At 41.5% G+C, this 72089-nt stretch overlaps 1 protein-coding gene across 2 annotated transcripts; it reads left to right on the top strand.

Annotated features, from left to right (window-relative positions):
* The first annotated feature begins 20011 nt into the window (after positions 1-20011).
* Mgst1 (microsomal glutathione S-transferase 1) lies at positions 20012-34823 on the top strand. Of its 2 annotated transcripts, none has more exons than XM_031383710.1 (4): positions 20012-20162; positions 25906-26062; positions 28876-28970; positions 34512-34823. In XM_031383710.1, the coding sequence occupies exons 2-4, from the start codon at positions 25937-25939 to the stop codon at positions 34756-34758; spliced, it is 468 nt and encodes a 155-aa protein (XP_031239570.1). In that variant the 5' UTR covers positions 20012-20162; positions 25906-25936; the 3' UTR covers positions 34759-34823. The 2 variants fall into 2 exon arrangements, with proteins under 2 accessions (XP_031239570.1, XP_031239571.1); XM_031383711.1 differs by lacking the exon at positions 20012-20162 and adding an exon at positions 22920-23135.
* Positions 34824-72089: the final 37266 nt, after the last annotated feature.

The following is a 72089-nucleotide window of genomic DNA, read 5'->3' on the forward strand; positions in this document are numbered from 1 at the left end:
TGTGTATGCATGTGTGTGTGTGTGATGGAATTAACTGTAGTCCAGGATGACCTTAAACTCTTGAGCCTTCTGCCCTCACGTATAGGATCTTTCAACATGGCCAGCTTCCTTATTATCAGTTTAAAACAAACAAATACTTGCCCCCAAGCCCCCAACACACAACTCCAAGTCCCTATTGGCTTAGTCTCTTTCTTTCTAAAGCCTGAATCCTCTGTCATGCTACAGTTTCCAATCAAAATATTGGTAATTATTTGGAGTCTATGTAAAGAGTTCAGTGGCAGAGTGCATGACTGACATGTTTAGATCGTGAGTTCTATCCCTAGCACCACTAAACCAAAGAATTAATGACATACTTTCATACTTGCTTGGTGCATTCATGAGAAGCCAGAGTTAATATCAACACAGCTTGATACAGAAAAAAAAATCCTCCCGTAACAGCGAAAATGACTTGCCTAATTAAAATCTGTTTATTGTTTCTGAAAGTAAATAAAAGCAAACTCGTTCCTCATACAGCTCATCTACTAATAACCTAACAACTGTTTATCTAGCGACTCCTTGCTTTGGACTCATCTTTGTATATATTTGATCTTCTCCACGTATGAGCTCTCATTTAACCATCACATAACTTATATTTACAAAGTGATATTTGGATTTTTTGGTGCATTGCTGCCATGAGTGCCAATAAAGGAGCCATACTGTGCCCTAATACTCATGATTTTCTTTGTATCACCATGTACAGACTTTGTATCATCAGATGGAACAATGGACTGAACCATTAAATTAGCACAATTTTGCAGCATTGCCTGGCAGAAGCTCACACTTAATCCAAGAGGTTATTCAACCCTATCCAATATGATTACTCTATAAATATTTGCCCAAGCTCAGCACTCGCCATTAGATCACTAATCACACACAGGTTTGCTATCGGGAAGACCCTGAGTGTCAGCAATTTGAGAAACAAAGCTAATTAGTTTTGATTTAGGGATGGGAAGAGTTAGAAAGTGGAGGGCAAATCCATTCCCATAGCACAGTGACTATTTAGAGCACACGTGATGGGGAAATTTACTGTTGTTTGTACAGGAGTTTGAGGAGGAATGGAGAGACTCTTGGGTAAGAGATGCAGACGCATACTGTGACGGTCAGTGACTGTATCTAACAAAGACTGGTGAGACGGGGAGCAGGGTGGGTGGTAGGTAGAAATACTACCTTAATGGTGCCACTTGAAATAAATCCATGCCCTCTGCCTTATTTTCTTCTCTTTGTGTGTGTGTGTGTGTGTGTGTTTGTTTTTGTGTTTATTTGAAAGAAGTTCTCAGGTAGCCTGGGTTGTCCTTGAACTCACTTTGTAGCCAAGGTTGAGTTTGAACTTTTGTTCTTTTCAGCCTTACCTTCCATGTGTTGGGATGATATGCACATCCACCATACCAAGCTCCTGTTTTCTCATCTTAACCAGGTCATTGTCCCTAAATTCCCCCCATAAGGAATTCTGGGGACAGCATTAGCATTGACCCAGTAGTATTGCTTTGGGAGGAAGGTACCGAAAGAGACCATTGCCATTACCTGGAAACTGTCACCAGTCTCCTGGGACACTCGAGCTTGTCTGTTTTAGTCAAACATCTGCATCCTTTACAAACTCTCTGTCTTAGTCAGGGTTTGTATTCCTGCACAAAACATCATAACCAAGAAGCAAAGAAAGGGTTTGTTCAGCTTACAGCAAAGGAAGTCAGGACAGGAACTCACACAGGGGAGGAACTTGGAGGCAGGAGTGGATGCAGAAGCCCGAGGAGGAGTGTTCCTTATTGGATTACTCCCCTGGCTTGCTCAGCTTGCTTTCTTATAGAACCCAGGACTACCAGCCCAAGAATGGCACCACCCACCATGGGCTAGGCCCTCCCTCCTTGATGACTAATTGAGAATATGCCTTACAGCTGAAGCTCATGGAATCATTTCCTCAGGGGAGGCTCCTTTCTCTGTGATAACTCCAGCTTGGGTCAAGTTGACACACAGAACCAGCCAATACACTGTCTTATTTCACAATCCTGCTCTACTCCCCACCTCCTGGGGAAAAACCAACAACAAAGCGCCCTCACTTAGTGGCTGTGATTGTTAGTGTTTACTGTCAAGTTGACAGGGTCTACAACCAAAACAGGACAAGGCTCTGGGCCTTCTGGGAGGAAGTGTCTGGATTATGTAGGTCAGGCCGACAGTGGAGGATGCCTCCACTCCATGGGCATGGAAAGGAGAAACTTCTGGAGCATCAGTGTTCCTCTGTCTCCACGCTGGAGATGTAGCCTGGACACTGTCCTCTGAGGCTCCTGGACATGCAGCCTGGCCACTGACTCTGAGGCTCCTGGACATGCAGTCTGCCCACTGACCTCTGAGGCTCCTGGACATGCAGCCTGCCCACTGACCTCTCAGGCTCCTGATGCCAGGTTACTTCTTGCCCTGGTACTTTGTACCTCCTTACTGTGATGTACTTCAAACTCTGAGCCAAACTTAATGTTTCTTTGCACTGTTTTTGCAAGGCATGTGATCACTGCAATAAGTATGTTAATAGAATAACATACAACTTTTTAAATGGCACAAATTAGCCTTGTTCTAGCTTTTGAGAGGCAATGCCTTTCTATGGAATGCTGGCAAGTCTGATTCTGTAAGGGGTAAAAATTAACATTGATTGCGCCCCAAATTGTGCCAAACATTGTATTATTGCCCCTTATAATTGTACTTTCATTTAATTTAATACTGTTAGCAACACCATTGATAAGGCTTTTTTTAGGTCTATCTCTAATGCAAGATGCAACAGGCTTGGTATTTAAGTGGATTCGTTGTTAAGTGCACTTGTTGTTCTGACAGAGGACTTGTGCTTCATTCTCAGCATAGGCACAGTGGCTCACAGTTGTCTGCAGTTCCCATCCCAGACTATCCGATGCCTCTTATGACCTCTGTAGGCACTGCACATACATGGTACACATACATAGATGGAGCCAAAACTTTCACATACATAAAATAAAATAAGTCTAAAAAAGTAAAGTGACCTCAGCGAGATCAGTTTACCCATTGTCCTTAGGAGCCAGGTTTCTGCAGTTGCATTTGAAGCCTTTAATCACTGTTTCCATTCTCTGGATCACTCTTCTCTTCTGGGAAGTAAGAGGAGATGACAGGAAAGATCTTCTGAATATTCTGGTTATATAATTGTATGTATGTACATACATACGTATGTATATAGATAGATAAGTAGGTAGGCAGGTATATATAGGTATGTGGTGTTATGTATAATCCCCCCTGTTAGAAATTAAATCTATGGCCTCACACATATTAGATGGATCAGGATTCTCAATGGACGATGCTTTAGAAACTACTAGATTAGACAATCTGAATAGCTCATATAAGTTTTAAAAAGCTATGATTCTTAGCTGTCTTATACACACACACACACACACACACACACACATATTTACTGACACAAATAAATTTAATAGAGAGGATGGAAGATCTGAGGTGGTATATCAGTGGTAAAGTGCCTTGAGTGGCTGGCATATGTTAGGCCCTAGATTCTATGCCCTGCAAAACATACACACACACACACACACACACACACAGACACAGACAGAGAGAGAGAGAGAGAGAGAGAGAGAGAGAGAGAGAGAGACAGAGTGAGAGAGAGAGACAGATAGACAGACAGAGAGAGACAGAGAGAGACATAGACAGACAGAGAGACAGAGACAGACAGAAATTGGGCAAGCAAGAAGAGGAAGGAAAGGAGTGGGAAGGGGGAAACTTAGGAGAGGAAAGGGAGAGGGGAGGGGAAAGGAGGAGGAGAGAGAAGAGGAGAGGGCAAGGGAAATAGAAGGGAGCCAGAAAAGCCTGGAAAACTTAGACCAAGACAGTTTAGATAGGAGAAAATAAGACGTCAACAAATGAGGAAGAGGAGTTATGATAAAAAATACTATTGCATAATAATTATTATCATGTACAAAATAGAGGGATTTATATGTGCTATCCTTATTTTAAATTTAAGCAGTTAGCTAGTCATTACAATAACCCCACTAGATAAGTACCATTTTTCTTGCTGTTTTATATACTGGGAAAATGCAGGACAGAGAGGTCAAACCTAACCCATTCCCAGAAGTGAGGGGCAGAAGTGAGAGTCAATCCCGGTCACCTGGTTCTAAAATCAGACGGTGAGAGGAAGGAGAATCACAGAGCACTGTGAGGAGATATTTTTAAAAAATATTTTTGTTGACCAGCTTGCTATGGACCAAGACTTCCCCATCCTTAAACTTGCTCCCACTTCCCCCCTTTGACGTTCATATGAGAGCTGGGCTACCACCCCAGTTCTAGGGGTGATCCCATCTAGATGAAGAGATTCATATGGATTCCATTTAACTATTTTCAGAGATATCTATCTGATCAAGTTGAAATAAATTCACATCCAGAAGGTTAGTATTATGCTTCTAGGGACAAATGCTTCTCACAAACCCGAGGGGAGACATGGCCTGGGATGTAGCCAACAGCAAGGGAACAGAGAAGAGAAATGGGAAAAAGACCCAACATGAATTTATAGACTTGACTCAAACCCTGAGAGACACAGTTACCAGAATGGATATAGCACTCTGAGTTTGGGTTTGACATTTTCATACCTTCCACATGCAAAGTTCAAACCCACAGAGATATGTGAGGCAGGAGGGAGCCACATTCTAAGAGGAATCTCAGGGTGCAGGTAGCTAGCCTGATCTTTTATCAAAGGACCAACCTGAGAGCACCAAAGATGTTTTCCTGTGTTCCCAGGTGCAAAGAAAAGCTTTCCTGCTCTTTCCTGCCAGATGAATGGCTACTTACTTGATGGCTTTATGAACGTTTCATCTACTGACTAATAAAGGCGAAGAAAGCTCTCATCCACAATATTAAAGCTGGAAATGAAGCTGATGACCCCATCGACACCTACTCTCTACACCTTGACCAACCATGAGTCTCTACACTCACCACCCACAGCACCAAGAAACTTCTCTGATGAGCTCTGAGGGCTTCACTAATCTATGAATACAAAGATAGAATTTAGTGGGCAGTTGAATACTATCTTAGATTAGTGAGATAATAGTAGTAGATTCACTTCTGTGACCTGGGAAGTCACCAGTCATGGGTTCTTGGTTAGAATCACAATATCGGGAATGGTATGCCTTCCCATCTGCAGAACAGGCCTTAAATCTAGTCAGAAAGTAATTGGTTATGCCTCTATATTTGTGGGACTATTGCAATATGGATAGTCTGTATTGTTAGGGGCTCTCTAGGACACCTCTGACCAACTCAAGGGAAAAGATCTTATTGTGTTTTATATTTGGCAGCTTATGGTTTCTGAGATGAGCGTACCCTCCTGTGTAAGGTAATTTCAATTAGCCTCTTTCATAGAAATATAAATAAGCATATTTAAGAATTTTATAAAATGGTGTGTTCCCATATAGTTTCTCCACACACTATTAGTGATACAACTATCCACAATGTCGTCTTCTGCCCGACCCTCCCACTTCCTCCTCTACCTAAACTTCCTTTCTCATTATTCTCCCTTTCTCCAAAACTTTATATTGTTTCAGACTTCTTAATTGTTTAAGTTATTGATTTCTTCTTGGTTTACCTCTGGTGGTTTAGCTGTATCTAGAAATTAATTTCTTTTAAGTTTTCGAGCTTATTGGGGTATAGAGTTTTTAAAGCATTCTTCTATAATTTTCTGAATTTCTTTAGTGTATGTGGCAATGTTTTTCCATTCTCTAATTTCATATAGCTCGGGTCTCCTCTTTCTTTGGATTATTTGGAAATTCAGCTAAGTGTTTGCTAATCTTTCTCATCATTTAAAGAACCAACTCATTGATTCTTTATACTAACCAATTTTAACAACCAATTCACTGATTGTTTTTACTTCTTTGCTTTTTATTTATTTTATTAATTCTATACAGGATTATATATACTTATGACTTATAATTGAAAATATAATATTACATGTATGTTTATATAATACATACATATATTACATACATAGATATATATAACATTTTCAATATGTTATATATACATACACACAATTATATAGATATAATTATACATATGTATAATTTCTTCTGATTTACTGTTTTAGGGATTGGTGTGTTGTTTTTCAAAACACCTGAAATGCATTATTTTTTGCACTTTTTGGATTTTTAAATGTAGGTATTGGCTGTTATAAATTTCCCCCTAAGATTGCTTTCAGTGAAACCCTGAGCTTTATTTTCATTTATTTCCAGAAAATTTTTAATTTTCTTCTTTGTTTCTTCCCTGACCCATCCTATCATCCACTAGTGTACATAAGTTTACTTAACTGCTCTCGATTCTCGTGCTCTTGATTTCTAGCTTTATCCCGTTGTGGTAGGATAGGATAAATGAATTATTTCAGTTTCTCTGTGTTTGTTGAGATTTAGTTTATATCCCAATATATGACCCATTTTAGAGACACTTCAAGGGATGCTTAACAGAGTGTGCATCCTGTGCTGTGTGGGTGGAACATTCTACAGATGTCTAGCAGGCTCACTTGGTGCCATTTTTATTTCCCCGTTTCTCTGTTTATCTTTTGGGAGCCTATCTACTGGAGAAAGTGAGGTTCTGAGATCACCCAATAGTACTCAGTTGGGATTAATTTGTGGCTTGAAATCTAGTAGTATGTTTTCTTATTAATGAAATTGGGTGTGCCAAAGTGTGCTTACTTCTCTCCATAGCTCATGTTTTGCTTCCACTGTTCCATGGAGGGCTGGTTTGGTAGTGTAACCAAGTGTGTAACTCAGTCTTTCAGATAGTTGCTACTGGACATTGGCTGTAGAGGCTGGGGTGATCCCAGCCTAGTGGTAACTTGTCTATTGCAGGGGTCCTAGGTAGTAGTGAATTTTCTTGAGTAAGGTCCAACAAAGGTTCTGGGTGCAGTTCCCATATGTTTAGGACTCTAATATCTTCCTGTTAATTGTTTTATTGTTCAGAATGAAGTGTCCTCCTTAAATTTTTTTTTCTGTATAATTTTGGCTTAAAGTCTATTTTGTCAGTTATTAGGATAGTGACACATATTTGTTTCCTGGTCCCAGTTGCCTGGAATTTCTTTTCCTTTAAGGCGGTGCTTGTCCTTGAATATAAGGTGCATTGTTTGTCAGTAAGAAAGAGATGGATCTGGTTTCTTAACCTAGTCAAGTAAAGTGTAGCTTTTGATTGGCGAGTCTAAGGTCATTATTTAAAATATCTGACTGCTGTTATTTGATGCTCTTTTGCTGGTTTTTGTTCTTAGTCCCGTCTTGTATTTCAGTACTCGTACCTTCAATGCTTTCTTTCCTGCAGGATTGTACTCGTACCTTCAACGCTTTCCTTCCTGTAGGATTGTACTCGTACCTTCAACGCTTTCCTTCCTGTAGGATTGTACTCGTACCTTCAGCGCTTTCCTTCCTGTAGGATTCCCGTCTTGTATTTCAGTACTCGTACCTTCAACGCTTTCCTTTCTGTAGGATCGTGGCTGTGCTTCTCCACAGCTCACATTTTGCTTCCACTGTTCCCTGGAGGGCTGGTTTGGTAGACACCAGGTCTTTAGACTATCTGTGTCATGGGATGCTTTTCTTTCTCCTTCAACTATGGCAGATAGTTTTGTTGGGTCAAGCAGTTTGGGTTGGCATCTGTAGCCTGTTAGAACCTGAAGGTCAAAGCTCTTCTGGCTTCCCAGGTTTCCATTGTGAAGTCGGCTGCTATTCTGATGGAGTTGCCTTTACCTTGCGAGTTATGGTTTTTTCTTGCATTTTGCATACCCTTTCTTTGTTCTGTGTATTTACCATTCTAGCTATAAAATGTGAGGTACTTCTTTTCCAGCCCTGTCGATTTAGTGCCCTCTGTGCGTGACATCCGTGTGAGGTTGTAATCTATGAGCCTGTTGAAGATCTAGTCTGTGCCGTTGATCTGAGATTATTATTTTCATGCTTGTCTATAATTTATCATGTATTTTACTGCTTTAATTTTCTTTGACTGAGCAGTCCAGTTCTCTACGTTGTCTTGAAGCGCTGATAGTCTGTCTTCTGCATGACCCAGAGGAAGACTTTTGAACGAGTTTCCAATTTAGTTGTTGATTTTTTTCCAATCCCATCTTCATTTCAGCTTCAGTTTTCTTCAATATTTGTATATATTTATTGACTTCACTTTTCCAATCCTGAGGTCCTTCCTTATTTCATTGAGTGGCTTGCTTGCTTGTGTTTTCTTGGACTTTAATCCGGGGTTTATTTCTGTTCTCTTTAAGTTCATGCAGGGTTATGTGACCTCTTTATTTTATTTATTTATTTATTTATTTATTTATTTATTTATTTCGAGACAGGGTTTCTCTGTATAGCTCCAGCTGTCCTGGAACTCACTCTATAGACCAGGCTGGCCTTGAACTCAGAAATCCGCTTGCCTCTGCCTCCCAAGTGCTGGGATCAAAGGCGTGCGCCACCACTGCCTGGCAATGTGACCTCTTTAAACTCCCCCAATTTTAGATCATTTTAAAACTTGTTATTTGAAATTCTGAATTCTAAGGTACACCTAGGTAATTCTCATCACAGAACATATCTACAGCTCTTGGTCTTTGGGCAGTTGCAGATTGCCTCAGTCTTTTATATTGTTTGATGAGCTCTGGGCAACTGGATTTATTTCATTGGCAGTCTAACATGAGAGCTTCTTGCCCACATATGCTGACTGTGAGTCTCATTCTGCTTTTTCTGTCCAAATATGGTTGATTTGAGGTCTGTAAGGAGAAGTGTGTAACTCACAGTCTTTCAGATAGTTGCTACTGGACATTGGCTGTAGAGGCTGGGGTGATCCCAGCCTAGTGGTAACTTGTCTATTGCAGGGGTCCTAGGTAGTAGTGAATTTTTTTGAGTAAGGTCCAACAAAGGTTCTGGGTGCAGTTCCCAGCTCAGTCTCAGGGTGAAAGGGTGGTGGCAGCAAAGGCAAGGGACCAGGCAGAGTCACCAAGAAAGCACACAAATGTCTATTGTTTCTGTTTTTAATGGCTGCATAGTTATTTAATCTCTGTTCTTCAGTTTCTTAGTCTATGAGTAGAAGATTGTGTTTGTCTCTAAAAGTTATTTTAAGGCTCAAAATATCATAAGATGAAACCTGGGAGGATAAAATGGATGTGCTTTAAAATTTTAAAGGCACTTGGGGAATAAAAATTATTTAAACCTATGTTCCTAAGTGAGCAATCTTTGTCAGTGCTTAAAAAGAAAAATGACATTTAATTTACATAAAATATATATCCCTTCCTATGAATGTTTATAATTTGGTGTTGTAATCCTGGGTTTATAACACACTGGAAAATATGAGTATTTGATGCATGAGAAAAAATTTTAATTGAGTATAAATGTATAGTTCCATAAAAAACAAAAAAACAAAAAAACCAAAAACCTTTCTTGGCTGATTGCAAAGGTTCTGAATGGCAGGAGTCAAACTAGGAGTTCTCAATTTGGGGTGAATTATTCTCCGTTCACCACGAAAACCCTTAATATTATTTAATAATCTCAGCTCCTGTCATCCTTCTTTAGCACAGAGGCCGTTCCTTGGTTATTCTTGAAAATCTGTACTGTTGCTACGATGTTTCTTTTTCTAGAAAGAAACAGGCTTTCATTTCCAGAGCTGTCAAATGAGGGGCTTCCTGAGCACACACAGATTCTCTCCATTATTACACATCAAGAGCTCATGCCTGTAGCTTGAAAATAGAAATCTTTGGTGCAAGCGTTTGCCTGTTTGACAGCTCTGTTCTAAAATTTGAAACTCGTGGTACTGTAAAGTGCCTGTCTGACAATGGTGTACCAGAACTTAGTCGCGCAAAATAATTACTGTTCACGGTTCCTTAGCTGAAGTCAATAACTCCCTGCAAAACACAACATAATGCACAGATCTAAAGTTACTAAAGCAAAGCTGAGCAAAAGGAAAAATTTTAAACAAGTTTGGCAGAGGAAAAACCGGTCTGTATGAGATTTACCAAGTGATTTCTTTTTACCTATGGATAGTTCTAATGTAAGAGGAACTTTCTGGTAGAAAAGATGGTCATTTCTTTTAGTACACTCTCGTAATTGCAGACAGTAATCTTATCACTGTCAAAGAAACAGGTTACACAGACAGTAAAGGCTGTGTGTGCACTGCCTGGTTTCTGAATTTGAAATATTTTGTAAATTCAAATATTTGAAAGTCATCAATACATTGCTGAAGGACATCATTAAGTTATCACATGTTTTACATATACATATTACATTAATCAGGGTTCTCTAGAGTCATAGAACTTATGAAATGAATATCTATCTATCTATCTCTCTATCTATCTATCTATCATCTATCTATCTATCTATCTATCTATCTATCATCTATCTATCATCTATCTATCTGTCTTTCTGTCTGTCTGTCTATCTATCTATTATCTATCATCTATCATATATAAAGAGAAATTATTGGAATGACTTATAATCTTCAGTCCAACTAAGCCAACATAGGCAGCTGTGAATGGAAAGTCCTAGAATCTAGTGGTTGCTCAGCCCCACAAGGCTGAGTGTTCCAGCTGGTCCTCTGTATAAGCTGGAATCCAGAGAAGTAGGCTCTAGTGGACGTGCTGGCAAAGTGAGTGCAAGCAGGTGAAGAACAACCAACCTCTTCCTTCTGCCACGGTCCTTAGGTAGACCTCTAGCAGAAGGTGTGTCCCAGATTAAAAGTGTGCCTCAAGATCTGGGATGAAGGTGTATGTTGATCTGGAACAAAAGTTTGTATCATCACACCTCAAGATCTGGATCAAAAGCCTATGATTTTCCAGCGTCAAGAGCAGGATCAAAGACATGTTTGTTGTCTTCATGCTTCAAGATCTCGATCACAGGTGTTCCCTCCACCTGGATTATAGTTCATTCCAGATATAGTCAAGTTGACAACAGAGAATAACCAATAACCATCACACACACACACACACACACACACACACACACACACACACACACAAACACACTAACATTTATAACGAATGTTTGTAACATGTATAACTAAAGTTTATACATTTACAAATATATGTGTACATAGAGGCCTAATATTACTTATTTCAGTTTTACCTTTGGTACCAGGAAAGCCTGGCTGCTTTCCCTCAATCTTTAATACAGTACGAAAATCAGGAGAACAGCAGGCCTTAGAAAAGTCACTATTGACCTTTTTGAGTTCTGTGGACTGTATCTTATTTTTTCTAATATCCATTTATTAGTGAGTACATACCATGCACATCCTTTTGGGTCTAAGTTACCTCACTCAGGATGATATTTTCTAATTCCACCCATTTGCCTGAAAAAGTCAGGATGTCCTTGTTCTTAATAGTAAGTAGTTTTCCATTGTGTAAATGTACCACGGTTTTTGTATCCATTCTTCTGTCCTAGGACATCTAGGTTGTTTCCAGCTTCTGGCTATCACAAATAAGGCCACTATGAACATAGTGGAACATGTGCCCCTGTTTCATGGTGGGGTATCTTTTGGATATATTCCCAAGAGTGGTATAGGTTGGTCTTCAGGTAGGTCTATTTCCAATTTTCTAAGGAACCTCTAGATTGATTTCCAGAGTAGTTGTACCAGTTTGCAATCCCACCAGCAATGGAGGAGTGTTCCTCTTTCTCCACATCTTCTCCAACATGTGTTGTCACCTGAGGATTTGTCCTTAGCTATTCTGCTTGGTGTAAGGTGGAATCTCACAGTCCTTTTGATTTACATTTCTCTGATCACTAAGGATTTTGAACATTTCTTTAGGTGCTTCTCAGCCATTTGATATTCTTCAGTTGTGAAATCTCGGTTTAGTTTTATACCCCATAAGTTGATTGGGTTGTTTGTTTTTTTGGTGAATAACTTCTTAAGTTTTTATATATTTTGAATATTAGTCCTCTGTCAGATATGGGGTAGTGAAGATATTTTTCCAATCTGTAGGGTGCCAATTTGGCTTATTGACTATGTTCTTTACCTTATAAAAGCTTTTCGGTTTCATGAGATCTCATTTATCAGTTCTTGATCTTAGAGCATGAGCTATTGGAGTTCTGTTTAGGAAATTTCCTCCTGTGCCAATGACTTCAAGGCTCTCTCCCACTTTCTCCTCTATTACATTCAGTGTATCTGGTTTTATGTTGAGGTCCTTGATCCACTTGGACTTGAGCTTTGTACAAGATGTCAAATATGGCTCTATTTTCATTCTTCTACATACAGACAGCCAGTTAGACCAGCACCATTTATTGAAGATGTTTCCTTTTTTTCCCATTGTATATTTTTGACATCTTTGTCAAAGACCAAGTGACTGTAAGTGTGTGTTTTGATTTCTGGGTCTTCAATTCTATTCCATTGATCCTACTGCCTGTCTCTGTACCAGTATCATACAGTTTTTATCACAATTGCTCTGTAGTAAAGCTTGAGGTGAGGGATGATGATTCCCCCAGCTGTTCTTTTATTGTTAAGAATTATTTCCACTATTCTGGGTTTTTTGCCTTTCCAGATGAATTTGAGAATTTCTCTTTCCATATTTTTGAAGAATCGTGTTGAGATTTTTATGGGGATTGCATTGAATCTGTAGATTGCCTTGTAGGATGGCCATTTTTACTATGTTAATTCTGCCAATCCATGAGCATGGAGATCTCTCCATTTTCTGAGATCTTCAATTTCTTTTTTGAGAGATTTGAAGTTATTGTCATACAGGTCTTTCACTTGTTTGGTTAGAGTTACCCCAAGATATTTTATATTATTTGTGGCTAATGTGAAAGGAATTGTTTCCCTAATTTCTTTCTCATCCTGTTTATCCTTTGTATAAAGGAAGGCTACTGATTTATTTGAGTTAATTTTATATCCGACCACTTTGCTGAAGTTGTTTATCAGTTGGAGAAGTTCTCTGGTAGAATTTTTGGGGTCGCTTATTATACTATTTTATTATACTATTATACTTCTGTATGCTATATCATCTGCAAATAGTGATACCTTTATTTCTTCTTCACCAATTTGTATCCCCTTGATCTCTTTTTGTTGTCTTATTGTTCTAGCTAATACTTCAATTACTGTATTGAATAGATATGATGAGAGTGGTTATCCTTGTCTTCTACTGGATTTCAGTGGGATTGCTTCAAGTATGTCTCCATTTAATTTGATATTGGCTGTTGGTTTGCAGTAAATTGTTTATTATGATTAGGTACGGGCCTTGAATTCCTGATCTCTCCAATACTTTTAACATGAAGGATTGTTGTATTTTGTCAAATGCTTTCTCAGCATCTAAGGAGATTATCATGTGATTATTTTCTTTGAGTTTGTTTATATAGTGGATTATGTTAATGGATTTTCATATATTAAACCAACCTTGCATCCCTGGAACAAAGCCTCGATCATGGTGAATGATGGTTTTAATGTGTTCTTGGATTTGGTTTGCAAGAATTTTATTGATTATTTTTGCTTTGATATTCATAAGGAGACTGGTCTGAAATTCTCTTTTTTGGTTGGGTCCTTGTGTTATTTAGGTATCAGAGTAATTGTGGCTTCATAGAACTAGTTAGGTAGTGTTCCTTTTGTTTCTATTTTATGGAATAGTTTGAGGAAAATTGGTATCAGGTCTTTTTTGAAGATGTGGTAGAATTCTGCACTAAATCCATCTGGCCCCAGGGCTTTTTTTTGGTTGGGAGGTTTTTAATGACTTCTTCTATTTCCTTGTGTGATATGGGAGTGTTTAGATAGTTTACCTGGTTTTTATTTAACATTGGTATGTGGCATCTGTCTAAAAAAAACCATCCATTTCATCTAGATTTTCTAGTTTTATTGAGTATAGACTTTTATAGTAAGAACTGATGATTCTTTGAATTTCTTCCATTTCTGTTGTTATGTTTCCCTTTTCATTTCTGATTTTGGTAATTTGGATACTGCCTTTGGGCCCTTTAGTTAGATTGGCTAGGGGTTTATCTATCTTGTTGATTCTCAGGCTGAATGGCCCAAGTGAGGACACCTTAGTCTCACTTGGGAGAGAGAAGTGGTCAGGGAGGGAGGGAGGACCTGAGAGGGAAAGTAGATGGGAGGGGTGGAGTGGGAGGAGGAGGGGAACCTGATCTAGGATTGGGTGAGGGAAAGGATTGAAGCCTGAAGACCAGCAGAAAGAATGGAAACAGGCAACCTCAGGAAATAGGAGGTTGGGGGGACCCTCCAGAATGCACCAGAGACTTGGGAGGTAAGAGACTCTGAAGAATCAAAGGGAGGGAACTTAGATGAAATGCCCAACAGTAGGGAGAGGGAACTTATAGAGCCTACCTCCAGCAGGAAGAAGGGGCATCAAGTGAGGGAGGGGGTTGCCATCCTACAGTCACATCTCTGACCTATAATTGTTCCTGTCTGAAAGAATTCCAGGGATGGAAATGCAATGGAGCCTGAGAAAAAGAAGGTCCAGTGACAGGCCCAAGTGGGATCCAGCTCAAGGGGAGGTCCCAATGCCTCACACTATTACTGAGGCTATGGAGCACTCATAAAAAGGGACCTATCATGACTGCCCTCTGAAAGACCCAACAAGCAGCTGAAAGAATCAGATGCAGATATTTGCACCCAGCCAATGGACAGAAGCAGCTGACCCCTGTTGTAGGATTAGGGAAAGGCTGAAAGAAGCTGAGGAGAAGGGCGATCCTATAGGAGGACCAGAAGTCTCAATTAATCTGAACCCCAGAGATTTCTTAAACATTGGACCACCAAACAGACAGCATACACCAGCTGATATGAGGTCCCCAACACACATACAGCAGAGGACTTTCCAGTCTGTATTCATTCAGAGATAATGCACCTAACCCTCAAGAGACTGGAGGCTCTAGGGAGTTTAAAGGTCAGGTGCTGTGGGGGTTGGGAGTATCCACTTGGAGGTGGGGGAGGTTGGGGAGGAGGTGTGGGATGTGAAACAGTTGGATGGTGGATTGGGGAGGCGGGGAATGGAATATGGAGTGTAAAAAATAAATTAATTTATAAAATAAAAAAGAAAGAAAGGAAGGAAAGAAGGAAGGAAGAAAAGCAAAGTCACTATTGATCCTGTAAACAGTAGTTCTGTCTTCTTGTTGCCTGAAGCCTTTGCCAGAGAACCCTGGCAACACTGAGCGGTGTTGCTTGATGTCTTGAATAAGAAGAGTCATCTGCAGAACCTTCTATGATGGCCCTTCAGCATTTTCTCTTCTTAAAACAGCAGGGTCTTTTCTCAAACTCCTGTGTGACTGACTCACCTGTATTCCATTCTTTGCTTTCAATCCGAGGTCAAGGTGACATGAGCCTTGATTGATATGCAACTGTTATGCTCATAGCTCATTGTTAGCTCTGTAAGAGCCACAAACTCTTAAAAGCCACTCTTTGTGGTGTAGTTTGTACATGATGAGATGCACTGAGTTTAAGTGTTTGAATCACCAAGTGTGATAAATATAAATCTCCGTGTACCAAATACCTTCATCTGCACCATTCTGGAAAGTTTTTATGCTCTGCTATGGGTCAGAATACTCATGTCCCCAAAATCTATGTTGAAACTCAGCTCCCACTGTGGTGGTATTAAGAAGCCAAGGCTTTGGGAAGTGATTAAATCAGAATGGAGTTGGTGTCTTTGTAAAAGAGGTGGGAGATGGCTGCCTTGAGACTGAAGGAGGCTCTGTCTTACAGGCAGTGCCCAGCCCCCATTGGCATCAGCTCTGCCTGGCATCAGGGCTTCTGACTTGCCAGTCTCCAGAATCATAAAGCCCAGGTACCTCTAACTCCACACACCTACGGTGTTTTATCATAAGAACAGACATATATATATATATATATATATATATATATATAATGTATATATTATTCTCAGCCATTTGCCACCCCCTTTCTAGTAAAAACAGCCACTTTCTCATTTCTATTATTGTAAATTAGGTTTCTTTTTTGTTTAAAAAAATCTTTCATGTAAATGAAGCCATATGCTTTTGTGCTTGGTCTTCTTTTGTTTAGCATAATAATGAGTCTGGATCGTGCCATCATGTGATCAGTAGCTTATTGCTTTTTCTTAGGATATAGTCAGTAGAATGTTGTATGAATATACCATAATTAGTTTTTCCATTCCTCTGCTCATGGGTTGTTCTTGGATATCTTTCTTTGTGGCCATTCTCACTTCTCAGGTTAATATCTAGAAATAGTCTTGCTGGGATATAAATTTGTTTATATTTATGAGAAACTTTGAGACAGTTTTCCCAGCTGCATGGGACTCAATAAGATATTCAATATTCTCTGCCATGTTGTGTTTAATTGTGACTGTCTTTGTACTTTTTCCCTGTTTATTGCATATAAAGTTTCAGACAGTATGCACAATTCAAAAGAGTAGAGTTAATTATGAACTCTGAGAAAAGTGTTTCTCTCAAGGAACTGACCATAACAAGCAGGAAATATAGAGGAGAATAAAACAGGTGTACATGGATAGAGAATAACCATCCCTCTGCATGTTTTATCTGCCACAATAACACACACACACATGCACACATATGGACACACACAAACACACACACATACACACATATGCACACACACAAACTATTTCTCATAATCTTGTCTGATAAGACCAGACCAGACAGAATCAATTAGAATATTCTTAAATTCTGAGAGTGGACTTGTTCTACAACTTGGAACCAAACTCCCTACTTAGTTTTACAGTCTTAAAGCAAGATCAACAGTCTTAGCTTTGTACCCTCTGACTCCCGAAGGTGGCGAGGCAGTCTGTTAACGCTCACCTTGGTCTGTCTCTTTGCAGGCACCTGTTTGGGGGATTAAATCAAGTGATGGATTTTGGTTTTCATATATCTGGTGACAAATGACATGAAATGCTTTTTAATGCGCATTGTAGCCAGGCGTATCTTTTCTTTTGGGAAGTGTCTGTTCAAATGTTTTGCCACTTTTCTGTTTAAGTGATATACTTTTGTTTATTAATAATTGTCATATGCTTTATTTTGCATGCCCTTTCTTTGTCAAATGTACTGAACGTGTTTTCTGTGGCTGCTCACATGAGGTCTTCTGATGAGCACACTGAAAAGCCTAATTATCACTATTTATGATGTTTTGTAGGTTTAAGTATGAAGAACTCTGTGTAGCACTTTTGCCTGTACAACATTATGAAGTCAATTTGTGGGTTTTTAAAGAAGTTTTATAAGTATTATGGTATATTTGTGTTTAATTTCTCTATGTGGTGTGAGGTATTTGCTTTTCATATGGCCATTCAGTCTGTACCATTTCTCCACTTTGTCCAGACTTCTCCTTTCTCCATTAAACTGTTTCAGTGTTGGGGATTTGTTGAAAATCAATTGTCCGAATGCTTGTGGTTCAATGTCTGGACTCTGGTGTGCTCCTTTGACCCTTTCACCCACCCTCATGCTCTTTCATGTTCTCTTGACTGGCTTCAGTTTGTTCTGCCCTGCTCTTGTGGGATGCTTTTTCCTTATTGTGGGTCTTATAAGCAAAACTGAATATCAGTGTTCATACATTAAACAGGAACAACAATGACGACAATAACAGCAACGATGACAACAACCAACCAAACAAAAAAAATCACCAGCCTTTATGTGGCTGTTGGCAAAATTAAGCACTCTAATGCACATTTTAAAAGTATATTGTAGATTGAGGTCATGGCTCAATGGTAGAACATCTACCTAGCATGCACAAGACCCTGGGTTTAATCCTCAGTACTGCCAATAAGTACATTATAATTTTATAGCATCATCTGCACATTTAGAATGTTGCTTGTACTCACCTTGCACTTTGCTGCTCTCAAGCCTAAAGACTTGTTTTCATGCTTGTTTATTGAAATCTCCACGTGGACCTTTTCAGATAATGGGGTGGAAGCTGGTGAGAATCCTGCTGACGCATCTGAAAGGGCGTCTGCTACCCATTTTCCTCCATTTGCAGGAGGTCGTGGCTAGCACCCTTGGGAAGCCTTTCTCCAGTTCACCAGCGGTGTTCAAAATGTCCGGAGTACCAGACATCCAATGCTTTGTCTTTCTGGATGTTTCTGGCACCATCTTTCTTCCTGGGGTTTTCTCTTCTTTGTTACAACAGCTGTGCTTTGCAGGATGATCTTTGTTCTCTCCACCCTCAGATCAATAACACTTTAAACTGTTTTAACATTTACCACATGACTATTTGTCTTCAAATTTGGATGGAGTTTCTCTGAGAGATTTTTCCTTAGGGTTAAAATGATGATAAGGAGAATGGTTGGAGATTGGAACCCTTCTTTTTACTCAAAGACAAGCTAAGCAATAACCCTTCTCCTCTTCAGTCATCTTAAGTGCACCAGGCATGCAAGAAGAAGGGAGAAGCTGTGCTTGCTCAGCAATGGACCCCCAAAGCTATAGTATGAACCCCCTTTAGCTTTAAATTTACCATCAAACCAAGTTATCTTGCATTCACTAAAGGGTTGGCTGAATTAAATCTATTACAAGCAAATGCTCATACTATACTAAAGACAGCAACAGATCTATGTGTAGCCTTTCTGCTATATGCACACATAAAAATCATATTTACCAGATGGCCAATAATTATTAGGGCATTAAAGCACAAACTCTTTATGTATTGATTAACTAGCTGATAGTTTGAACACACTTCAATGAGGTCACTAGAAGACTCAGATGGTCTTTGTAAAAATGTACTCTTGCCTTTCCATTGGCTTTCTGAAGATAAGAGTTAAGAATTCATCTACACCCTTCTTTGTAATCTTGTCTTCAGGATTTGCATTGTTTTCCTTGGTGTAAATGAAGAGCTCTTTAAGTCCTTGCAATAGTAAACAACGTTCTCAAGGGAATTCAAAATGGTGGCATTTCCTCTCAAGCTCCGCTCCATTGCAGTCAGGGTTCCGGCGCTACCCCAGAGAGGGAGAGCTGCCTGAACAATGTTTTAAAGTGTAATGAAAAGTTTAACCGAACAGTCTTTCCAGGTGTTTTATCAGTCACACCTCTGAAGAAACCATCTTCAGGACTGACTAACTTCCTCTTCGGACAGCAAACTGCTTTTTAATTCCTTTTATTTTTTTGAAAGGGATATAACATAGACGTGTCTACTAAATCTTAAAAGTCAAAACTAGCATGGGTCCTGGTGAGAAAGTCTTAGTACTTGGAGGCTGAGGCAGAAGTGGTCACAAATTTGTGTCCAGTCTCGTGTGTACAGCAAGTTCCAGACAGGGCTAAATAGCAAAATCCTCTCTAAAACAACAAACAAAACAAAGGCACACAGACAAAAATCTGAAAATTAAGTGGTGCATGCTAAAAAAGGAGGAGGAAGATGAGGAAAATGAAAAAGAAATAAAAAAAGAAGAAAAATGTAAAAGAAAGGAAGGAAGGAAGGAAGGAAAGGAGAAAGAAAGGAAGAAAGAAAGAAAGAAAGAAAGAAAGAAAGAAAGAAAGAAAGAAAGCAAAGAAAGACTGATTGATTCCCAGAGCAATGTGGGGCACAGGTGTAAACTGGTGAAGTCCTTAAGTGTAATCCTGCAGATGGGAACCTATCACCCTTAGATCTCCTCAGGGAAGCCCCCAGCTAGTGCTTGGCCTTGCCTGTTACTGTGGGTTGTGTGCAATAGCTTTGATGTTGCACGAATGACCCTGCCTCCTTGCAACACTTTCCTAAGTCACTGTGAAACCCACACAACGTTAATTGCCTAACAGACTCAGAATTTCTCTGGTTTTACTTTGCAGTCTGAAGGTAGTTACAACCATAGAGCGCCCCCTCGCCCGCCCGCTCCCCCTCAGTCCCTCCCCCCAGTGTTTAAGTCTTCTTAACACATTTTCCTTTTAGGATTTGCAAAACACTAAGGTCTTTTGTTTCCAGCGACAGACATAAAAGTTAGTAACCTCTTTCTTGCTCTCCTTCTCCCAAGCCCGAACAGAACTGCCAAGATCCTTAGCAGAGAGAAAGACCCTGACCAGCTGCAGGCTAGTCTCACCCCTTCTGCAGAGTAGGTGGTGGCTGCAGTGGGCCATAGGTGATTCAGAGGCGGGGTTTAGCAAACTCAGGAGGCGGGGCTTGGCGAGCTCAAGAGGCCGGGTAATTAACAGATTAGCCTGAAAGAGGGCGGTGCCAGCGCGGGTCCTCTTGGTGAAAAGTCCCAGAGGTGTGCGGCTTGCAGCTCTTCTCCCTGGATTCAGGTGGGTGCTGCGCGGGGCCATGGTGCTGCTCCCAGGCTAGGAGAGGGTGGTGGGTGCAAGGGGCCGGGGGGGGGGGGTGCTGTGCCTGTTTGAAAAGCCTTTGTTTCCTTTAGCTGCTTAAATGTCCCTCCCGCTTTTTTGTGGCCTGCTCTAAAAGAGAATTGTGCTTTTCTGTTCCTGCATTACATTTTCCTTTCTCAAACTCCAAGAAGAAACTTGGGAGCACGTGTCTTTTCATGTTTAAGAGATGGTTTTCTTACTTCTTATTTTCAAGCCCAAGTAGCATTCTCTTTGAAAGGGTCTCTTGATCTTGAGGGGAGAAAAAAAAATACATACAAGTTGTAGCAAGATGAGAAGCCACTATGGTTTCAGCAACTTCTGTCCATTCGTAGGGAGTACAGCCCTACAGCGTCCCAGGTGACTTGGACATGTAGGCCTTTCAACTTGTTGAAAAGCGGTTTGCTTTTCTAGATTCTCCTTTGGTAGGCAAGAGAACTCTCTAGAAGTCTTTACAATAATTCTTTTGGTGTCATATGACTTAAAGACTTAGAGCACGCTCTGGTGGGACTGGAGCCAGATGACCATAGAGCTGAGGGGGGCAGCCTTTGGGAGCCGTCCTCCCCTGTGTGCACTGTAGTCTGCCTGACTGAGGCTGTAGGGAAGGTGCCTGGGAATCTGACCATCCGTGTATTTCTCTTCTTCCTCTGTTGCAGCCCTCTTTTCTGTCCTCCCAACAAATGTGCTTGCTGTTTTTAGTTGGCTCAAAATTGAAGAGTCATGGCCTCGTGGCTGTGTGCCCAGACTTTCCAAGTTTCACAATACTGATGCAGAGAGGGCAAACAGTTTTGAGAAGAAAAGAACTTTGCCTTTCTTGGCTGAGGGCCCATGAGGAGAAAGAGGAGTGTTTCTCAACTGGAGATAGCACCGGGGCAAAATATGTCAAAGGGAGTTCCAGGGGACGCTTCCAGGAGATGAGATAACAGCACCCCACAATCCCTAGCGTGGAGAGTAGAGTTGAGGAACTGCAGGTGGAGGACTGGGCTCCAGCCTGGAGCCTCTCCAGTCTCCACTGTACTGCCTGGCCTTATTCATACCCTACTCAGGCTTCCTTTCTTAAAAGTAGAGGAACATTGTTTCTGTGTTGGAGTCTTTGATCCCAAGCTGTTTCCAGTCAATTGGCTGGCATCCCTTTGCTCTCTCCCGACAGGAATCCTGGGTAGGTAAAGAGAACCTTGTGTGGTGGTGGCAGTCCCTGGAGAGGGCCTAGGGCTTAGAGGGTGGACTAACAGGCCAGGAGGCACTTTGGAAAGCAGAACCCCACTGTTTTAGGCTCTGGGGCGGGGCAGGGGGCAAGGTTTAGTGATCAGTATCCTAAGACTTGACACTTGGCAGCTCTTGTTATCTTCAGCGGCGAGGTGATGGCAAACTGTGCATGCGGCAGTAAGTAGTACCCTCTACTTCTGCATCTCCTATAGGCCTCAAGTTCTCTTCGCCCCACAGTGACAGGTGGGCAGCTCTAGGGTTGAGGGGAAGAGGCCTCAGCCTTGACGTGGTTAGGGTTCTAGCTTCTGGGCTTGGAGCTAGGAGTCTAGACATTTAGCAGCTCCTGACAAGTCTTTCTGAGTTCGGCGTCCGTGTTTCTGCCTTTGGCTCTTGTTGTCTCTGCCACCCCTGTTTCGTATCGTTTCTGCCCCAGTTGCCCCTAGTACCCTTCCACTGTCCTTCCATGGCTACTGTCCCGCGGCCTTGGGACTCAGTCTTCTTTGGCTTATCAGGCAGGCCGCTGTGCTAATGATGAACAGCCCATGCAGTCAAGAAACTGGGTGTGATGATGTAGGCTTGTAACCCTGGGCCTTGAGAGGCTGGGGTAGGTGTGTAGTGAGTTTGAGGCTAATCTGGGCTACATTGTGAGACTCTGTCTCAAAAAAAATCACACACACACACACAATATGTATATATTATATATATATGTATATATACATACATGCATATACATATACACAATAAAAGTTTACTCAAGGGAAGGATTTGATCCTGTCATACCAGGAAGCAGCACGGAAGCGCCTCTATATTGGCTTAGGAAGTAATCCAGAAAGGGAATGTTGGCACAGATCACAGCAGGCATTCATAAACAAAGGGAAGGGCTGTGTTCATACCCACTGTGGCGCAGCCCCTCATGTAAATGAGAATCTTTGTTTGCACCAAACACAGCATTCCACATGCAAAGCTAGGACCGTTCACCAGCTAAGCTCCCATTGGGCTCCCCTCTCATCTGTGAACAGGTTTTGAGGTTTGCAGAATTCACCCAGCTTATGATGACTAAGCATCTGGTGCAGCCATGGCTGGGACAAGGCCTTCAGTAGCCAGAGATGTGCATTGGTAACAAGCAGTGGCACTGTGCTGCTTACTTGAGGTGTCCAAGAAGGACTCGGATGCTGGCATGACAGAATTCCATCTGGGTGATTGACTGACGGTCCTGTGCTGCAGACAGCCTGGGAAGTCTACAGCTGCCAGTAGGGATTCAAATCACCCTGCCCACCAACACATTTGCTAACATACAAGAAAACACATACCAGAAGGAATGCTTACAATAGGGACTTACTAAATTAGGAATGATGTTAATAGTCTTTATCAGTGTTTTATATGCTTAACACCTTAATAGCCCTCAAGGGAGAGGAGGGTCACTCACTTGTCTTACAGGGAGGTCTGGTATAACAAGCCTTTGGAAAACCCTTACCTGGTTACAACAGTGCCACAGGAGGAGCAACTTTATCAAACACTCACCCAGCACTGGCGATTATTAAAGTTCTTCATAGTCACTTAGTGCATAAAAAAATTCCTCTGAGGTAGGATTGTCCAGTATCATTTTTTTAGGGTGTGGTGGTACACACTGTAATCTGAACTTCAGAAGTTGAGGCTGGAGGACAGGAGGACAGGACCATCAGGAGCTACATGGGAAAACTTGTTTTACAGGTATGGTAGCTCAGTTAATTTGTACCTAGTGAGTGGTCTGTTGAAATCTGCCTGGACTCCAGAGTCTGTGTGAACTCTGGAGTTCACACAGTGTATCCCTGTGTTCTTTCAGGGCACAGCCAACTCCACACCATGGAACTCGGCATGATGCTAGTCAAGATATGGATAGTAGAAGGGATGGATGATTACAGGAAAATTCATCCTTGTAATTATGTGTCTCATGTAATTTATGATCAAATACCCCAACTCCCCAATTTTTTATCTGTCTATCTATTATGCAATTTATGATTAAATACCCTGATTCCCCAATTTTCTTATCTATCATCTATCTATCTATCTATCTGTCTGTCTGTCTGTCTGTCTGTCTGTCTGTCTGTCTATCTATCTATCTATCTATCCATCCATCCATCCACCCACCCACCCACCCACCCACCCACCCATCCACCCATCCATCCCTCCCTCCCTCCATCCATCTATCCATCCATCTATCTATCCATCTATCTACCTTCCTACCTACCTACCTACCTATCCTGGACACTTCCCTAACAGCAAGCTTTCAGTGAGTTTGTTTTCGTCATTACAGAGCCTTGCTGGTTATTATTCTGGTTTCAATTAGGCACGGCAGGCTCAGGACAAAGAGAAAAGATCCAGAATTGTCCTCCCTTCCTTGATGTGGTCAGTCCTGCCTAGTTGTCAGTGTTCTTACCCCTGGGAAATGGGAGATGTCTGAGAGAGGAGGCACATGAGCCCATGGTGTAGACAGTATAGGGACTTGGTGCTGGCTGGCCTCCCAGAATCCTAGGCCTGAGGAGTTAGCCCTCCTCCCTGGCAACCAGGCAACCCCACAGTGTCAGCTTCATGCCTACAGTTTGCAGATGCACAAACCCCTCAATGCCCCTTCTTTCCAGCTGCTGACAACTCTGCATTTCACCACTAACTCTTCTGGAAGGTTCTTGACTTTTCTCTCCTTCTCTACCACTGATTTCTATCATGCTGACGAAAACCAACCACCACCACCAAAACCTTTCTGAACTTTTTGTTCCAGCGGTAATAAAGTTTTGTTCTGGGAACAATCACAGAGGCTTTTATTTTGAAGGTTATTAAATAGCAGAATTTTCTACTTGATAAACTTCCTGAGTTTTTTTTTTTTTTAAAGTCCTTGTTGCATTTCTTCAGATCTCTGTTCAGAGGCAAGGCCTATAGGGATTCTTTATTAAGCTAATTAACTTTACAAGAGCTCTGAAGGATAGGGCATTTTACCATGACTTTTATTCCCCCAATACCAGAGCAATAGCAGATATATTAAAACCTACTGAAACTATTATCTTGCACTGAGATAACACACGATGCTTTCAAGAGCATGAACTCATAGAAGTGGATCAACTCACTGTCATACATAGAATTTAAAAACAATCCAGAGCACAGTGAACCTTTTTATTGCATGAATTTCATCCAAGTGTAGATAAAAACATAAAAAACTTGCATCTGTGTTGAACATGTACAGAAGGTTTTCCCGTCACTAATTTCTGAACAGTTCTGTATAGCTATTTGTGTGATGTGTACATGGCACCCGGTATTACAAATGATGACGAGATATATCCTAATGGCGTCCTGGTATTATAAATGAAGACGAGATATATCCTAATGGCATCCTGGTATTACAAATGATGATGAGATATATCCTAATGGCGTCCTGGTATTACAAATGATGACGAGATATATCCTAATGGTGTCCTGTTGCTGTGATGAGACACTCAGACCAAAAACTGATTGGGGAGGAATGGGTTTATTTCACTTACATTTTTGGATCACAACCTATAAGTGAGGGATGTCCAGGTGGAAACGGAAGTAGAAGCCGGAAAGCCACACCTCTCTCTATGTTCGTGTCTGCATCTGTGTCTCTGCCTTTGCATCTCTGTCTGTCTCTCTGTGTCTCTGTCTCTGATTCTCTCTCTCTGTGTCTCTGTCTCTGATTCTCTCTCTCTCTCTCTCTCTCTCTCTCTCTCATTTTTCTTATTCAGTCCAGATCTACCTGCTTAAGGATGGTGCTGCCCATAGTGAGTGGACCCTCATAGATGTGGTCAAGGCCAGTCTGGTTGTGGCAATCTTTCAGTGGAGATTCCCTCTTCCTAGTGATTTTAGATTTTGTCAGGTCCAAATTTTTTTTTCCCAAGACAGGGTTTCTCTGTGTAGCCCTGGCTGTCCTGGAACTCACTCTGTAGACCAGGCTGGCCTCGAACTCAGAAATCTGCCTGCCTCTGCCTCCTAAGTGCTGGGATTAAAGGTATGCACCACCAACCCTGGAACTTAAATGGGAGGTGTGCTTAGACAATACCATAGAAGAGACTTGAGCGTCTGTAGGAGATGGTGCCTTTCTTCCTTCACCTGGGTTGCTGTGACCATGATGATGAAGCTATCATGCAGTTTATTGAGCCAGGTTTTGTCATATGACCCTGTAGTTTCAGTACTTGGGAGGGAGACAGAGAGTTCGTAGTTATTCTCTGTATCTAGTGAATTAGAGGCCTATGATATCTGAAAACCATGCCCTCAAGTGAACAAGTAAATAAAGAATAAAGTAAAAAAGTATTCTTAAACTCCCAACAGTTGTGATCACAGGAGTGAACCTTGTGTGAGGATGGAATCAGATCCCTTGTAAACATCCCAGGATGTGTGTGCACTTCAAGAACAATGAAGTTAGAGCTGTGATGTCAGGATGCCACGTGAACACTGACTTACCTGGGCTGGTCCTGTCTCCCCTTCTTGTTTCCAGTCATTGGAAGACTGGGACCAACATTGAAAGCATGGCTGATCTCAAGCAGCTCATGGACAATGAGGTGTTGATGGCCTTTGCCTCCTATGCAACCATCATTCTTACCAAGATGATGTTCCTGAGCTCTGCGACTGCATTCCAGAGGATAACCAACAAGGTATGGCTTCAGAGGTGATATTTCCTCACTTTTAAGGGTTAAAATCCTGGAAAACAGCCTTGTCAACTTATATTCTGATCTCTCTCTCTCTCTCTCTCTCTCTCTCTCTCTCTCTCTCTCTCTCATCTATCTATCTATCTATCTATCTATCTATCTATCTATCTATCTATCTATCTATCTATCTATCTATCTAGGCTCTATTTATCTATCTCTATCATCTATCTATCTATCTATCTATCATCTATTTATCTATCATTTACCTATTAAAGCTCATTCAGTATCAGGGTGTGCTGTGCTATGCTGTGAACAGAGTCTGGAGTAGACTGGCCCAGGGTTTCCCATGACATGAGACTGTTTTGCTTGCCGAATGGCACCACTAATAATGACATTGTTATCAATCTCAGGGAAATAAAGCCTAATCTTGAGAGAAACTGAGAGGGGACAAGTAGCTGCTGAAGCCAATGTGGTCCTCTGTCATTGTGGACCTCTGCTACAGAGTATCACAGAAGGGGGGGAGCTTAGATAACAGATGTGTATTCTCATGGCTATGCTGAGTGGCAAGCCCAAGATCAATATCCCAGATCTGATGTCTAGTGAGCGACAGATTACTGATATGCATGGGCTGCCCTCTCCTCGTGCCCATAGTAGTTGAAAGAAAAAGAGGGAGGCAGAGGGTTGGTCCTGCTTCTTTCTATAAAGGCATCGATCCCAGTCACGAGGGAACCCAGTCACGAGGGAACCCAGTCACAAGGGAACCATAGACGTAGCATGATGTAAGGGCTGCTCCTTCAGACATCATCACACTGGGAGATAGGTTCAGCTTGTGCATTTTGTGAAGACAGAAATATCGGTCAATAGCTGTAACCCACTCAGCACTGCCGACTAATGAAGGGTGGGGCTGAGGTGAAAACTCACCTTGGGAACCAGGAGGTAGCTCAGTGGTAGGGTGTTTGCCTGGAGTGCCCAAGGCCCTGACTTCAATTTCTAGATATACGCCCTCCCCGATTTAGATCAGTTTATCCCCAAACTTTGGGTATTTTTCATTGTATTTTGTTTATTTCTTTATTTAAAATTCGTATCTTGGCCATTCAGTGCAGTCCATCCAGTGGGGTCACTAGAGGGTGCCATGAGGAACAAGACCAACAGATCTGACCTCAGGAGTTGACTCTGTATCATGTCTCTCCTCAGCAGTTCTCTTTAACATCTCTATTTGTAATAAATACTTATATATTAAGAAAAATATTATAATATTTATGAGATTTTTCAAGCTAAAATCAAAACTACTTTTATAGTTTGTGTTTTTCTTTTCTATAAATTATTAAACAGTAAAGCCTACTTAAGTATATCTTAAATGCATATTTTCAAGTTTCAGGGGATGGGGGAAACAATTTCAAACAGCATAGTAATTATAGGAAGAAATTCATGAACAGATGCTCCCAAACGTGGTGACCTGGTTGCTCGCTGGAATGCATTTCTTCTACTTCTGTGTTACTGTGTTAGTCAACATGAGGGTTTATACATTGTGAGGGGACAGGGCATTTCCACGTGTCCGTGACGTCAGAATATTCTCTCTACCCCTCACTAATTCCTGCTGCTTGGCTTTCCTGACAGCCTTGGGCAGCAAAGGCATTACTTGGTGAGAACAGAGTACCTGGAATATTGATACACCTGAAGGAAGGTGTGTCCACAAGATGCCAGGGTACTCTGCTGATAGTCTGTTGGGACTGAGGAGTACATCTCTTTTGGTTTTACTTCCTTGTTAACTATTTTTATAATTATTTATTTTATCATTATGTATGTGTGTGTGTGTGTGTGTGTGTGTGTGTGTGTGAGAGAGACAGAGAGAGAGACAGACACAGAGACAGACACAGAGAGACACAGAGAGACAGAGAGACAGAGAGAGAGGCAGAGAGAGAGTTCATATGTGCGTGTGTGTGCAAGTGATCTTTTGGGAATCAGTTCTTTCCTTCCGCTGTGAGTTCTGGAGCGTACCCTCAGGTGGTCAGGCTTGTGCAGTAAGCTCTTTTTCCCACAGAGCCTTCTCACTGCTCCCCTTTCAGGATTTTTATATTTAGCCTTTGCTAAAGATTTTATTTGTGCTGCTTTGTAAAAGTTTTCATGTTGATGAAGATTCAGGTTTAAATAACTGCACTTCTTCCCCCTTCCTTCTCTTGTGTCTGATTTATTGATCTCTAGTTTCTTTTCATAAGGGTCAACCAGGATGCATGTGTTTCTTTTATTAAAATTCAAATTACTGGGCCTGGTGATATTGCCCAGTCAGTAAAATGCTTGCTGCCCAAGCATGATGACCTGAGTTCTATCTTCAGTATCCACATTAGAAATGCCAGATATGGTGGAATGACATCATAGTCTCACCAATGGGGAGATGGAGACTGAAGGATTCCCAAGGATCAATGGCAGACAGGCCAGCCCACTCCGGGAAGCTCTGGGCTACTAAGAGGATTTGTCTTTTAGGTTAACAGTATTTTCCAAATGAAATGAAACGTGAATATCCAAGGCCTCTGCATGTACATGCACCCATGTGTGTTTGCGTCTGTGCTCACATATGCACCTATACAAACACGTGTACACATTTACACATGCCCAAATATATGCTAGGAAATAGGTGAACACCCCTACTGCTTCGTCATATTTCACAATATTTGTAGTTAGGGTGCTCTTTTGGGTTTGTTTATGTCGTTACTTTGATGCTAGTTGAGCATAGGGCCTTGAGTTTTCTCATCAAGCTATCCCCAGCACAAGCGAGTGGTTGTTATCATTGTTTGTTGTTCTGCTCTTTGGATTTGGAATAGGTTTTTGCCAACCCAGAAGACTGTGCGAGCTTCGGCAAGGGAGAGAACGCCAAGAAATTTGTTCGGACTGACGAGAAGGTGGAACGCGTGCGCAGGTAAACCCGTGTCTCTGGAAATCCCTCACTCAAGAATCCTGGCCGTGGAGTCCAGCCAGGATCTCAGGTTCTCAGAGAAGCAAGGTGGGGGATTCGGTCATTCTCTGTAGTAAATGTGACAACTACAGCAAGCTAGGCTCACAGAGTTCTCTACATGGTGTTACAGTTGCTCCTGTCACTCATTTTGTGATAATTCTAGACTTTCTTGGGGGTCAGCGGCTGTGCTCTCTTTACAGTATGCTGGAGGCAGAGTACGGGCGGTACATTCTAGCAGCTGTGTTATTTTTCTCTCAAATTCATATGGTCAGTTCACATAAAAGGTCAAGATTTTTGTAGAAGAGTTAAAATATGAAAGCTGAAACTTTTCAGAGAAATAGGAAGATTTTTCTCCCTTCGTCCTTTTATCTATCCATTTATATCTATCTATCTATCTATCTATCTATCTATCTATCTATCTATCTATCTATCTATCTATCTATCTATCTGCTAAATATATCTATCTGTCTGTCCATCCATCATCTATCTATCTATCTATCTATCTATCTATCTATCTATCTATCTATCTATCTATCTATCTATCTATCTATCTACCTATCTGATATATCTAGCTACCTATCTACCCATCTATCATCTATCTATCTATCCATCTATCATCTATCTCTATTCCTTTGTCTCTGAATGTCATTTGTAGCCTTTACATTTAATATGTTGGAAACCCAATGGACACAAATGAAAGATAAAGCAGACCCTGCCCTCACAGCTCAGCAGTACCATTAATACACTCATTTCCAAAGTCCCTGAGGCTGTAAGTCTGAAAGTCTGTTCTTCATCTTTGTCATCGAATCATGTAGTGTGCCTAGTTTTTATACAGATATTCAGTGTGAAATTTAAGTAATAGTTGCCCCCTTTCTATAACAGGTGGCATATCAGAGCTACATGCTGTCTTCCCATTACCATTTTCTAGTTATCCGTTGAGCCTGTGATGTTACAGAGCTCTAAAGCATCAGGGTCATATTACAGGCACTAAGCAGTCCTGTGATGGAGACTGAAAAAAAGTAAGTGTAACAGGCACTTGAAGAGATCTCCTCAATTTGCAATGAAATAGAAATGGAGAGCAAAGAGTTTTCCTGTGAATGGGATGTCAGATGCACTTTCTAGACCATGTGAGCATCATCCCTTCTTGCTTCTCTGGGAAAGTCTAAAAGCCTCTCAGGACACCTACAGCTTCTCTCAAACCATGGGGTATATGATTTCCAGATGTTCCCTGGCCTGTGACCATACGCTTATGCATGCTTCCAAAGTTTGCATCTAACAAGATGTTGGATGTAAAATCAACTCATCCCTCAATTCCTCCAACAAATCCATTGAAACACCATTGGCAGAAATGGAATAGAGTCTGTCAAGGCAAGCGGGGGTTTTCACTGTGTACCACAGACATTTATCAAGCCAGAATATTTTTCTCTGAAGAGGAAGTGAGTGCTTGATACTTAAAACACTCATTTGTGGCTCTGCAGGTTTCGTGCTGGGTAGTCAGTCCTCTTAAGCAAGGCAGACCTCAAAAGAGGCTGTGCCAAGCATCTGCATCGGAAATAGCTTCAGGACAGAAGAAGCAATGTGAAAACCTCAAATTGTGTCAAGTGTTAGGATGAGAGAGGCCTCGGGAGGCATCAAACCATTTGAAACCATTTGAGCAGCTTTATCTGCTCTTTCCCAGTTTCTCATGGTTGATGCTAATCATGACTTTCTACTCATAGCATTGGCTAGGACTAGAAAACACTAACAGCGTCACCGTGGCATTATTAGCAAGATGGAGAGGAACATTCAAGCCTTCTACACAAAAGCTTTAAAAACTGTTTTGTTTTGAGAGGTCAGATTCTCTTTACTACTTATCCTGTCTGCCATCCTTACCCTCCTGTGGGTACTTCTAGAGGAGAAATCTATAATCTAGTCTGATGTTCTTCTTTTCAGACTACAAGTAAGTGTTCCTGACGTTTAATGCCTTAGCTCTGGGTGCCTAGAGGAGGTATAAGGCCAGTGTGCAGCGCGCCCCCTGGTGGCCAGAATCTGAACTTCCAGTGTAGCAATAGGCAACCTTCTACAGAAGGGCCAAGGATCCTGTTTTCAGCCACATCTTTCTGAATTTTTGAGAATTAAATAAAATACCACTACCACACTTGTAAAATAATTTTTAAAAGAACATTTCAGAATCTCCTTTTTCTATTTTTAAGGTAGACTTTCCTCCTCATTCTTTCAACATTCAACTTAAAACCTGTTGCTATTTCCACAGTCAAATGGCAAGGCCTGAGTGTGGCTACCCATGAAATGGAAGCTATCCTCCAAGGTATTCAGAAAATTAATATATGTCCATATAGGGCAATTAGCTCTGAGCTTAAAGTAGTATGTGTGGACATGTCAAGAAATGTAACTCCATGTCAGTTACCTGAGTTCCAGACAGACACACACCAGTGGTAATTGGACAAGACTAGATGTTGACTTATCTACTTAGTCCTATTTCTCCTTATTCTGAGAGGAATTCAAGACCACAGTATTACAAGATAAATGAGACCTGAAAGGTAATCAAGATGGCTAGAAAATAAAATGAGTTATTCTAAGGAACTTGGGTTTGGTTTTAAGGAAGCCCAAGGACTCTAGGAGAGCACCCTTCCCTCAGAGTGCTCTGTGGACGCTGAGTGACCGGAGTGAGAATTCTGTCGAGAGCTGAGGGTTAGAGGCTCAACTAGATGATGCCCTCTGGGGCCCCAATTAATGAACAAAGCAGCCGCTGGAAGGTTCTCATCTTGGCCCTACCTTCCTTGGGATATGATCAAAGATCTTCAAAGAAGATATGAGATCAACATACGTGTAGTAATCAGACAATACATGAGGAGTGGTCTGTGCCTGTGATGGGTTGTGGGATACAGGAGCATGTCCCTATGGCCTTTAGAAAAATTTCATGAAGGAGGAAATGATGAGAAATTAGATTAATTAGAGAAAGTGCCTTGTGAGAATTTAACTATGCCACTGTATGCTTAGACCCAGATGCCTGTCTGAGCAGAGGCCATCAGAGAAACAGGATGCTTCCCACGCATCATACTTGCTCACACCTTGATAATTCATTTAAAACAATCAGGGCAACTATAGTCCGGGTCAGGAGGATGCTGAAAACCATGAGAGTCTTAACTGAGAGTGTGGCCTTCAGAGTGTGTGGGAAGGTCTACCATAGCACGGAGTACCACTCATAAGGGCCGTGGGGAATCATACTAGGCAGAAAGTGGTCATCCCTTGGAAGAAGTGCATCATCGATCTGGCAGGAGGGCCCAGGAACTGCCTATAAATGGAGCTGACATAATGAACCCAGCAGGTTGGGCAGACTGTCGAAACAGAAGAGCTAGGGCAAGAGTAGTGTAATAACAGCATATTGCCAGGGCCCTGCTGTGTGCATGGTGCCTGGGTGGGGCTCCCCTGCAGCCTGGAAGGTGGTGGAACCCAGGACTTTCTGGATAGCAGCAGGAATTATCTGTGGAGACTTCAGGGAGAGAAGGATGGAGGATTAAATTGGAGAGAGAAGAGTTAGGGACCCATAATTCCCCACTCTATTTCTTTCTCTCTATCCCTAATTTCCTCACAGTGAGCCTGACTCTGCATTAGTATTACATTGCTTATTACCTACTGACTGTAGACTCAGACAAGGTGTTGTAATATTGTATTGCTTGGTAGCCACTGACTGTAGACTCAAAACGAGGTGCTGTAATATTATATTGCTTAGTACCCACTGACTGTAGACTCAGAACAAGGTGCTGTAATATTGCATTGCTTAGTACCCACTGACTGTGGGCTCAGAATGAGGTGCTGTAATTAGCTGCAGGGCTTTCCTTTTGTAGCCTCTTTCCTGACTTTAAATCTTTCTCTCCTATTAAAATATTGGGAAGGAAAACCCTGACATGCTCCAAAATGGAGGTAAAGGGCTGGGCAGATGGCTGACTCAGCAAACAGCTTGTCCTGCAAGCACCAGGGGTAGAGTTCATTCTCCAGAAATGGAATAAGAAGAGCTGGGAGGGGTGGTGCAAGCTCATGGCCCCAGTTTTAGGGAGGCAGACACGGCCAGATCCCTGGGGCTCACTGGCCAGTCAGCTTAACCGACTCTGTGAGTTCCAGTCTAACAAGACACCTTGTCTTAAATAAAAAATGTGTAAATTGATGGTCTCTGAAGAGCGACAGCAGAAGTTTTCCATTGATCTCCTTATGTACCAGCATTTACTGGGCATTCATGAGCAGCGTTTAAGGAGGACCAAAGCAGAAATCACCCTCCATTCTCTTGGCTTGTTTCATGAGAGAAGTGGGGTGCTTGTGTCTAGGTCTTCCCCAGGTCTCTGTTGCCTTCCTTATATCCTTATGTTGTCATGGTTTTTGTCTTGAGCTCTTAGGAAAGGCAGGAAGAGAGGGAAAGGCGATATCACCCAGAGGTCACGGAGCATTTATGTCAAAACAGGGCAGTCACATGACAAACAAACCTTTCCATTCTGAGATGTATAGCAATAGTTGTTGACTCTACCAAATTCTAGGCTAGGCTGTAAACCCATCACTCATTGTGTGCGTAATAAAGGATACTGATTTTTATAATTAGTCACTTAAAACTTTTCAGGTCAACAGTGGAAGTACCGTTCATAACACTCCAAGACAGAAAAGCCTATGGTGCCACGAGCCAGAGGGAAATTCTGACTGAAATAGGTGTTCTCTTTTCTTCTAATGATGGTGCTCAGATAGACTTTAAGGAATTAGATTCTTCCATTTCTTTTTCTCCTCTCTCTCTCTCTCTCTCTCTCTCTCTCTCTCTCTCTCTCTCTCTCTCTCTCTCTCATTTCTTCTGTGGTTTAAATAGAATATAGAATGTCTGACATCTCACCCGTATCTAGTAGGATAGTTCTGTGTTTTATCTGGATATGAAAGAACATATCTAGATGCTTGATGCTGGTTTGTATAAAGAAATTTCTACACAACCACTCTGAAGTGAAGAAGGAGTTTTGATACAGATCATAAAAGAAAGAATATTCTTTCTTTGGGAAGAAAAAATTTCATCACAAGAAACTTGAATTGCCAAACTGATATTTGTACTTACAAAAATGATGTGTATTTTTCGGGATAGATGCTATTTAGATATTCTGGAAACAACAAACTGTCTTTTCAAGATAAAAAAAAAAACAAAACGAATTGAAATGCTCTGAATAGAAACCATGTTAGTAAGGAATCGAGGGAGCTGTGAAGACAGTCCGGTTCTTCCTTCGAAATGGAAAGATCCACAGCTCTGCTGGGTGTGGGGCTCAAACCTGAGATCAAAGCACTTAGAGGCAGCGAAGGGGGGCTGTGAGTTTGAGGAAAGTCTGGGAATATAGCAAGTTTCAAGCCACTCTTAGCTAACCTTGACTCTGACCCAATCCAACCTAACCCAGACATTTATTAGGACTGTATTTTGTCTTGGAAGAGGGGGAAGGAACCATGCATTTCCACTGATTTTGAAACTCATGATGTCATCTTCTCTCACAGAGCCCACCTGAACGATATTGAAAACATTGTTCCCTTTCTTGGTATTGGCCTCCTGTACTCCCTGAGTGGACCAGATCTCTCTACAGCCCTCATGCACTTCAGAATCTTTGTCGGTGCTCGGATCTACCATACCATTGCCTACTTGACCCCCCTTCCGCAGCCAAACAGGGGCTTGGCCTTTTTTGTGGGCTATGGAGTTACTTTGTCAATGGCTTACAGGCTGCTAAGGAGCAGACTGTACCTGTAAAGAGAATGGTGCTCTTTACCATCTGATTGAATTTTTTAATAAAACAATTCTATATTTCCAGTGCATTCAAATACTTTCTAAGGTTTTATGTATGAAAGGAGCAGAGAAATTAGGAATCGGGGAAAATTCAGTTTAAAGACTGCATCAGTAGGCTCTATCTAGTCTATTGTATTTGGATTAGAAATTTAATATAATCAGCCTTAACTGTGTTGTCTAATTCCTAAAGTACTTTGTTATGAGTCTTGATTTTGTCATAATTTCTTACATTTGTCTACATTTTCTATTGTGAATCTATAAAATAGTGCTCACACTTATGTGAAGCCTAGGTTTCATTATAGCTGAAGTATGCACATGAATTAAAAACATTATAAATTAATTTGTTTTTCTCTTTTATTAATGTATATAAATGTGTGTCTTTGTGTGCATGGAGTGTGTGTGCTTGCAGGTATCCATAGAAGCCCCTGTACCTGAAGTTGTTGGGAACTGAACTCAGTACTCCAGAAGAGCAATATGTGCTCTTACTTGTTGAGCCAGCTGTCCAGCCCACCTTTGGTTTTAATTTTACTATTTTTTGACAACAACAATAACAACAACAACAACAACAACACAATCTATGGAAAGGTGGAACAACTGACTGAATAGCAAACCTCTCCACATCCTTCATGTTGATTCCCTGATTTCTAACATTTTGTCTTCTATGGTTTGGCCATTCCTCAGATTGTATTTTTGGACCATGGGAATGTAGGTTGCAGACACCAGGCTATTTTTTCCTAACCTAGATGTTTCTTCAATGAAGTAGTATGCAATATTTAATATCCATTTGTAGATAGTAGGAAAAGGGGATATTAAATTTTATATCTTTTGAGATCTGAAAACTATATATAAATGCAGAACCCACTTAAAGAAAGATAAAGTGCTGAATATTACCTATTTCAGGTTCAAAATTTAAGTAATAGTGGCATGTCAGCTCAGAATAGTTTCTACCTAAAATTTCAATCCACAGTAGAAACTGTATGTAAAAGTAACATTTATTCTCAATATGTAATTGTTGTCCTGGAGTATCACTGCTAATTAAGCTCACTTTTTCTAATTCTTTCTGTATTCTGGCTAGCTGTTTCAACTCAGCCTTTCTCAGTCAAATTCCTCTCCAAGGTGACTGATTCAACCTGGCTTCCCTCAGCTTCTCATTAAATTGATTTGCTTGGCCTCAAACTAACTCTGGCAATTTATTCTAAGCTGGCTCCTTCTTATTCTCTGCCTTCAGCAGCCATGCTGGCCTGAACTCACCTACATGAACTCAGGAATGAACTCAACTTTACTGCTCTCATTGCACTGACTCCCAACTCACTGACTCCCTATACGGCTGCTCTTAAATAGTTGGGCGTATTCTACCTATGACTTATTCTGTCAAATCTTTCTCTGCTTCATTACTTTGTCTGCCCTTCAATTCGATGTCTTGAAAACATGACTGCTTCCTTCTACAAACTAATTTTATCTCGAAAGAGTATATACTAAGGGTGTGTGTGCATGTTTTCCAGCCAGAGGGATTAAAGATGTGTGGTGTGCCTGCATTCCAGCCTGATGACACACACTTAGGTCTTTGGGTGTGATCCCTTGCCAGAGCAGCCATGTTGCTGGATTAAAATTTGTTTACAGCTGTTAAATGTTGAGAGACTTATTCATGAAACTGCTTTTACCAGGAAGGAGGATGGGTGGCGTGTGTGTGGATATTTACTGATCTTGCCTTTCCTGCCTCAAGGAATTCCTGTCCACCCAAATGACATCATTTTGTCTACATGTGTGGCTGATGACTCTAACCTGTGGTGAGAAACTAAGGGACCACACAGCTTACATTAAAATGTAATATATACCTAGAAGGATGCTATATTGCCAATCAAGAGTGCCCCTGACAGGTTGGTTCATGTGTGAAAGCATCTGAACACCAGGCAGCAAGTCCTGGTGAGGTGTTGGAACCCTTAGGAAGAGCCCTCTAGTGGAGGAATGTAAGTTCTTCGTGGGTATCCTTTGAAGAGAATATTTGGACCCTAATCCCTACCTGTCTACTTTTTTGCTACTGTAATGTGCACAGAGGAGACTTCCTAGGTCTCTATGACCAGAAAGCCAGTATCTTATCTGTGTTTGATTGTCTAGTCACCTGTCAAAGTTTAATTGAACAATCTCTGGCCCCTGTTATTAGAAGAACCTCTTAAAACTCCCAAGAACTACTAAGAACTACATCTATAATCAAATTTTCTCTTGATTCTATGTCTAGAAGTTTCTCTAGGCAGCAAGCAGAAGAGGAGTTTCTGGTCCCCAATGAACACTTGCACCCACAGGACCAGTCCTAGGGGCTCTTGTTTTACTTCTGTGAGCCATTCATCCAAGGGCTCTACTTTATAATTTATAATTTAATAAGTGTTTTTTTTTTGGAGGGGGATGTTGTGTAGCTGTATCACACTGACTTTTAGCCCCTTGCCTTGGGAGTCCCCAACAATCCATTTAGAAAGAGCAACACAAAAATTCTCTGATCATCTCCCCCCTGCCTGCTTGAAATGTCAGCCCTGTGGGACATTGATAGGTGTTCCTGCTATGAGGAAAAACATTACTGCTGCCCGTGTGCCTTTCAGGGTCCTTGATTCACTGTAAATCCCATGTAAACTGTTGGATTTGACAAGGAGGAGTTGTCGAAGGCAGACTACTGGGAAGGGTCGATGTTGGGTTGAATTTGGCACCAATCGCTCATCTGTGACAGCTCAAGTGGAAGATGGTGGATGAGCTATAGGACCCATGAGCCTCCTCAGTCAGCAAATGCAGGCCCTGAGTCACATTTAATTCAGAAAACCCTGACAGCCCTGCATAAAGTGTAAGCTGTAAAAATGGAGAGGTTGAGACTGTGTGTGAGTGAGCCATTACTCCCTTTCACTGGACTTTAGGAAAATACAAAACGGGACAATGTGGACTCTGGAACATCACCAAGAGATTGGCATTAGTGACTTCGGGAAAATATTCCTAGCATATTTATTCCAAGTCCCCATGATTTTAATGATTAAAAGTTAAGAGAAAAATTAATGCAGAGCAAGAAGATGTCTAAAATTCTACATCATTAAGCTTAAACTACACACATCTACATCTGTATACAAACAAGATAAATTACCTGCAGGTAAGAAAAATGTTGGGCTGGCAAGATGGCTCAGCAGGTTTAGGCACCCACCAGTAAGACTGATGGCCTGATGGAACTCATGGAGTACGAGGAGAAAGCAGACTCCAAGGTCTCCTGGACCACCACACATGCACACGTGTCAAACATGGATACATACACATGCACAGTAAATATTAAAAACTCTAAATAAGGAAAGTATTAAGGCCAGGAAATGGTAGCATACATCTTTAATCCCAGCACTCGGGAGATAGAAACAGATCGATCTCTGTGAGTTCGGGGCTAGCCTGATTTACAGAGAAAGTTCCAGGACAGGAACTCCATAGAGCAACCCCCCCCCCCCCACCAACTGCTAAGTATTGAAATGGTTTGGAATGTGAATAGAATAGTCATGGTTCTGAGACTCTACTGAGCCTGAGATATCGGCAACTGTCTCTAACCCTAAACATATTGGCACATGGCCCTCTGTGTTAGCAGTAGATTGCTACATAGCAGTGGCTTTCACAAAGGCCTCTGTGAGGTTGAGGGGCTGTCTTCTATAAGTTGCTTATTGTCCAGGAACTTGTGTATGTCAGGACACATCAACATTTTGGGAACCAGCTCAAGCTGAAATGAGCTGATCCAGAGAGATCTCAAGAAGAACTACTGGAGCCAATTCAGTGCTACACTGTGTCTCATTCTCCATGACAGAACTTTGCAAACTCTGGCCTCTGGGCTAAATCTAGCTATTGATGGTATTTGGAAATGGTGTGTTCTTGGAGCATAGCTGTGTTTATTTATTTTAATATGTTCTCAAACTACTTTGTTGCCATAGTGGCAGAATCAAGGAAGCTGCTGTAACCGAAAACTCCCCAGCACAAAACAGGCATATTTACTATTTGATCGTTCGTAGAGCAAGTTAACCCGGTCATCTGGCCTAGACATTATTATGACCACGACAAAGGAACAAGGGAGGAAACGGAATCCTATGGCTGCCTTCCAGGAAAACATCTGTTCATCATGCCTGTTAACATACAGATAGACAAAGAAAGTCACGTGCCATAAAACGGACCTCAGAATCAAAGTGCTGAAACTCAAGTTCCCACGTGAGAGCAATCTCAGCATCACAAGACACAGGGTAGGTGTGCATGGAGGAACGCCTGACGGGGAAAAATTGTTTCTGCTCACTCTGTGTGGGCTACAATGGCGTGATGATGTTCAGCCCAGACATAGTAGAAACACTGTCTAAATTTAGAGCTTCATGCCCTGGCAGCAGCCTTTGCTCTAATTGTCAGTCGTCATTGTGTCATATTAGCTGTAGCCCATGGTAGGCTCGGTGTGATAACAATGGTGACAACTAAGCTTGAAAAATGAGAGCATGTGAATTTGACCTTCTTTCTCTCATTTGCAGCATGCCGCCTTAGAAAGACAGATGGGATAAAAACAAATATTTGGATAACCTTATCACGTCTATAACCAAGTTTGTCCAAAACTGTGCCCCTGTCTGTTCTCTTGAAATTATAATCTGCACCCTGCTTCCAACCAAGCACGTCATAAAATTTATTGCTTTTTACTATTGGTGTAGTTAATATAGATCAGAGAATGTTCCTGGCCTAAATGTGACTGACCATGCTGGTGTTTGCTGAAATGATTAATACTAGTCCATGACTTATATTAATCATGAAAACAGATGCTACATTAATTTTTTGTGTTATTCAATCTATAAGCTTAATAGTTAATGGGATAGCATTTTTCCCTTGACGACTTATCCTTTGTAACATATTTAGAGGTTGGATCCAAGAATTTATTCTAATGGTGTTTTTCCCACTGACCTACCTTAGCACAAGATGAATCCCCTCAAACTCTTTTCAGTATTTCACATTTAAGATAAAGACAGTGAAGTGGATGATTGAAAGAATCCATGACTGGAAACTCTATTTGTACTGGAAGCAGGTGTTCTACTTATTTCTAGTGATAGACTGTGAGCACCAACATGCAGGAGTAATTACGGTAGAAAACCCATAACCTCATTAATGGGGTCAAAAACGATTGATGAGCTAAATAGCATTTTGTGGGTTTCATGTCTTAGAATAATAATGCTTAAATTAATTTTCCCTGAATCACTAATGTCATGTCACCAAAACAACATGAAGACTCCCAAATAGTAAATAAATATTGAGTTCTCTCCATTTTAAGATTTCCTCTAATTGTTTTTCTTCAAATGGGAGCATACTGTCACTTGAGTAGACCAATCACTGATAGGTATTAGTGTCAGGATGGGATAGACAGAATGGCCAGAAGTAAATGCTCTATTCATTCTGGGTTCTTAAAATCTCAATCCTGAGAATGAGAGTCCTGTAGGCCAAATCTCAATACACAGAATAGAAAGAAATGCATCTCCCATGTGATATGTGTCTTATGTACATCACAGAAAAGCTGGAATTAGACACATTTGTAAAGAAATCAAAAGAGCTCATTAAGATAACTGAAATCAAACTGTAATGGGATCCTCTGGAAGGAACCAATTCACTATAGTCTGTTGGTTAAATCTGCCTTGGCATGCTTTAGTAGAGACCATAGGGTAAAAAGGTGTTTCATTAATGAACATTTGTAATCAGTGTCTGAGGGCATTAACAATGAACCAAGGTTAGGCAGAGTTATATCTGCAAAATTAAAGTTTCCATTTTCTTATTAGTAGACATAAATTAAGATTGGGGAGAAAAGAGAGAGAGAGGGAGAGAGAGAGAGAGAGAGGAAGGAGAAGCAAGAAGAAGGAAGAAGAGAAGGAGGAGGAGGCAAGGAGAAGGAGGAAGAAGAAGAAGAAGAAGAAGAAGAAGAAGAAGAAGAAGAAGAAGAAGAACAAGAACAAGAAGAAGAAGAAGAGGAAGAGGAAGAGGAAGAGGAAGAGGAAGAGGAAGAAGGGGAAGAGGAAGAGGAAGAGGAAGAGGAGGAAGAGGAAGAGGAAGAAGAGGAAGAAGAGGAAGAGGAAGAAGGAGAAGGAGAAGGAGAAGGAGAAGGAGAAGGAGAAGGAGAAGAAGAAGTGGCAGATTGACTACTTCCAGGCCAGTTTCATCTACATAGTGAGTTTCAAGGTTGCCAGGAGTATAAAATGAGTGAGACAGAATCTTGGTAAACTAAAAGAGAAATAAAGAATACAAGGAGAGAAGGAAAGAAGGAAGGATGGAGGGTGGGAAGAAAGGAGGAGAGAAAGAAGGAAGGAGGGAGGAGGACATCATTGTTGTTGCACTTAGAAGTATGCTGTGCCATCATAGCCATTAGTACTCTTGTTTTCTGGGTCTCTTTGTGACACACCTTTTTCTGTCTCTTGACTCATAAAGTCTGAAATGTTTATTTGGGCTTTTTACAGCACATGTTGACCTGTGACCCTTACAATTGCCTTAAGATACTAATTTTTCCTAAGATTTAGTCAAAGTAATAGGAAAGCCTCCCCCCTCCAAAATTAGAGTGACTTCAAGTATAGAACCTGAAGCCACTTATTTTATGACCTTGCAAAGCTGGGCATGTATCTAGGGTAAAAGAAAGAATAGCTATTGTGATAATTTAGGGGGAATTCTGCTCTCTTTCTGTCATATCATGTTCTTCAGGGAGTTACAGTATCTCTTGATTGACTACCATAGTCTTTGTTCCAAATTTCTCATCCACTTGAGATCTCCCCTCATTCCTGATATGTGGGTTCAGTCACATAACAGACTGCCTCAGCTCTAATAAAATGAAAGCACTCAGGCAAGAAGCTACTATCTACCAGCTAGGAAAGATAGGGGCACAGTGATTCCTGTTTATCTGTAGTTCTTTGGTGAATGATAAATGTATACCATACTAAAAATGGACCTTCAGGGTCAGTTAGATAACTCAATTTTTAAATCTGTTTGCCACCAAAATTTGACTGTATGATTTCCTGTGCTACTAAAAATAAACACATTATTTCCATATACATCTTCTTCTATTTTAACTCAAACTACTTGTTTCTGTTCTATGTCATTATACATTATGTAGTGTGGAAAGATGTTAGATTATGTCATGATTTCTAAGCATTTGTCTAATTGTTTAAAAAAAAATGAGATGTTCCAAGATTGGTATATGAGGCAGTTCAAAGTGTTTGCCTGAATTTTATCCCTTAAAACACACATTTAAACAAACCTGGGTATGGTGGAACACAGTTGTAGTCCAAGCACTGGGGAAGTGGAAACAGGCAGATCCCTGGGATGGACTAGTCAGTCAGTCACACACACAATGCACACACACAGTGAGACACCATTTACTTTCTTCATGGAAGTGGGTTTCTCACCAGTGTTTGAACTTTGGTTTGCTCCCCCTGGTGGTTGAGCTTTTATTCCAGGATGCGATCCCGCTGATGAAAACTGAAGTTTTCTTTAATGCTTGGGTGGCGAAGTCTCCTTTTGCTCATAGTAAATAGATAGAAATCATGACACCTCCAGTGCAAGGCAATCAAATCACCTTTTTTTCATAAATGATAGTTTAAAGCAATAATGTTCAATCACATCATATGGCAGGTCTTAATGTCAACAGGACAAAACACACTAGGACAAAAGAGCCAATGTCTAAAACTAACCGTGGCGCATGATGATGGTGCTATGCCTCTCACATTCAATGTAGTCATAGTGATGACTTCTAAAAACCTGGGCCTAGGTTCTTTGGTGATTTTATCTTACTGCTTTTTTTTTTTTTTTTTTTAAAGGAAAAGTGATATGTGATTCCACTTGGGCCATCACATCTACTCACAGTTCTGCCACAGAAATAAGTCCTGAGTCTATTAATTTAACAACCTACCCCAAATCCCTCTACTCAAAACAAAATCAGTAACCATTACAACTAGAATCCTGATTAGAGTCTGAGATGGATTTCTAAGTAGAAAAAAAAATGACATGATTGCTGCTTTTAGGGATATATCCCAAAATGAAATACTGGAAAAACTATCAAAATGATTGCAAATAATATTTATTGGGGTGCCACTCACTGCAGCAAAGCACTGCAACTCTTTAAAATATTCCCAGGACAGAAATCTGAGGACTCGGGCATTGTATTGTTATGTGGCCACAACAAGGCGGAGACCTTTTGCATGCCATTATGTCTGTCATGAAGTTATATTAAGGATACAAGAAGATTCTGATGCATGTGTGCATGCATGCTTGCATTAGGAACGAGACACAAAGTGAGTTTTCTTAATGTCTCCTTTGGGAGCTGTGACCTTCTGAAGTACATGTTACATAGTAATGAAATAGTGTTACATAGTAATTAATTACACTACAGATAGTCATTCATATACAACAGTGAAAGTTAAAGAAGAAGATGTCACTGAGAGCCCTGCTGATGACATAACGTCTATCAAGAACCTATCCCAGGTGACTTTAATGTAAAACATTTCTCTTGGAAAACAACAACAAAATAGGAAGAATATCAATATCAGTTGAAGCAACATCATTTTGAGACTAGAATATGTAATGTAGAATAAAAGAAAAAATAATTAGAGTTATTAAAATCAGAATTTGAGGCATGTTATAAATCGGTCATAGAAATGGACTTGAATAGTTAAAATGAAAGGAATCACATTCCTAAGTTTGACATGGAAAAACTAGTCTGAACTGGTGTTGTACTTTATAGTGTGTGTGCGTGTGTATGTGTGTGCGTGTGTGTATGTGTGTGTGCGTGTATGTGTGTGTGCATGTGTGTGTATGTGTGTGTATGTGTGTGTGTGTGTGTGTGTGTAGTATGTCTGTCAGTGTGTCTCTGCGTCTGTGGTGTGTGTGAGTGGTAGACATGTATGCTGTGTGTGTGTAGTATGTATGTATGTATGTATGTATGTATGTATGTCTGTGGTATATGTGTGTGTGAGAGAGAGTGTGTGTGTCTGAGTGGTAGTCATGTGCATGTGTGTGTGAATGTGCAAGTGTGTGTGTATAGTATGTCTGTGAGTCTTTGTGCCTGTGTGTGTGTGTATGAATGTGTGTGTTGTGTGTGAGTGTGTGAGAGTGGTAGTGGTACATGTTGTGTGTGTATGTGTGTGAGAGTGTATGTGTGGTGGTAGTGTACCTACTAGAAAGAGCTAGCAGGCAGATACTAGGAACAGAAGATGGAGTGGTATGACTTGTCATATAAAAAAACAAGAATGCTCTTCTGATTTCTGGCAGCATGTCAAAAGCACTGTAGTAAAATATATAGGCTCCATGCCAACAGACTGTCATACAGTGAAGACCTTTAAACATTATATCTATATCTATTTATCTATACCACATGCCTTATACATTCATGTTATATATGTATGTAGACACACTTATACACACTATATATGTGCATATACACAATTACGCACACATGCATATACAGCTATGTATCTATACATCTAAAAAGATAGAAAGACTTTTTTGAAGGCTGTTGGGACTCTTAACATTTTGAAAATCCTCCAAGAATCTACCCCACTTTTCCTATATAAACTAAACCCCAGCATGACCAATAGTTGTTGAGAGGGAAATGTTTCTTTGTAGAAGCAAAGCAGGTAATAATTGAAGAAATAATTTATCTTTTCAACACCTAATGAGATAATGGATTTAAGCAAAGATTATCAATGGCTGTTAACATAAGACAGCCAGAAGTTATTTATTCTGCAGAGACTCATGCAATATCATCCATAAAACTATGCGGATAAAAGGCTAGGAAAACTCTCCCAAAGTCTCTTAATTTTTTTATTTAACTTTTTATTGATTCCTTGTGAATTTCAGATCATGCTTCCCAATCTCACTCATTTTCCTGTCTCCTTGTAACCTCACCCTCTAACTTGCAAATGTTCATGGCAATGAGTCATTGGTCTGGTTTGAGGCCTCTGGCTTCTGCTACTCTATCAATAGTGGATCCTCACTGGGACCTCTAAGACTTTCTGTTGGTTCCCTGTGTCATGGAGGCCCTGCAGCTTTGGATCTGTGCCTACCAGAGCAGAGAGAGCTCTATTGTGTAGCCCAACTAAGGTGTAGGGCTTGCTCTCTGGAATGCTGCCAAAAGCCGGGGTCTGGGCCAGCTGTGCTGCTCTCATGGCAAGCTCCCCCACTTGCTGTACATGGCAAGGTGCATGGCAAAGGGGGTGGGGAATCCTTTCTTTGTCCATGCCACTGTACAGCATACAAGTGGCAGGACTGGTTCTCCTACCTGCCCCAACCCTGCCTCCATTCCCTGACATCAAGGCCAGCTCTACTATGCTGCTCAAGTGCCAGGTCCCACTCTGAGTACTGTAAGAAGTGAGGAGCAGGGACAGCTCTCCTGCTCTCCAGACCCTGTGGTTAGCTCTCCTGACTGTGCAGATTAGCAGGGGCAAGAGGAGGGGAGGCATCTCTCTCTCACCTTCCCTCTGCCACCACACAGCAGATAAGTGCAGGGCTAGCTCTCCCACGCTTGCTCACACCCTAAGGCTGGCTCATCTTCAACCCCTGCAACCAGGGCCAGCTAGGCTGTGTGTGCTGGGCTATTTCCAGCCTGATTTCCTCAGAACTGCACCTGGGGAGGAGCGGGATGACTCTCCTGCTTGCACACCTTTGGCGCCAGCTCTCCCATGATGCCCAGTCTAGGGGTGGGGCCAGTTCTGCACAGCCCTCAGACATCAACATGGTGGTACCCTAGACAGGAGATGTCTGCCTGGCTCTTGGTGGTAACAGACTCCTGCTGCTGCAGGGCCATCCAAACATATCCCTGCGTGACAGCATTGGCAAGGACCTCACCACACTCCCAGGGAGCATCATCAGCTACTTATATCAAGCTATTCCTCACCACCCTCCATTTTCCCATTCTTTCTCTCTTCTCTGTGCACTCACCTTTCTGCTTCTCTTTCTCTTTTATTTCTCTACCACTTACTTGCTCATTTTAGTGTCCCCTGGGGCCTCTGGATGTCTGAGGTCATCTCAGGAGTGGTCTCAGGGATGCTGTGCCCTGCCTTGACATAAGGCACAGGGCAGAGATCATCTCTGGTGTGCTCCCTGCCTGGCTTGGACACCAGACTGGTGGTTCTTTCCTGAAGTCTCTAATTTGGGGTGTGAGATTTATAGGAGATCCAAGTGGGACAAAAGACTGTGAAGTCAGAGATGATCAGGCTGAGAAAAACTGCTCAGGAAAGGAGTTCATGCCTTCAATAAAAGATTGTGGAGAGAAGACGGGGAGAGAGAGGGATGCACAGAGAAAATCCTATAGAAGAAAAGAAATGAGACAAAGTATGAACGTTGTTTGAATTCTAATTTCAAAACAAAACTATGAAAATATATGGGTTGGTATTAAAATTTTTGATATTAATTACTTCAGTATTTTCTGAAAATGTGGGAGAGGAGTGCATGTCCCTGGGTGATCAGCACAGCGAGAATAGCTTTCTATTCATGCTTGAAATGTTCTGGAAAGAAAAGTTAAGACATAGAAGGGGAAGGCAAGTGACTTCTTTAAAGGTTTAGCACTGTGATTTATCTAAACCTGCTGAACCAATATTTATAAAACATTTCTTTTCCCACAAAGGAAGGTTTTCTTTCATCCTGAGTTGGGTTCAGCTGGTGCTGGTGCTTAGCATTTGTCTGCATAGCAAAGCTCCACACTTTTCCATGCCTCTGTTTAAATCTTAAAGTTTGTAGAGGCCATATGGGGTGGATATTGTAGTATATAATATTCTGTTTGTTTCCACATTAATAGTAGAGACCATATCTTTGAAACATATTCACCCAGTGATAGAATGGCTGTCTTGAACTTCTCTGGATATTATTTATTTATTCATTTATTTATTATCAATATTATTTACCAAGACATTAATAACTCCAAGGAAGGGGAGACTATGACCTTTGAGAATCAAAAGTTCACAAGTCAAAGTGAATGAGCATTGGCTGGACGTAAGTTCTTCTTTTATAAAATACAGGAGTGCTTGCCATTGGTAAAGTGCTTGCCATTGAAATTCCTGATGATGAGTCCCTGATGTTGCCTGATGTTGAGCTCCTGGAACCAGAGTAAAAGCTGGGTACAGTATTTCACTTATAATCCCAGCACTGAAGAGGCAGAGACAAGTGAATCTCTGGGTTTTCCTTGCCAAATCTGCCAGCTCCAGCTGCAGAGAGAGATGTTGTATCAAAACATGGTGGAGAGTGATGGAAAAGGACACCCATCCTTGACCTCTGGCCTCAATGTTCTAGGTCATCCCAGGGTCTACTGACGACCCTCACTTTTGTAAGCAGGTAGAATGTTCCCATTGATCAGGGCTGTGCCTGTATGTGATTGTGTGGTAGTACTGTTCACCCAGTTATGACTCCTGGGATCTATATATGTGATGCCCTATGGAACAAGTATTTTAGAAGATGTGATTAGAGGTTTTCAGAAGAGACTGGGGCAGGCTGTAAATTCAGTGGTAGATCTTAAGAGATCAACAGAGAGGCTCAGAAAGCTAGACAAGCAGAGAGAAGGCAGCAAGTTGGAGATGGATAACCTTTAAGCTAAGGAAGACCAAGAGTTTCAGCTGGCCAGAAGACAGGAACAAACATGCAGTGAATTCTCCCTCAATACACGGGCAGAACTAACCCCGCCTACGACAGGATTTCAGTTTTCTGGCTGCCAGAACTAAAGAGAACAAATTTCAGTTTGAAGCCACCAAGTTTGTTCTGACGGTGCTAGGGAATGAGCCCGCCTCACTTCTCAGAGCCCACACTGGGAGGACCATCTCACAAAGTCCCTCTAAGCTAATTTTAGTTGTCATCTTGACTGGACTGAAATACAGGGGAAAATACCTGTAGGTATGCCTAGGGGTTTGTTTCCAGAAAGGCGTAATGAGAGAAGAAGACCCACTATGAATGTCGGGGGCAGCATCCCATAGGATGGACTTTTGACCCAGTAATACTGAGGAAAACAAGTAGAGCATCAGGATCCATACTCTTTCATCTGTTTCCTGACTGCACTTGCAATGTTACCAGTGGTCTCAGGCTCCGATTACCACTGCCTTCTCTCTGTGATGGACCACTAAATCACACACACCAATGAGATCTGCCTTCCTTAACTGTTTTTGTTGAGTATTTATTACAAAAGAGGAAAAGTCACTAACACAGGACCCAACTATAAGGAGGGCCAGTGTATAGTAACAGCACAAGGGTGGTTTTCAGAGGGTGTATCCAAAGTTCACAAGCACATCTTTCTTGGTTCTCTTCACAGATGCTTCTCTGGGGACCCAGGGTGATCTTTAGGGGATTCGCGAGACAGCCAGTGTCAGAGGACCAGCAAGGGCTGCCCTCGCTATCTGCATTGAGGTATAACCTTTATGAAGGTTTCAGGGGAGATTGTAAGTGGATATGGCCAATACAGGTAGAGACCAGGAGCAAACAGGCTGGGGAGGAGAGGGAGATAGAGCCAGGACCTAAATGTACTGAGAGAACTGGCCATGTGTTTCCCCAGCCCTGGATTTATTAGAATAAAATTAGGTATAATCGTGGCTGTGGCCAGAGAAGTAGAAATGAGCTATTGCTCCTCAGAGAAACAGAAGTCAGGAGAGTAATTGAACATGAGGACTTCAGACAAGCCTCTCCAGGGGCAGCTTCTTCTTGCATTCCAGTTCCTATTGAAGAAAAGAACTTCAGAGAGTAAAATGTAGTGGCTAGTGTACAGTGCAGTAAGACCCAAAGCAGTGGATGGCAATGGTGAACAGAGTCAACCAGCAGGAGTGGGTAAAGAACTTTCGTATGTCATTAGAGTAGAGTTAGTGTTGCAGCTCTGGAGTGGGGGACTTGAGATTACATCACTTGGAAATGCCTTAAAACTCCCCCTAGGGGGTCTGCCAAAATGACCATGCAGGTAAACGTGCTTGCAGCGAAGTCTGATGGCCTGGATTCTATCCCTGGGACATATATGGTAAAAAGGGGACAACTGTCTCATACAAGTTCTCTTCTGACCTTCACATGGATCCTGTGGTAGACACACACACACACACACACGAGAGAGAGAGAGAGAGAGAGAGAGAGAGAGAGAGAGAGAGAGAGAGAGAGAGAGAGGGAGAGAGAGAGACAGAGAGACAGAGAGACAGAGAGACAGAGAGAGACAGAGACAGAGAGACAGAGAGAGAAAGAGAGACAGAGAGAGAAAGAGACGGAGAAAGAGGGAGGGAAAGGGAGAGAGAGTGGGAGAGAGAAAGAGAGAATGTAATTAATGTTAAAAACCTCTCCCTTTAGGAACATGAGTTGTGATACATGTTTGATCTCATGGTGCACAAAGATAGCACCGAGATAGAGTCAGAGACTCTCACTACTATTCTTAAACAAAATGGGTTATGATTTTTATAGTTAATTTAGACTTATCTTATTTTCCATCTGTCTTCCTGTGAAAGACACAAGTCAGGCTGCTGCAACTGGACCTAAAGCAGCTTCCCTTTTTCCAGTGAAAGTCAGCAGGAGCCTGGATACTGGGTGAGTACTTTTGTTGGCCTTTGATTGCTGCTGCAAAGTTTAACAGTCACTCTTATGAAGAATTTTGGGGGTGCTGATCCCAAGGTCAGGATACGTGGGGGATTGCCTTTAAAATGTGCAGTGTATTTTGGAGCTTTGTAGCTCACAAACTCCACATCTGTATGTAGCTTACTAGAAAGAGGATAAACATAGGTGTGTGGACAGTGAGGGCATTCTACATGGACCCTTTTCTCAGTACACAGTTCTGGAAGTTCTGCTTTCTGCCCTTACTCTCTGCCTTGCTTGGCTAATCAGTGGTGTGGGAGACAAGGCTTCTTGGGCCACGAAGTTGACTCTGTTTTCCTCCGGCATTTGCTAGCCTCCAAATTCAGAGACATATGCTCTGGAGTGTGTGGCAAAATTCAAGAAATGCATCTAAAGCACTTGGGCAGTGAGCAGTGCAGAAATTCCCGAACTCTTTTGGAGCAGATTGGTGACTTCCCACTGCCACTAGATGTCCCTCTGTGGCTTTTCTTTTGGACATCAGTGCTATGCACAGGACAAGTTATTTCTGCTCTGCTGGATAGAAGAAAGTGCTCTGCAGGCTCCTAGACATGCTTTCCACTGGGATGTTAGCCAAACTGTGGCCCAGCACGGTCACGTAGCCCTCATGCATGCCTGTAAAGCACAGGGCTTTATGATGCAGAAACCAGGGCACTCTTACAGAGGTCGGGAAACCTTTCCAACTTTCCCAGCCCAAAGTGTATAAAACCATCTTACGTGAATAACTAGGTTTGTGTTTGTGTATGGCAGGGTGTGTGTTCAGGTGTGTGTGCAGGTGTGTGTGTGTGTGTTTGTGTATGGCAGGGTGTGTGTTCAGGTGTGTGTGCACATATGTGTGTGTGTGCCAGGGTATGTGTTCAGGTGTGTGTGCACGTGTGTGTGTGTGTGTGTGTGCCAGAGGTCAACCCTTGGTATTACTCCTCACGAGCCATCCACCTTGGTTTGCAGATAGTCTCTCACTGGGACCTGAGGCTCACTGATTAGGTTGGGGACCTGTCTGTTTTTATCTGCCCAGCTTGGAGGTAATGAGAATGTGCAATGGTAGCAGGCTTTGTGTATGCTTGCTGGGAACTGGTCTCAGGTTATCGTGTGTGTAGGGTACATACTTTCCCGAGTTTTCTCTGCAGACTCTCACTTCTACTCTGATTTCTTGCAGGCCAACAGATGGTTTGTTTGTTCATAACCGAATTTCCGCCACATGCAGCTCAGCACAGGAGTTTGAATTCTCTCTCAACAGCTTTCCTAATTAATTAACCCTGCCCACTAATTCTGCTCTTAGATTTTTGCATTGCTTACTTCTCTTTTTGCTGTGACCTAACAGGAAGCAACTTAAGGGAGTTAGGGTTTATTTGGGCTGTAATTTGTGGCAGGAGCTTGCTGGGGTCTTTCAAATTCAAACATCAATGATCCAGCCATGGCACCTTACAAAGTATTAAACATCTACTTACAAGTTTGCTGTTTATTTTCTTACAGACTGGTCAGAGAGTCACACTTTGAGTGGTGCCAACCTTGGCTGATTCAACATCTTTGAAGAAAAACCACTGAGCAGTGAGGAACCAGAGGAGGTAGAAGACAGCTTGGAACTCAGATGATGAGCGCATGCTCTGCAGCCTCTGCTCCAGGCCAGGCCTGGTCCTTCTGCTGGCTCACCGTGCTGCTCATTTGACCAATGTTATTTTCAACAGAAAAGAAGCAACCGCAGTGAGAAGTGAGATTTTGTTTTTCAATTTCTGAGCCTTCTGAAGGAAAGTAAGTGAATCTTTTAAACACCACTCTGCATGCTTGAGAAGATAAAGGTGGCACAGGAGTGGTAAATGCCACGCAGTTAGATCCATTTTAATAATTAGATATAGTGACACCTGGGTGATAGACAGTGAGCTGGCATGCCCAGCAACCCACTCTCACTGCAGAGTTAGTGCAAAAGGTTTGTACTCTGCAAAATTGGAAAGAAAAACTTTCCTTATTCACTGCCTCCACAATGTATGACCCAATAATGGTTTATTAAGTCGGTTGTCTGCAAGTACACAGTATCCCTAAAGAGCAGTGTGGGGAGGGCTGCTCAAGTGAAACTTGTGTTCCTGAAAAATTTTCTAAGTCAGAAAATTGCCAGAAGAAAAAAATAAACTATATGTTCCACCTCCTGACACTGTGGGTTGGTTGGCTTGCATCAAGACTGTAAGTATGCTGCCTTATTCAGCTCAAAAGTCCTGGAGTAGAAAGTCCAGAAGTTTATAGAAGTGCTCTCTACTTTTTCAGGCTAGTCATAGCTGAAGAGACCTCCTCTGATCTTCCCTGCTCTGGTAGGGGCAGCAGTATAGTGTTTGTTCCTTACAGGTGTAGCTATCAGAGTAGCAATGATCTTTTTCTCATAGATAGCAATTCCTTATAGAATATATATGTGAATGTATAGAATACAGATAATATGAATATATACAAATATATACATGAATATTATGACTATGTACATGCACATGGATATATATTTCTTATATGATATATGATATAAGAATATACATTTATAGAAATAAAACATACATTTACATAGTCTCACAAAGACCATCTTAACACCAAGTCTTAAGTAATCCATAAAAATAAATTTCCTGGTAATAGATGGTCACATGTTTCTTTGGGAATTGCTTAAGAAAAATATACATCACATATAACAACCAGGACTCATATCTGCAGAGACTTCGTGTGTTTAAATGGAAAGCACAGAATATAAACTATGAACATCCAGTGACTGAGGAGATATCTCTATGGGTAAAGTACTTGTCTTATAAGGTTTGTAACTGAGCTCAGTTCTAGAGCCCACCAGGAACAAAACAGAACAAAGCAAGCAAGCAAACAATAGTGGGTCATGGTAGTACACATTTGTAATCCCTGGGGCATAGGGTTAGAGTACAGAAAGGCCTACTTGGTGAGCTCCAGGTCAGCAAGACATACTGTATCAACAGATAGTGGATGATTCATAGGAATAATACATGAGTTTGCCTTACACACACACACATACACATACATACACACACACACGCACACACACGTGCATGAACATGCATGAACACACATGAACATGCATTTACCAATGGAAGAAGTACTGACATCCAGTTGATTTAAAAGCTAAGTGGTAATGTTGAGTTCAGTTGCAGTCAAGGTAATATGGTTATAGATGAAGGCAAAGTGCTAGTTTGAAATGATGTGTAGTTAATTTAAACTTTGAAAAAAACTAACAATACTGTCTAACCCACTGAGTCCAATTGCTGTTGTCCATACATGAACAGGTTTGAGGGTCATCTAATGGGGCATGGGGAACCTGTCAGTGGCCATACCCCAAAGGGAAAAATGACTCATCAAGATGCCATCAATTGCCTACAGTGCTTCAGCTAGCATAGGATTTTCCAGCACATTGAAAGCTATCCAGTGGGAAAGGAATTTACTTGTGGAGTTGAAATGGGATTGTGAGGGGTGAATATTATCAATACACATTGAAGACCAGTGTGGATATTTCAAAGAATAGATAAATACATAAGGTAAAATGAGGTAGGAAGGCAAGGACGAGCAACCAAAGCTTGTTCTTTGCCTTCCACATGTGTACAATGAACTCACACACATGAATAAGCATACATTCACACACACACACACAGCAACAATGAACTGAAGATATATGCAGATTAAATAATAACATAATTTTAAAAACTCCTCTAACTCTTGGCCACCACCATTTTACTTTGTCTTCATGATTTTGCATACTCTATGTGAATGGAAGCATACAGAATTATTTTCTACATGTGTGACTGACTTATTTCACTTAGCATTATGTTCTCAATGGTGAGGACCTGTCTTCTGTTATGCATCAGAATTTTCTTCCTTGTACAGGTGGACTAACATTCTTCTTATGCTTCTACTGTGTATCATTCTGACAATGTCCAAATGGCCAACTCTACATTATAGCTATTGCAAATGATGTTACATTAATTACAAAAGTTTTCAAACCCTGGCTTGAAACTTTTTTAAGCACAGACCAAGATTATTGTATTTGTAGCTTTTAAAGGGGATTCCACAGTTTTCACTTCACCTTCTCATCAAAAATGCATAAGGATCCTTTCTCCATATCTGTGCCTACATTTGTTATTTTCTGCTTTGTTTTACAATAGTAGCCAAGCTCCTGGTGTGAAGTGATTCTTCACTCCAGCTTCGATTTGTATTTTCCTAATGAGTGCCGAGGCTGAGTGGGTGTTTGTACGAATGTCACTCTTTCAGGTATCTTCTTCAGGAAAATGCCTTTTCATATCTTTCCCCTTTTGAATGGAGCTGTTGAGGTGATTGCAATTGAGGACGCTCATTTTGGATACTTACAACTTATAAGACAGGTGATTTGTAAGCATTTTCTTCTAATCTGTAGTTTAGTTTTTACTTTATTGATCATGCCTTTCAATTCACAAATTAAACAATTCCACATATACAATTATGAAGTGTGGGTAAATTAAGGTTATAATTGTAGGTACACTGGGTTGAGGTAAGAGGATCATGTGATGGTGAAGCTTTTACGTCAGCTTGACAGGGTTTGGAGACACAACTGCACTTCTGTGATGGCATTCCCAGAGTTTGGAGACACACAACCACATGCATGTGAGGGTATTCCCAGAGATATTTAACTCAGGGGAAAGACTGTCTCTCAGTATGGATGGCACCATCTCAGGAGCTACAGTTCCTGGCCGGGAAGGAAGGGAACAGGAGGCCCAGAGTTGTGAAAAGGGGCAAGAAAAAGGACGGAATTCCAATATCTGACTGTATAGCACATAAGGATTTTACACATATATTGAAAGACACCAAGACACAAATATAAGACTTTCAGAAAATATAAACTAATATAAAGTTTTATAAAAAATCAGAAGAAAGGCCAAACTAAGGAAAAACCTGGAAGCAGTGTCAAAGATTGACTTTGCAGGAGGAACACCTAGGATAAGATGACTGTTGGAATAGCATGGATGAAAGAGAGGAGACTCGAGTGATAAAAGTATCCCTAAGTTCACCAAACACTCTCTGCAACAATAAAGATTTTTTTTAAAGACAAAGACAGAGACTGTCATGAATGGACATACATACAACAATGGTGACTGTATGAGACCCATTTGAATTGGGAGAAAAACAGTCCTCAAAAATCAATCAAAATGACTAAATTATAAGGAGAATAGGGTAATTCTGCAATCATGGTTCGGAATTCTTATATATGATATTTAAAATCCTGATAGTTTATAGTATCATTAAACTTTGGTGTATGCATATATATCCACATTACCTCAAGATCTACAATGCCCATATTGTTTTTAAACACAAAGAGTACATTTGTTCAACTGACCATCTAATGATCCATGAAGATAACGTAAACATACCAAAGACTTGAAATCATTCATAATATGGAGCCTAGTCTCAGTGTGCTTAACTAAAATCAAGGCAAGAAAAAAAATCAGGACTAGTTCCATTTGTTTAAGATTTAATGAACACACTTCTCCATTTACTGTGGTCTAGGGAAGAGATTATAATGAAGGTTTAAAATATTTTAATTGAATTATAGTAAGGACTCTAAACTCTAGAGCTTGTAGTATCAACTAAAGCTATACTTTTAGACTTAAATATTTATATAAGAAACTTACAGACTTAAATATTTACTTAAGAAAGCTGAAAAAATAAAAGTATCAAATTATAATATTTTACTCGCAGTGTACATCGGTTCACAAGGAGATGCTTAACCAGTCAAGGTACCAAGAGTAAAACGCTTCCCTAAATGGATCAAATATCCCATACTTCCTCCTTCCAAGAATTAAGGGTCCTCATGGAAGAGGGGAATAAAAGACTCTGAGAGCCAGAGGTGATGGGGCGGGGGCCATAGGGCAGGGGCCATACAAAGAAACAGTCTTTTAGATACAGCAGGGCAGCTGCACATTCAAGCTCACATTGGCTGTGACATCATCATGCACAAACATGCAAACCCAAGTCAGACTGAATCCCAGCATGGAGTGAGGAGTTAGGTGTGAAACCCCAGTACTAGGAAGGAAGTTACTGTCAACTGTTAGCTACTGGAAGATAGAAAGAAAAGAAAAAGAGAGAAAAGAAAAGGAGATAAAAGAAAAGAAAGGAAGGAGGAAAGAAAATAGGTAGATATGAGATAGAGAAGAGATAGAGAAGAAAAGAAAAGAAAAGCAGAGAAAAGAAAAGGACAGAAAAGAAAAGGACAGAAAAGAAAATAAAAGAAAAGAAAGGAAGGAAGAAAGAAAATAGGTAGGTATGAGATAGCGAAGAGATAGAGATAGAAAGATAGGGACTAGAGATAAAGAGAGACTGACAGAGACAGAGAGATAGAGAAACACATACACACAGACACACAATCTAGAACAATTTGTAAATATCTTATTGGACAAATCTAGAAAAAGCTCAGCTTTTTGAGAAAGCTCAAAATGACAGGAAATGCAACATAATCAATTGCATCTGTAACATCTAAACTTGTCTCCAGACTCAAAAACATTAGCCTTTTTTTTTTTTTAAATCACACACTCTTTGTAGAATGGTTAGAAGCACGTGTTGGGACTCAGATGTGGCTGCACATTCACATAAAAACTTTAACTCTTTGGAAAGCTGCAGAGGTCTAGTAAGTCCAAGTCAACTTGGATGCCAAGTGGAAATAAGTCAACTTCATAGTATCATAAGGATGACAAGAATCAAACCATGTGGCATGCATAGTGCCTGCCACGTAGATGATTGTTGATAAATGTTATCCATTATTGTTATCTAATGACATGGTCTTTGAAAGCTTAAATTAACAGGTCATATACTTATAATATTGAAATTGGGGCCTTAGTCTGTCTGCCTGTCTGTCTGTCTGCTCTCTCTCCTTTCCTCTTTCATTTCTCTTTTCCTCTTTCTCTCTCTCTTTCTCTCTCTCTCTCTCTCTCTCTCTCTCTCTCTTCCTTCCTTCCTCCCTTCCTTCCTTTTTTTCTCTTTCTTTCTTTTTCATTAGACAGAAGACTTGGATTTGGATTTACCCAACTAAGTAAGATCACAGATGTAACTTGTATCTTAGTGGCCTTAGTAAGCATCTTCCGACTTCTGGGAATCACATCGTGATAGCGAATCTTCATTGTCAGCTTTTCTGGATTTAGAATCATCTATGAGATACAATCTGGGCAAGTGAGTCTGAGGTCTTTCCCAGATAGCATTGGATTGGGTGGTCAGGGCCCATCTTGGATGTGGGTATCACCACCTATGGGTTGAGCTCATAGACTGAGTCAGAAGAGGAAAGGAGAGAGCTACCCAAAGCTAAGCATTCTTCTGGCTCTCCCTTCTGGGCTGTGAGATGTGAGCTGAGAGCCTTGTATCCTGCACCCAGGTGAAGGCTGCCTTCCCAAGCTGTACGCTCAGCCTGTGAGGCAAACTTCACCTTCCCTAAGTTCTGTTTTGTCAGGTTCTTTGCCTGTGAGAAATGTTACTAATGCAGCCCGTAAGTGGTTGCGTGCAGTTTGACGGGAAGATCTCTCCCAGACTCTGATCTGAGTGGGAAGGACAATGGCCACACTCTCCTCACACTGTAACCCTCTTTCCTCCCTCCCAGGTCCAGTAGGGAACGTCCTACATATTCTTACAGATAAATCTCAAGTGACCTACTTCCCCTGTTCTCTGTATACATTTCCTTCCCTGTTTTGGGTAAACTGCTGTATCCCATATCATAGCACTTGTCATAGTTTGTTGCCAATATTTGTTTACACTTGTTTTAATTCCTAAACTATGTAATTAATAGTGTTATTTAATCTTGGCATTGCTAGCATATAATTTCTGGCACATAAGAAGCTCCCACTAATTGCCAAACAAATAAATGAATGTGTATTATCATAACATATACAGATACTGTATTATTTTTTGTTAACACATTATTAAAATTTATTCTCTACAGAATTTGTTTAATTTGAGTGAGTGTAAGCTTTCTGGAGACTATAGGGCCAGCAGGTAAATGTTCTAATGCTGTCCTGTGCCCATTTGATTTTATATAAACCGTATGAGGCACCTTCTATGTGGTATCATCTTTGCTATGCCTTCACCTTTGGAAGTCTCTTTTCGACTTAACCGACTTTACTATCTAAGACCCCTGAGATGCTTACATGGTCACTGTTGTGTGACTTTTCCTGAGAAGACACAAACAACTGTCTATTCCCCCTAGACAGGGTGATGATGACAGGCTCGTGCAATAGTTCCACCCATGTCTTTATTGGACTCTTGAGCTTACTGGGGTTACTTATAGGAACATGGGCACCTGAGAAGTACCCGCATCACCAAAAGTCTGTTTCAGATAGTATACTGGGTCACAGAAGTTGCATCCCTCATCATGCTGCCCAGAGACGCTAACAGCTCCATCAGAGCCTCCTCCCTCACAGTAGCTGCTTGGTGCTCATGTACCTGGCAAAAGGGGCTGTGGAACTTTGTAATTTTCTGAACTTCCTCAGACTTAAGGACTCGTTTTCCCCTTCAAGAGGGAGATAGGATGAAATACTAGCACAACACTAATTTTTCATATAGGAAAGCATGTGATTCTCCAAGGTCTGAGGCTCCAGTGAAAGGCTGAGTGTGAGAGGGTTGCTGGTAAGGAAGTGGAGAAAACCACAGATCTCAAAGCAAACACTGAGCCCGCTGAAGTGTGGCCGAGTGATCGACTGACTCTTGAGTTAGCATAAAATCAGACAAAAGTATTAGAGCAATTTATTTACAATAGCACGATGTTTTAACTCTAATTGTACATCAGTTTGTTAAAGCAATGGACTATTCATACTGAAGCAGAGGCAGTTCTAGTCTATACATCTTGTAGCTTATATACATATCCTCCTTTTTGTAACTAAAGAGCACATTTCCAAGGCCCTCACTGACACTGTCCATCATCTTACATCCAGGTACATTCTGGAATTTTCCTTCATGTTGTGTGTCCTGTAGAACCATGAACAGTCTAAGTCCAGAAAACCCTGGAAGCTGGCAGAGAAGAAAGTCAGGTGATTTCATGGTGAGTAAACAGACCAGGGGCACTTCTGCTCAAATTTTTTCATTGTGAACAGTTTTAAGAAATCTTTTTTTTCCAGACAGGGTCTAACTATGTAATCTTGGATAGCCTAGAATTTACCATAACCTCCCTGCATCTGTCATCCAAGGGGTTACAGGTGTGTACCACCATGCCCAGTCCTTCTTGACAAATAGTAACTATATTTACATTAATTTCAAATATTGTTCAGACATTGGAGTTACTCAGGGATTATAGAAATATAAATTCCTCACCATTTGAGATGTTATTTCTGTAGGCTGGAGAGGTCCTAAAATGAGTTCTGTTAATTTATCTAGATGTACACTAAATGCTCACAACACACACACATTCACACACACACACACACACACACACACACACACACACACACACACATATCCACACACATGCAGGGGTCCTTTAAATGTCTATGTTCTCCATATTGCTACTCACCATAGATGCCCATTTAGCTACTGCCATTTTTATACACAGACCAATGGTTTTCTACCCAACTCATATATAGTCTATAAGTATGGAATTCAAATGATTAGGTTGATAAAACATTTTATTTCAACCATTGACCTGATATGAAGGGGTCTTGTCCTCTGTATAATCTTTTCCTAGGCCTCATTAAAGTTATTATAAAAATTGAATTTCATAGCTGTCATACATTTTCTAAAATCACACAATATTAAGATTTTTGATGTGGGCCCTGGGGCAGCTGGAAGCTACTAAATCAGGCACTGCCTAAGGTCCCGTGGCCCTGGGGCCACGGTTGCCACTATAATGAACACATACATGATGGACTGGTGGGAAAGATAGAAAAAAAAATGGAGCAGTGTATGTGCTGAGGAGAAAGGCAGAACTGGAGACCTGATAGTGGGACAGGGTAAAGAAAAGACTGAGGTCTACATGCTGTCATTGCCCAGTAGGATTGATGGAATGGTTACAACAGCCTGGAGCTTGCGTAGATGAAAATGTGGCTCTTGGCAAGGATGGACATCCAAGATGAGCAAAGGTTCACTTTCTGGGTTGAATTTCCTGGAAAGACCATGGTGGTCCACAACACTATCAGAGGATATGTTGGTGTTGGTGGTCCACGCTGCTTCCCAGACCGTGAGAAAGCCTACGAGCCCTGTGGACATACGGACATACCCAGTCTGTGCCTCTGACTGGTACCTTGGTGATGACCTTGGGCTTTGCTGTCTTGGGAAGCCATGCTGATGTGAGTGGCTTGTGTAACCACTTGAGGCCATGTTGAGGCCACTCAGCTACTGAGAACCATGACTGGGTCCATGCAACTGATAGAGCCAAAGGTCATGTTGATATCTTTGGCCTGTGTTACTACTGAATCCCATAAGGATGCCTGGGCTTGGGGTTGTGACCTGAAGCCGTTTTAATCAATGTACATGGGCACAGGAGAGCTGGCCCTGCCCCTCGGGGCCCAGCATGATGGTACAGGCTATGGACATTGGAGAACTGTTCTTGTGCCTTGTGGGAAAGCTGGCCCCCTCCCAGCACCAGCTAATACACTGCATAGTGGTGTGGCCAGGGGAAAGTCTGCCTCACCTCTCATGGGAGAGCTTGCCCCTAACCTCACCAGCCCATAGAACTGAGGTATAGGTCATAGAGTGGGCAAAGAAGAGCTAGCCCCACCCTTCTTTGGCTGCCACGTGTTTCTCCTCAGCTGGGGTGTCTGGGGCAAATGCAGGTGGAGAATGAATCGTCTTTCTTTGTGGGGCTGACCATTAGGAATTTGACCGTGCTCTAGTGAATATGTGGACCTCACAAAATGGATTGGGGAGTTCATGAGTGAAGTGGGGCAGACATGGAAAGACTGGGAACTGAGCAGAAATCAGGGCACATGATGTAAGATATCTAAATAATCAACAAGAAACAATTTTTTAAAAAGAATTTAGATGTCTTTTTTTCCCCTTCCTTTTTGAGATTAGGTTTCTGAGCTATTTTCTAACTCACTAACATAGTCCAGGCTGTTCTAGGACTCACAACCATCCTCCTGCCTTAGCTACCATGAGTGTAGAGACCTTGCTCTACTCTTCGTTAATTTCTTGCCACCTTCCAGTTTGATTACTAACATAAAAGCTTCACTATGCCATTTTGAGCTTATATTGTATAAAGACTTATGCATAGCTTTAAATGATTATCAATTAACATGGCGGATTCATTTCACAGTGAGGAGGGATGTGTTCTGCACGACACAATTGTGGGGACATCTGGCTGCTTCCTCACCAGACTGACTTGGCCTGAGTAGAACTTGTCTGGCCCCAGAATGACAGAGAAGCGAAATTCTCAGTGTCGAGGACTAGCTGCTTGTCTAGTCTTTCTTTCTTTCTTTCTTTCTTTCTTTCTTTCTTTCTTTCTTTCTTCCTTCCTTCCTTCCTTCCTTCCTTTTTTCTTTTCTTTTCTTTTCTTTTCTTTTCTTTCTTTCTTTTTTTTTTTTGGTTTTCCGAGACAGGGTTTCTCTGTATAGCTCTAGCTATCCTGGAACTCACTTTGTAGACCAGGCTGGCCTCGAACTCAGAAATCTGCCTGCCTCTGCCTCCCAAGTGCTGGGATTAAAGGCATGTGCCACCACCACCTGGCTGCTTGTCTAGTGTTAACAGCAGTCATGGAAAACTTACAGACAAAAGTCTATATTTTTATATGAATCTTTGTAGCCATATTCCAGAGTGACCTTGAAATTAATTTCAGATGCAGAGTTTTTCATCACAAATAATGCTGTATGATTAGCAGGCATTTCCAAGAGTGTTTACATACATATATTTACACACTGAGTCAGTTACACGGACCCAGTCATGGCCCTCAGTGGCTGCAGGGACAAGTCTCAGCGTGGCCTCAAGTGGTTACACAAGCTACTCACATCAGCATGGGTTCCAAAGCTTCACTGAGGCATCAGCCAGAGGCATGGACTGCGTGCACCCTTGATGCCTGTGGGGGATTAGGTAACAAACTCTGCAGATGCTCAAGTGGTACATATGTGCATAGACCCTACGCATACCCTCTTCTTCCCCTTTAGGCCTGTCCAAACTCTTGGCTCTGAAACACAATGCTGTTACATCTGTGAAAGTACACGCTCCAGAACCTCAAAAGCGAGTCACAAAAGGAACATCTCATAAAGATTTAAGTGACTTTATGATTTGTGCACTGAGTCACACTCTTACCTTTCCTGGGTATCCATGATCCCTAAGTGTCAAGTTGGACATAATTGAACTGTCATTTCCAGAAGACTTAAAATTCGGTCAGCTGGATTCATAGATGCAGAACACACAGACAGAGACCTAGTCACAGTAACTGAAGAGTTGCCGTTATTAGATGACTTACATATCTATCAGGAAACAGTACGTAAGAGGAGACTGGGAAGAAGGGACTTTGTAGTCATAGACTCCTTGAAGTCAAACCCATGTGGCTGGGGAGATAGCTCAGTTGGTAGAGTGCTTGGTGTATAAGCCTGAGGCCCTGAGGTCAGATTCCAACACTGGTATAAAAAGCCAGGGCTGCAAGCCTTCTTCCATCATCTCTACCCTGGGGATGTGGAGATGGGCAGATGGCTAGAGCTCACTGGCCCAGTCAGATCAGCTGAATTAGTGAGCTCTGGGATTCATGAATGTCTCAAAAAAATAAAGTGGGGATAGGTGGCCACAATGGCTCTGCTGGCAAATGTATTTGTTTCCAAGCCTGACTACCTAATTTCAATCAATGGCACCCACATAGCAGAACACATGGCACACACACACACACACACACACACACACACACACGTACACACACACACACACACACACACACTCATACAAATAAATAAAATGAATTTTAAAAAATGAAGGCATTTGACATTAAATAAAATGAATTTTAAAAAATGAAGGCATTTGACATTAAACTCCAGTCTCCAAAATTGTTATGGAGCCTGAAGAAGCCATTTGACATTGAACTCTTGTCTCCATACAATTGTGCACACAAATGCATGTGAATCCACATGTATATATGCACTACTCCTTCCCCTACACCACACATACACACACAGACCATACAAATATGCACATAGTACCTACACTATAGTGGCCAATTGCAAACAAACCCAGTTGCTTAGCCTATAACTCTTATATTAATCAACTATTAAATTGACCAATAAATTATTTGACTTGATAAGCTTTTGGTGTTTTTTGCTTTGTTCTATGTACTCTGGTGACCTCTGAGGATAATCTGTGAACTTTGCTGGATTTCTATAGGAATGAACGTGAGTGAAATTGCCCTGTCCTCAGGGGTTGAGCAAGCTCTTTGTCCAAGGTCCTTCTGGTAGGGACTAGAGAATCAGGAGTTCCTTTCCCAGATCTGACCTTCCTGGGTAGCCACATTCTTAGTGTAAGTTTGCTCAACACTACAAACAAAGAATGTTTAACACTTAAGCAGGTGAACTGGTCTTTAATTTATTATAGGGAAGAAAAGATTTAGATATTTAAGTCAATCTAAATCACACTTGCAGAATTTGAGGAAAGGGGCTGTAAACACCCGCCCCCACCCACAGTATCGATCAAATTTAAAATCTGAGAAATAAGGTTTTCAATTCAAGCACCCAAACTTCAAAGCTGTTGGTCTGACAAAAGCATTAAAGCAAGTGTTTAAAGGATCAAGACAAGTATTCAAATGTAATTGAGGTCCTGCTTAATTACTTAATTAAGACACAGCTACATAGGGAGGATGAGGACTCTGCAATTTCCAGCCCAAACAGCAATTTTGCTTCTTGCTGTAGGGATTAACTTTAAAACTTGGTGGCTGATTGCACACGTGCCCCTTCATCAGGAAAACGAAGTCTGAAGAGGGCAAATAGAACACTCAGCTACTGAGTGTGGTCCAGAGGCCCTGAGTTTTATGGACAATATGCCTTTTAACCATTAGAACAACATTATATGGTGGAGATTATGGGCCTCATTTCCTGAAAGCTAAACTCAAGTGCTTTAAGACTACGGACAAGAATATATAGTTTGTGAGTGGTAGAACCAGATATGGACCTGGGCAGGTGTTACCCCAAGGGTTCTGCTCTTTGTCATGTGTGTCACCAATCTCCAAGTATCTGAGCACATGTTGAATGGAAGAAAATAGACCTACTGGTGTGAGGTTGACAGAAGGGAAGGGTTAACAATGAGATTTTTGTCACATTAACAAGCACAACATACAGGAGTCTGGATGAAATTTTCCCTTTTGTCTCTGAAAAAGAAATCACTCTAAGCGATTGTTGAGTATTGTCTTTTCTGAGCATGCACACACATACACACATGTTTCTCCACACACATGTATGTATGTATGTATATATGTATGTATGTATGTATGTATGTATGTATGTATGTAGTCTATATCTACTTGACTCAGATAGGGATGGCAACAAATGTCTAAAAAGAGATTCTGTCCAGTTTCATCTTATAGAGCCAATAAGTTATTAAGGTTTCTAGCATGAGCACAATTGACTCCCAGATAGCTATATCTTCAGGAAGTCATCTGTGTTACTTATGGTCAACAACACTAGGAAAGAGTCCTATGTTCAGACACTGCTCACCTCTTATGAACGCCCAAAGAGAAGAAAGACGACGCAAGGATCAACTCTTTTGGCTTTGTGAGCCTTAAACGCCCTGTTGATGACCACAAGTGATTCTTGAAGGTAGCCGTGGCCATAGCCACCCTAACAGAATGAGCTATACAATAGCACCAAGATGACATCTCTCACTCATCTGTACCCAGAGGAGAAGCCTGCTGAGATTCTAGAGAGTCTTCTAAGAAACTCTGCATTCCTAGAGAGGTAGAAAGTTAGAACGCAAAGCTCCGAAGGTTCACAGTCTGTGCAGAAGTTCCTCCATTCGCCCATGATGTATTTGGACAAATCAGCGTGCATTCCCACCTCCTGGCTGACTAGCTGGAGGTGCTAGTACTCCTCAAGTGTACAGCTGGAGGTGTGTACCTCCTCAAACTGTGATATGGAGCCCAGAATGGTGGTGCCGGCTCTAACCTTAACACTAAGAAGCCAGAGGCAGGAGCATCTCTGACAGTTTAAGGGCCAGCCTGGTCTACATAGTGAATTTGAGATCAGGTAGGGCTACATAGTAAGACCCTGACTCAACAAATAAATAATTAAATTATTAATAATAAATAAGTAGTAAATAAACAGATAAATAGAGGAATGCTTACAAAGAATCTTACAGAGTATCCAGGGTAAAGTAAAAACAAAATAAAAACAAAAATACATTATCCTTCCCTATCACATCCTAAAGTATGTTTTTTACTGGTAAACTGAGTTACTGGTAAAAAGTCCAGTGATAGGCTAAAGATCTCACTTTCAGTTTCTGGCTGTAAGGGCTAGAGGGTAACCATTATTGCTGTCCTGGCCTACACAGCTTATTCAAAGATAGTAGTCCCACCTCCCCAAATCCCCTCCTCATGATCTTTAATACACCCAAGTTTTGCCTGCCACATTCTCATGTCTGGCTCTGAAGGTAGACAGACATCTTTGTTTACCAGATTTTGGAAGTGCAGTCAGATGATTCCAGAATCTTAGAGTCACTATCTGCTCTAGCCTCACTAGAGGAAGAAGAAGAACTTCATTATTTTCTGGTGAGGTTGGCTCTAAAAGAAGAACCAGTGACTTTCTGAATACTTTGAATCTGAGCAGATGACACCCAGAGGACTACTGGGGCAGAGGATTGCGAATGTCAGGGCCCTGAACCTCAAAAAGAGAACCAAGAGACTTGAAAGATGGCTCAGTGTGTAGAGAGCACCCACTGCTCTTTTGGAAGACCTGAGTTTGGTCCTGGTGCCCACGTCTACACTGGGCACTTCACAATTTCCTGGCAGTCTAGTTTTATAGATTGGACCTTCTTTGCCTTCCTTCCTCTTGTCTTTGTGGGCACTGCATGCAGGACGTGCACATACAAAGAAGCAGGTACACATACGTGTAAAGTAAAAAGAACGCAAAAAAATTTCACTGTTTGTAAGATATCCCAGAGAAGACAGAGAAGAGGATCCATTTCTTTTAAAGGCTCACCCTCTCCCTAATCAGGGAAGCACAAGCTGGTCAGGACTTTGGAGGTTCCTGGAATTTCCATCAGAACTACGAATATTCCTGCCGTAATTTGAAACCTGACAATTTTAACCAAGAGCTAATTTGGAGAGTGACAGCTCAGCCTGGAGATACATGTTGATGGCCACAATCTTTGTCATTCTGTTTCAGTGGCATGGAGATGGACCAGATGTAGGTGTCAGGGAATCTCCCTAGCTGATTAGGTTGCTGTGGACACAGAGGCCATACTCCGAATTAGCTCCAAGGATCTAATCAGACTGAGCAGACTACTTGAGTCTGTGATGGAGACATATTGGCAGCTGATGAAGGCTGTCTAGAGGGATTTTGGTGAAAAACCAAAGTATATAAATGCTGAAAGCAGTTTGATTCCAGTGTATGCATTACTGGTAATTCAAAAGGAAATGGTTATGCTAAGAGTTCATTTCTTTCTTGAATTATATTTTCTTTAAAGTTTGTCTTTATAGGTATGAATCATTTAAAATAACTTCTCTCAACTCACAAGTGGCTTAAAATATATATTAATTTATTATTATTACTTTTTTCTGTAGTATCTCATATCGCTCAACCTTGTCTCTAATTTACTGTGTAAACAAAACTAGATTTGAACTCCAGATCCTTCTACCTCTCAGATGCTCAAATGACAAGTATGTATCCCTGTTCCCAGCTTAAAATGTGCTTTTGAGAAAATGTATTTTAAAATATATTGATTTTTTTTCTATCCTTTAGCTACTCATTCCCCAAAGTCCTGTTAACAGTGTCTATTGGTCTGTGCTAATTAGCCTGATGAAATGATCAAAACTTGAGCCTGAGGAATCAGAATCTCTGCTTACTAGATCTGTGCTGTTGCACAGGTCCATTTACCAACATAATCAGATAACTCCAGCCATAGCCTACTTACCATATGTATTTCCTGTTGTTTGTTGGACGCCTTATGGATATGGACCATTGTGTCTAATAATGTAATTGTTTCTGCTCTTCCCTGATCTCTTACTATGAGGGGCCTGATGCATTCTTGCCTTGAAGTTTAGTGCCAAACTTGTTTTCTTTGTCATCCTCATGTTGGGAATAGACAGCTAAACCTGCTTAGTCCAGAATCATAGGACTGCAAATTAACACAGCCCCTAGCTCTCACTTGCGTTTTCACAAAGCTGTTGCAGTAGTTTCACAATGGTGCTGGATATGGCAGGTCCGTGCTGCTGATGCCTTCCCATGACTTCTTGTCCATGGGCTTCATGGCTTGTAACCATGTTAGAGGGGATCTCATGTTCTGAGGGCTTTTCTGTAACTTCTGGCTCAATAACTGAAAGAACTCCAGTTGTGAAAATTGTATCCTTTTCTATCAAACGAAGACAACCCCTTCTAGAATTCAGGATTCAATTAATTAATATGACAAGTGGATGTTCTTGGGAAAATGGATGAGAGGGAACAGTGATGTTCAGACATGAGGGCATGAGTTTGATTCTTCAGACCCAAGGGGGCACTAGTGCACATCTGTAATCCCAGGATTCCTATAGGGAGATGGGAGAGCAGAGTTAAAAGAATTCCCACATGGGCCATGCACTCTGCTATCCAGAGTTGTAAACAGCAGAAACACCCTGCCTCAAAATCAGCAGAAGGTGATGACTGACTCCTAAAGCTGACCTGTGATCTCCTCATGTACTCTGAGGCATACATGTGTCTGTACACACGTACCATACACACATGTACATGCCAGAAAGAAGTGGATGTTTTGGATCTCCCTGGCCCCATTATCCTCTGGGAAGCATGCCAGATATCTGTGCCTGGCTGGTTAGAGAAAGCTCAGGGAGGAAGAGTTTATTTAGGGCCCACCCACAGTCTTTATTCTGTCATCACAAATGTCCCAGGCTTGTCCCATGATATCAATCCTGGGCTGGTTAACATCGACTAACTGGGCCACTCTGTACCAGTGATCATTGAGTTCTGCTCATTTAATGTTTCTCAGGCTTCTGACCAACCAAACAATTTATTCTCTACTATCTATATATGATACACACACACATATATAAACACACACACACACCTTTATCTTAGACAATCTCTCTTTTATATGCAATGCTGCACAATATGGCTGACCACTACCCACATTCCTGTGCAATGCTCATGTCCCCTTACAGCTGTCTTTCAACTCATACACCAAGTGACCCTTTTGCAGCCTACAATGTGTGGGTCAACAGCAATCTTTTGGTCTTATCAGGTTAGACGAGAACCCATATGAGACCATAGGAGTGAGAAGCTATTAGTAGCAGACAGTGAGGCTGGGATGCCTACTTACATGTGGTGTGCCTGCCTCCGGAGCTGCTTGTGCCTGATCTCAAAAGCCTCCTTGCTTGGGGTTTTGAAGCACAAAGCCACTTGCTAGTCTAATTAAGTTACTTAGAAGTGCTGTGTCCTAGCCGTTTTCTCATTGAAGATTTATTAGTGGGTATGGGAACAGCATTTATTGTAGAACTAATTACTAGAAAAGCCTTCCTGAGTACTTTACCCAAAGCCCCCTGAGTGAGATTTCTTCTGGCTGGAAGGAACAAGGCCTCTTTTGTACGTGTGAGATCCTGGGACTGCAGTTTCCTGCAGTTGTCTGTGTGGTTTGTTGGCTGGGCCTGGTGAGCTTTCCTCAGTGCCGGGCCGCTAACGGTCAGGTGACTGATTCAGAGGACTTTCCGCAGCTCTCCAGAGCTGCCTCTCTGGCTCTTCAGAATTTCACCCTGTGAATTTGCCCTTGCTTTCCTCTGACTACATGTGTCATCTCTGGAAGTCTGCTAAGTTCTTTCTCTCCTTTCTCTTCTTGAGGCTCTGCCTAAAAGCTAACTGACCAGTGGTTCTCAACTTTCCTAAAGGCCAAGACCTCTTAATACAGTTCCCCACGTTGTAGTGACCCTCAGCCGTAAAAATTCTGTTGCTACTTCATAACTGTAATTTTCCTACTGTCATGAATTGTAATGTAAATATCTGTGCTCTCTGATGGTCTTATAAGACAACTCCTGTGCAAGTGTTCTTTGACCCTGGCTCGTGAACCACACGTTGAGAAATGCTATTCTAGAGAGTAGGCTTAAGCAAATAGGACTCATCTATTCATTTCTGTTCTCACAGAGATCATTACCTTCATGCCTGACATCCAGTGAGCTTCAAAATGATTGCTTCTTCTGTTTGGTTTTATCACCGGAGTGCATAAATCTGGTGCCATCTTGACCCATTTCTTCAATTACCAATGTCCACTTGGACCTCACATTCAATAATTTTAAAATTATCCATTGATATCCATTCTTGTTGGAAGACCCTCTTATTAAGATTGCAGCCACTACACCTGAATAAGCTCTCTGGGCTCGGTGCAAAGTGGAGGACTCCCTTGCTTCGCGGGGACTTCCTTTTCTCTGCCTGATCTTTTCTGTGGACTATCTTTAAGCACAGGTGCCTGACCTTATCTAGAGGATGACACCTCCCAGAACTTCCTGCAAGTGCTGCAAGGTTCAACACTTAAGTCCAGCCCTGCCCTTCTTGCTGTATGATAATTAGGTGCTGTGTTATGACCGATCAGTCCTTCCTCCCTGTAGCCAACAAAAAAAATAAAACTTCTGAGGAAAGCCATAGAACCCGTGGCCAGATTACAAGTTCACCTTTCTCTCTCCCAATAAGAACCTGCTTGGCAGGTTCTTGGAACTTCTCCTCATGAAAATGAAGCATTCCCAGACCCTCAACTAGCCAATAACGTGCATCCACACTGGAAATCCCTACCAGCTCCCCAAGGTCTGTATAACTCTTGCTCGCCCCAAATAAAGTTGAGCTGTCTCACTGAAACTGATTCTGAAAGCCAATCTGTTTGTACTCACGAGGTCTGATGGCCAGCAGTCTCCAGGGAGAAGGGAGGGCCATACCTTTTCTTAGTGCTTGCGATGGGATGTAAGGATATGGCAAAACCAATACCTGGACTTTGAAGTGAAGGAGAAGGGGGCTTTCAAATATTAACCCTAATGGCTATTGGTTCTGTGTGGAAATATATGCCATTTGTGGTTATGACTTATCCCTTGGGATTATTTTCTAGTTTTCTGCCCCATCACAGTATCTCCATACCCCATCATGAGGCTAATTGCCCATACACTTAGCATTTTGCTCATCAACGTCCATGACTCCTTCCTGATTGTTCGGCTAATTTTCTTTCTGAAATGATGGCATTTCATTCCATTCCTCTCTTCAAGGGTGCCTGATCTAGGTCAATCATATGTTCCTTGTGTGCACAGATGTTCATTCTACCTCAGCAGCCATGTCTCCAGCCTTCACTGTCCACTCTGCTGCCTCCCTGTTGGTATTGCAGCCTCCAACTTTGCCTTGCTGGGTGCCAGTGTGGTTCAAGTCGGTTTTCTAGACTCATGGATTTTTGAACATTCCCCAAGCAACTCAATACATTCCTTTTCCAAAAATATTCAGCATATATTTCTTCGGTTTATAAATCAGTGAACAGAGCAACCACAGCTGCACTCTGATTGTGTGCATTTTATCCTGCAAACCATGAGCGAGTAGAAGATGAAGAGCTAGATGGCTTATTTACCTTTGTGTCTTCCGGAAGAACAGGGGCAATTATAGATGTTTAATCAATGCTGGATTCAGCTTAATCAAACATCAAGTGGTTCTGGCTTATTTGTCCTCAAGGATGTGCTAGAGAAGTCATGGAACCAGGTACAGATGACCAGAGCTTTCTGGAGAGAACTTCTGAAGAAGAAGTCTTTTGTTGTTGTTCAGCAGTGGAAGAGAATAGCATCATTCATGTGACACCACACAAAGACTCCCAACTCCACAAAATCTACAGTCAAAGATCTACAGGATCTGGAAGTTGCCACTGACAACAGCTGGCTTTTCTCCTCCACAGCTTTTCACACCTGAGTGGTTGAGGTGACATTTTTACGATTTCTTCTGTTTATTTCTTTTTTAAGAATTTAAGGATTCGAATTTGGTATTCCTTCTTCTCTGCTCTCTTGCTGGAAGGACGGTTCCCACCATATCCTAAAGCCTAATTTCTCAAGTGCCTTTCAACTGCACACCAGCTAGTGACTGACTGCCACAGGTACATCTGTCTACTCCCACCCACCAGAGCTAAATCTAGCATGAATTGAACTCCTCACCTATTAAACTGTCACCTTGTCACCATCTACCATCCTTAAAATGAGAAGCATCACAAAGACAAGTAGAATAGGACATATATTTGTCTATCTTATTATGTTGCTCACACCAATCAAATCTACACAAAGTCATGTTTCTGAGAAGCACACTTTTCCTTTGGGATTTTATTACTTGTGTACAGAGCAAATAAAACAACAGAGCAGGTACATTTAGATCTGCATAACAGAGACAGGAAGGACTCATAGTTAGTATCTGTGTGTACTGGCTAGTTTTGTGTGTCAACTTGACACAGGCTAGAGTTATCACAGAAGGGAGCTTCAGTTGGGGAAGTGCCTCCATGAGATCCAGCTGTGGGGCATTTTCTCAATTGCCCCTTGTGGGTGGTGCCATCCCTGGGCTGGAGGTCTTGGGTTCTATAAGACAGCAGGCTGAGCAAGCCAGGGGAAGCAAGCCAGTAAAGAACATCCCTCCATGGCCTCTGCATCAGCTCCTGCTTCCTGACCTGCTTGAGTTCCAGTCCTGACTTCCATTGGTGATGAACAGCCATGTGGAAGTAAGCCAAATAAACCCTTTCCTCTCCAACTTGCTTCTTGGTCATGATGTTATGCAGGAATAGAAACCCCGACTAAGACACTGTGTTATTCAGAAACTGAGCACTTTTGTCTAAATGACTTAGGAAGAGACTCAGGGGGCATCGGGAATAATGCAAATTGCTCTTACCTCCTGAGATCATGGTCTCTGGTTTAGTTTAGGTTTGATATTCTTTGTGTCATCTTTAAGGACCATTTGGTGGCTGATGCTAAACAATGGCAACACAAGAAACACAAAATCCTATTGTAAAAGTATGTAGAGGGGATAAAATACCTTTGTAACATCACTTGTGTGTGTGTATGTGTGTTATAGTTAGTTATTTTCTATTTGATGGCTTGTTATTTGACATTTAAAAAAGAATTAACATTTGGTTCAATGTATTATAAATATCTTACCTTTATCTAAACACCATTGATTATGAAATGACTATTAAATTCCTTTGCCCTGGAATGATTGTCAATTATTTTGTTTTATTTGTTTGTTTTCTCTTATTGAGACAAGGAGTCCTCAAACTCCTGATCCTCTTGCCCCAAACCTTGAGATTACAGGTGTGAACCACCACACTCAGTTCATCATTGACATAAGCCATAGAGATCCAAGCCAATAATGACACTTGCATTTACCCAGTGACATCAAGTATGGAGCAGGTTGCCTGAGTAGGGAGGGCAGAACCTCAGTGCCTCTTGCCTCAGTGGGTATTGCCTTTTGCGTATTCTTAAAAAGTCAAACACTTTGCTTTTCCAAATCATTCTCATTTCTGCCTTCTTCCATTCACTCAATATGAAGGTGCCAGCACAGCTGCAGACTCCATCCCCTCATCCCACTGACTTATCTTGCTGCCTTGACTCTGAGGTGCCTCTTCCA

This window comes from Mastomys coucha, unplaced genomic scaffold (genome assembly GCF_008632895.1).
Source record: "Mastomys coucha isolate ucsf_1 unplaced genomic scaffold, UCSF_Mcou_1 pScaffold20, whole genome shotgun sequence".
NCBI classification, from domain to species: domain Eukaryota; kingdom Metazoa; phylum Chordata; class Mammalia; order Rodentia; family Muridae; genus Mastomys; species Mastomys coucha.

Excerpts from the sequence above, each read along its gene's own strand:
- Mgst1 (XM_031383710.1), top strand. The coding sequence starts at position 25,937 with ATGGCTGATCTCAAGCAGCTCATGGACAATGAGGTGTTGATGGCCTTT. Across the intron at positions 26,063-28,875 it reads TCCAGAGGATAACCAACAAG|GTTTTTGCCAACCCAGAAGA; the intron begins GTATGGCTTCAG and ends GATTTGGAATAG. Across the intron at positions 28,971-34,511 it reads AAGGTGGAACGCGTGCGCAG|AGCCCACCTGAACGATATTG; the intron begins GTAAACCCGTGT and ends CTTCTCTCACAG.